The following is a 72,089-nucleotide window of genomic DNA, read 5'->3' as shown; positions in this document are numbered from 1 at the left end:
CAGTCAGCTTTGATTTTAAAATTTTTGTATTAAACCTTATTAACCTTAACCTTAATAATAACCTTATTATTCATCATAATTAAGTATGTATAAAGGAAAGAAAGCCTATAATGAAGCTCTATAATGAACTGCACAAAGCAAAGGGAAAAGCTTATTTAAACTGTTTTCAAGAGTCAATGTATTACCTGATAAAATGTGAAATATGAATGACAATTTTTTAAAGGAATGACTGAATTAATGGCTGAGCAAAAAAAGTTATTATGATAATTATATAAATATGAGTGTTGTATATATATTATATATATTGTCATGCATGTGACACAAAAAACGAATAGCGAGGTAAGGGGATGAAAAACAACAACCCGAATGAATGTAATGCCAGGCATAAATTTTAAGTCCTGCTCTATGCATGTGAAAAGGAGATTAACAGAGCGGGAGGACAGTACAGGCGACCACTCAGCAACAGACATCCCACTCGAGCGATGGCACTGTGACAAGCTGAACAAACATCCCCAAGAGAGAGACAGAAAGAACAGGAAGGAGGAGTACGGGGGGAGGGAGATAAGGACAACGAGATGAAAAGACGGTTTGAGAATTAAAGAAGAAACTGGGAGCAGATTGAGGCAAGGTCTATAATAAGAGAGAAAATTACAGGGCTAAAGAAGTAAAGAGTTAATCGTAGAAAGAAAATAAGTGGCTTTTATTGTATCTGTGTTAACTTAGTTGATCCGGATCCATATGCTGGTCAGGGTAAACGAGGAGTCGTTTACGCTTTAGTACAATACCGCCACCATAAAATGTTATCGTCTTCACTAATACAGTGGTGTATAGACAGAGGGGTGAGATCATATTGAACTTGTGCAAACATTTCCTGCTTTAACCTCCATAACTGGAGCAAATGTGTTCTATTTGATCACAGGGTTCTTTTTTTCAATCATTTAATTGGAGTTTGAAAATGCAGGTTTTACTCATCGCTACTTGGCTATATATATATATATATATATATATATATACACATATATATATATATATATATATTAGGGGTGCAACGATACTCGTATCGATATCGAACCGTTCGATACAGTGCTTTCGGTTCGGTACGCATATGTATCGAACAATACAAAATGTTACATTTATTTTATCAACTTTTCCTCTGACGATGCTGTCTGTGTTGAGAGCTCAGTGGATCTGCGTTTGACTACTCCGCCTAGGCTGCACTGTCCAGCGCAGATCCACTGAGTGCAGCGCAAGCTAGCGAGACAGAAGCTAAGCTCGTTGCAACATGGCAAATTGAACCTCCCCCACCCTCATTCATATCTGGCATTTGGAACTATTTTGGTCTTCATGTGAAGTATGACCCTGAAGGTAAGTGCGTCATGGACAAAAGTAATACAGTATGTCGAATGTGCCACGCAATCCTCAATTACATGGGTGGGAACTACTGCGTTAGCGCAGTTAGCTCGTTAATGTGTTGACGCCGTCCAGCCCCACGCACGGGGCGATCCACGGTAGCTTGTTAAAGGAGATTTGCCGTGTTGTGGCGTTAACAGCACTAGTGGGAACACAACGAATATGACTGCACATTTACGCCGACATCATCCTAGTGCAAAGACAAGTGGAAGCAGACAAAAACAACAAGCACGCATGCTACAAACTTTACCCGAGTCATTTAGACAGCCGTTAGCACATGATTCTCCTTATGAGAATATACCCCAGAAGAAGTGTATAGTATAGCTTTTATTTTGGAAAGAGACATTTCTCCGTAATAAACTCTCTTTTCCAAAGATGAGTGATTTCTCGATCCGATAGATTTATTATTTTATCCCCTTGTTGTTTCAGCAACATTAAATTTAAAAACTGTACGTTTGAGTTAAACTATATATTTATAATTTTAATAAATGACAAATTAAAAAAGCGTGAACATTTTTTGTATCGAAAAAATATCGAACCGTGACACCAAAGTATTGAACCGAACCGAACCGTGAATTTTGTGTATCGTTGCACCCCTAATATCTATATCTATATCTATATATATATATGTGTGTGTGTGTGTGTGTGTGTGTATATGTTACAATGTTTCTGTTGTAGTATTTTTAAAACACACAATATTTTATGCAGTGACTGAATCAAGACACCAGGATTAATAATGAACTGAGTACAAGATATGACCAAAGAGAAGAGTCAGGAAAACACAGTCTCGCTCAGATGGGCCAGAAATAGAAGCATGTCAAACATTTATTTTTGCAGTGTGATGGTACGATGGCTGTGCAACTGTGCTGTTTTTTTTTTTTAATTCCATAGGAGGGAAGCAGACAGCGGACACAATTTTGTCTATTTTAAGAAAGGACTTGTCAAGCGCAGCAGGAGGCTCTTTTACCCTCTGGAAAGTTCAGATGGGACCACACGAGCATAAACAAATGTGCGCACACATATAAAGAGAGCGGCACAGCTGGGGGATTGTGGGAACAACGATTGCAGAGCTTTCTTTTGGTCCTATCCGAGTACCATAAAATGCTTTAACCCTTTCACGTAAATATTTAATGGCACATTGCACTCCAGCCCCCTGAAAACTCAGGATATTCTCTCACCTTCATTTACCTTATTACAAGATAAATTTAGACAGGAGAGGACGGCTAACAGGATTTAGTATTTATTTATTTATTGTCATTGTCAAGAACAATGAAATTGCGTTTGGGGCTTCCATACAACCCAAAAAAAAAGAAGAAAATAATAAATACCCCTTAAAACCCAAGTGTACATATTTAACCCAGTGTGACTCCAATGCAATAAGACAATCCTTAGCAATAATGTTCGTAGAAATTCAGACAAAGACCTGAGAAACATGACAAAATACAACAATGCAACCCATTCAATATTATTGTACTGTGAGATATGATATCAGATATGATAGTTATCTATTTAAGAAAGAGGGGGGGGGGGGGCAGGAGGGGGAAGAGAATAAAGATATGATGCACCAATGCAGACCAGTTCATTGCTATTAAGAAGTTGGATATGGTTATTGTCCGTGAGAGGGGGGCAGAGAGTTCAGGAGCCTCACAGCCTGTGGATACAGGCTGTTGGCCAGTCTGGATGTTCTGGCCTGTATAGACCTGTACCTTCTCCCTGAGGGCAGCAGATGGAAAAGGTGGCGCGCAGGGTGATGTTGGTCCCGCAGGATACTGTGCACCCTCCTCAGACAGCGAGTGGGGAAGATGGCATCTACCAAAGAGCATGATTTTATTATTACTAAGAAGTGAAATGAAGTTCCCATAGGAGAGACTACCTCAGCCATCTGTTCTGTGATTCAGCAGCAACATGACAGAGAATAAAGTAGAAAATCCCAAACAATTCACCAGCTCACCAAATGGGACTTTAACCCATATACCTGCTGTAAGCCACGTCAGGGCTTACTGTGTAAATAAGAATGTAATAAGACTCCTATACGGAAAGAATAGAATAAACAAAGCATCTGTATTTAAATGGTTTGTATGAACACCGGGGAGAGGAAGTGGAGATGAATGGTTTTTCTGTGGACTGCATCAGTCGTCTTTAATTGTCCCAGATTGAAGTCTCCCCTCCTGTTTAGACCACCTACTGTCCATCAATAATTCAATATGTGAATCCCCAACCATGCTTGCCTCATTATATGAACTACCAGACTGACCAGTGACCTGACTACAGCTAGCATGTGTACACTTTTAATAATAATTGTAGATAAAAAAAACAAGGACACACTACTCACAGTCCTTTCGTGATGTTTTACTACTGCCCACATGGTCCAAATTACTCTAAGTTGGATTTTGAAGTCTGCCAAGTTTCTTTTTTTTTTTTTTTTTTTTTTTTTAACTAAATAATAAACGATATTGTGCAGCACGCAAGATAGACAGCGCACAGTGTGCTTTGAGGCAGCAGCCAAGAAAGCTTTAGTCCGCGTCTGTGAATACCCATGTCTGCCAAGTTTCCATAAAACCATTACATCAGAGACATGGCTGTGGCAGCCTTATCTCCTTATGTTTACTTCTCCTGCCATCTAAGGCTTACAGAATGACTCATGAATGACTTTTGAATCTGTATTTATTTTTTTAATGTAAGTCTACAAAACATTTTAGTTAATTATTTTAGGCCACACACTCAAATTGAATTCTACATTTTTCACTTTTTTCTCTATCCTTTTAAACCTTTTACTCTTAACGCCTAAATTACATATTGCGTCTCAGTTGAAAATCTTTACCAGGTACGCTGTGTAATTTGTTGAGAAAAAAATGGTGACAATGGAAACCCAAATTATCAACTCTTTGATTGATTGATTAATTGATTGAATCTTTATTTTGAACATGTTGAAAAAGTACAACAACATAGAATTAAAAGAGACAAACAAACAAAGCAAAACAAAAGGAAAACGAGCAAACACAACTACAAATAACTTTTATGTTCATAAAAGGAGCAAGAAGAAGCGTAAGCTTATTTAATCCCATCCCCTTTCCACTATCTAGTAATCAATAGACTACAGAAATACCTCATTGCAATTACATTATATGTTACATGTTTTTTTAAATTTATATATATATATATGAACCCTTACATTAGTGAACATTATGTACATTTAAAAGCTTGATTTAATTTCATTGTTATCTAGCTGAGAAATATGTTTTAACCATAAGGGCTTATTCTTTCTGGCCCATAAGCCAGAATTGGCACGCCAAAGACTCCAACCCAGCCCACTGGAAAATATGAAGGAGGACATAGATTTTGGACATATTTTCATAAGCTTTAAAGAGCTTTTCCTACTGATAAAGACTCCCCAATTCCCATTCATATTGCACAAAAGTAACTTATTAACAGATTAGTATTTAAATGATGATCTAATATAGAAATGTCTATTTTCTACTGTTGGTCCACAGAAACTGAATAAAAACTTTGCTACCAGAACATTTTTACACATACAGTTTAAGCTCAAAGAGCCACACTAATAGATTCCATTTATTTACTACAGCTGCATTTCTCCATCATGTAAAAAACTGCTGTTGTAATTGCTAAAATATTTTTCTTCTGTGTAGATATCTGATGACTCACAGAAAGAGGAGTCAAAGAGGTCACGGTTGGCCATATGTGCATCCCTGCTTTAATCAAAAGTCAAAACAGAGTAAAAAGTTACTACCTAGCTCGCCCTTATCCATAATTACCATTAAATATATGTAAACCAGCCTTTGTGTTTCTGTGTATGTCATGACACCTAGTGCGTTACTAAGTTATCACAAAGAGATGGGCAACTAGGCCTCCTTTAGTACAATAGAGCCCGTGGGGAAGATTTATGAGTCACAGGATCTCAGGAGACAGCAAGGAGAGACAGATCTGTGAGGAAACACAGACAATGGTGAAGGCTAAAGATGTCACTGCTCTAAAAAGGCTCAGACACGGGGTACAAACCTCCCACGGGGCAATGTATGGATGTCACTGGGAGATGCTAATTCAGTTGACATTAGTGTGTCCTATCTGCAAGAGTTACTTCAGAGGAAACAAAATAATCTAATCTTAGACGCACAGCATGTCGTAGGCTTACAGTGAAATAAATGAGGAGAAAAACACTTTGTAATCTATGTGCGAATACGATACGAAACTGTAACAAATACGAAAGGTTGTGCTGTTCTTTCTTTACAAAGGTCAACAACTGTAGTGCTGATTCCAGCTTTGTTCACCTCAGTGCTTCAAAAGAGAGCTGGGGCTTGAAAGCAGAAGACCTACACGAAACAGTGTCAGGACACAAAACATCAGGCTGCTGCTTTATAAGGAGGGAAAGAGCAACGATAACCTGGGAAAAAAATGCACAGCAGCAGAGAAAAAAAGCTCCAAGGTGAAAAAAGGAATATGTTTAAGGTTAAGTTGAATATATATAAAAAGAATATCCTAGAGGTTTTTTTTGTCTCATTTTTAATTACTTTTTAGGTTGTCTTGTTGTATGCCCCAGATCGTCACAAAAACAGTCATAACCCATGAGAAGCTTTCTGTCTTATAACCTTAAAGCCAAAGCTTTTAGGTGTTCCTTTATGTTTAAATAGGTCATCCTGTTTGGCCAAACCTGCTTGGGGGCGATATCTCTTGAAAACCAGCTGAAAGAACGAAACAAAAGACACAAAGTGCTAGAGGTGGAATTACTGGAAGGATAGGACAAGGTCTGCCTCTGTGTGTGTTTGTGTGTTTTAGTTAAGATCAAGTTCCACTGATAAAGAACTTCTGAACTTGTTAGTTTATCTAAGCCACAGTTTGTGCAAGTGAATGGGAGTCTAATTACACAATGACTGCATCATCGTACACCAGGACTGAAAAAGAAAAGGAGGCAGTAAAGCAGAGGACAAAAAAGTGTTCAGAGACGCAGATGAGAACCTAAGAGTGAACGGCAAAGATGGAGGATAGAGCGGGGTTGTTCAGGGAAACACCTGCCTGCAAGCTTTGAAGACAAGATAAAAGCATGTCATGTCTTTCACTGCACTTTGAACAATACAAGTGCCAGTGTGCGGTGACTCTGAGTGCATGCACCCCAACTTTTAAAGAAAACTGATAAAAATACACAAAACAGGATCAAAAATATTCAGGGATTTGACAACACCCGCAAAGTATTCAAGTGAAACAACACAACCAGATATAGGAATGCACTGAAAATACAGAAAGACATCATGTGATCAGTGTCAGTAGCTGCATGAGTCACCGACAGTCATACCTTAACCGTGTCCGTCTCTGTTTAGTGTCAGTCTGTGCTACACTGTGCTATCTCTATTTTCTTTTTAAATGCTCCACGTGTTGTCAAATTGGTGAAATGTTTTCTTGGTTTGCTTGTGTTTTTTTCACATGAAGCGTACTGAGCTCTTAGGCCCTAAGAGCTCATACTTCACATGAAGACCCTAAGAGCTTGGTGTCCCTAAGACTTAGGGACACCAAGCTATGCTTTTAACTCCCCTGACCTGCAAGGTTTGTACCAAGATCAAAAATTATCACCACACTCTCTCCCCTCCATCCCACCCCTCTTATGTTTGTCATAGCTCACATTTCTGCTTCCTTCCTGAGAAGTGATCCTTACATTTGTGTGTTTTTCTCGTGTGCAGTGAAGCAAGCACTGTATACCAGGATTGAGTGCGCAGCTGAATCTTAAAATGTTGATCTTGGATTTCAGTTTGCCATACAGGCAAAGACAGCAGAGGAGAGATGCAGGGAGAAATGCCAAATTAAGGTTTCTTTTTTTTTTAAGGAATGGATCTTACTGCTTCATTTAGCCTAAAACAGATTTTTACCAAATTTGCAGCCATGTTTAATACAGTACTGTGCCAAAGTCTTTAGCTACCCCTCATTTCTTTATATTTTTCTAGAAAAAATGGGAAATAGGTGCAGCAATTTACTGAAACGTGCAAACATAAATTGATATATAATAAGGCAAAAACATGCATACATTATACAATTCTAACAATATTTGGTGTGACCACCTTTATTCTTTAACACATCCTGAAGTCTCTTAGGCCACTTCCATCTAATTTCTTTAGTTAGTCTTTAGGAATAGTCAAAGGAGCTTGCAAAGAAAAGCGTCTGGACTTCTTTAAGTTGCTTGAAGACGTTTCACCTCTCATCCGAGAAGCTTCTTCAGTTCTAAGGTCAAATGGTAGAGAGTCCCAGATATAAACCTAGTGGGAGTAACCCCCCACAGAGGGACAAAAGGACCCCCTGATGATCCTCTAATCGCCTGAGCCAAGGTGTGAAACTGGGCTCACCCGAAACTCTGGCTGATTGGGACCCACGCCCAGTTTCACACCTTGGCTCAGGCGATTAGAGGATCATCAGGGGGTCCTTTTGTCCCTCTGTGGGGGGTTACTCCCACTAGGTTTATATCTGGGACTCTCCACCATTTGACCTTAGAACTGAAGAAGCTTCTCGGATGAGAGGTGAAACGTCTTCAAGCAACTTATAGAAGTCCAGACGCTTTTCTTTGCAAGCTCCTTTGACTACGATGACCTGGATGACTGAGAACCTTCACAGACATCTTTAGGAATAGTTCTCTGGGCTTCTTGAAAGCTCTTCTTTGGATGTCTGCTACCTTTTGTTCCATTCTCTGTCATGAGATTGTTGTAATATACCTTCCTTTTATATTACTTATACTACTACCTCAGCCTTTTCTCCCTGTTTCCCTTCCTTTAGAATGGCTTCTTGACAGCCACCAAGACCTTTTTTGATGAGCCTTCTGCAAACAATGGATGGATCAACTGAAGGTCTACATGCATCTCTTGGGTTCTGTGTCAAGTCTTTGCTGGATTTTTCCTATTTCTTAAGGATATAAGTAACAGATACTGTTCTTTTGCTATATATAGCTCTTTAGGCCTGCCACTTCTGTTTCTGTCCTCCCCTTTCCAGTTTTCAAAATCTTTTGAGCACACACTGCAGACACTGCCAAGATATGGCAAGGTTTCAGCTAATAGCTTTTTGAGGATCATCTTTTTGGTATAAGAATGATATTTTGTGCCTGTCAAACTGTTATTGTTGACATTTTTCTTAGATTCAGCTAAATAAATGGGAACACATTATGTGTTTTTCTTTTTTTGACAGACTGCTGGTAAAAAAACGATTTTACAAAATCAGATTGGTTCTTTGCTAAGTCGTCTTTGCTAAGTCATCTCCTATGTGCAGACACTGTCACGGCTGCACAGCAGTCGTGTGGTGAATTGAGAAAAGGATCCAAGATGCAGGCACTGACTGGGGTGCGAGTGAAAATTTATTTGCAGAGGTGATAAAGTGACAAAACAGGAAGAGCAGAGCGGGGAGTAAACAAACCTAAACTGGGAAAACTAAAGAACAAAACTTAAACCAGACACTCACGGGAGGAGGAGCGAAATGCACAAAGAGAGATGGCAGAGAGACGCAGAATGAATACCAGGTAACAGAATAATGCAGACTGACATGGAGTTAAACAGACAACGCGACAGAGAGCACAGGAAAACACAGGGCTTAAATACACGGGGAGTAATCAGGGAATGGGCCACAGGAGGGAGACACAGCTGGGAGCAATAAGGCTAATGAGACAGGGGAGAGGTAAAACTGAACACACTGACATGAGACATGAACTTTCAGAATAAAACAGGAAACTAACAGACACAGAGAACCAGACCGGACACTGAACTTGACAGGCAGACTCATGAGCAGACACAATAACACCATGGACAGACAGAGGGAACACAGAGAAGTAGAAGCAGGCAGGCAAAGAACAGAAACCTAACAAATGGCAAAATCACAACAGAATACACACTCTGAATGAACAAAAGCATAAGGAACACAAAACACTGAGTCCTCAGACTCAGGACCATGACAGTACCCCCCCCCCCCCTCAAGGGCTGGCACCAGACAGCCCAACAGAAACACAAAAACGGACCAAAGCCAAAAAAAACCCCCACGAACCAAAAAACAGAAAACGACCCGACCAGGGCGGGCGGTGGGGGTCCAGGACGGAGGGACATAGTCCGAAAAGGCCCAGACGGACAAGGTCAGGGGGCCGACCCGGAGGCCAAAACAGTTCAGTTCCGGGGGCCGACCGTGTGAAAGGCAGCAGCAGTGGGGCAGGTCCGGAGGCCGGCCACGCAGTAGGCAGTGGTGTGGAAACAGTCCTGAGGGCCGACCGTGCAGACGGCAACAGCGGCGTGGAAACAGCTCTGGGGGCCGACCGTGCGGACGGCAACAGCGGTGCGGAAACAAGTCCGGAGGCCGGCCACGTGGAAGGTAGTGGCGGCGTTCAGGAGGGCGTCCACAGTGGCGGAGATGCCCAACAAGCGGCCTGGCAGATGACCGACGATGTGGAGGTGGTAGTAGGGGACCTGAAGGCTGCGTGGCCCCTGCAGCCCCAGGCGAAGCGGAGGCTGGACCAGACGAGGCGGAGGCGGAGGCTGGACCAGACGAAGCTGATGAGGATGATGAGGATGCGGAGGCTGGACCAGGCGAGGCTGATGAGTATGCTGGAGCCGGACCAGGCGAGGCTGATGAGTATGCTGGAGCCGGACCAGGCGAGGCTGATGAGGATGCTGGAGGCGGACCAGACGAGGATGAAGCGGAGGCTGGACCAGACGAGGATGAAGCGGAGGCTGGACCAGACGAGGATGAAGCGGAGGCTGGACCAGACGAGGATGAAGCGGAGGCTGGACCAGACGAGGATGAAGCGGAGGCTGGACCAGACGAGGATGAAGCGGAGGCTGGACCAGACGAGGATGAAGCGGAGGCTGGACCAGACGAGGATGAAGCGGAGGCTGGACCAGACGAAGCAGCTGATGAGGAAGCAGTGGCTGGACCAGACGAAGCAGCTGATGAGGAAGCAGTGGCTGGACCAGACGAAGCAGCTGATGAGGAAGCAGTGGCTGGACCAGACGAAGCAGCTGATGAGGAAGCAGTGGCTGGACCAGACGAAGCAGCTGATGAGGAAGCAGTGGCTGGACCAGACGAAGCAGCTGATGAGGAAGCAGTGGCTGGACCAGACGAAGCAGCTGATGAGGAAGCAGTGGCTGGACCAGACGAAGCAGCTGATGAGGAAGCAGTGGCTGGACCAGACGAAGCAGCTGATGAGGAAGCAGTGGCTGGACCAGACGAAGCAGCTGATGAGGAAGCAGTGGCTGGACCAGACGAAGCAGCTGATGAGGATGCTGAGGCTGGACCAGACGAAGCAGCTGATGAGGAAGCAGATGCTGGACCAGGCGATGCTGAAGCAGATGCTGGACCAGATGCTGGACCAGGCGATGCTGAAGCAGATGCTGGACCAGGCGATGCTGATGAGGAAGCGGAAGCTGGACCAGGCGAGGGTGATGAGACTGCAGCTGGTGATGAGACTGCAGCTGAGGGCTGGACGGGCTCCTCAGGCCCCCCAGCTGACGAGGCAGAAGGCCGGACGGGCTCCTCGGGCCCCCCAGCTGACGAGGCAGATGGCCGGACGGGCTCCTCGGGCCCCCCAGCTGACGAGGCAGATGGCCGGACGGGCTCCTCGGGCCCCCCAGCTGACGAGGCAGATGGCTGGACGGGCTCCTCGGGCCCCCCAGCAAAAACAGTCTCAGAACCAGTGGGCACACGGGCCTCTGGCAAACACATGGCAGACTGCAGCTGCACAGAGCATTGGGTCTGCTCAGGCAGCGACGGCCGGGTGTGGTCCTCAGCTGGCTTCTTAACCGCCAGGGGTCCTGAGTCTGCTGGGGGCTGAGACCCAGCCTCTGGGGAGGCCCTGGGGCGAGTAACAGTCTCTAAATTAGCCAGTTTCTGAGAAACTAGAGTGGTTTTAATGCATTTGTCTCTCCGCTCAAAATGGGTGCTAGGAACGAGATTCAAAATGGGTGGCACAGACACAGCCTCCAGTATGGAGGGAATGGGTGATCGGGCTAATGGCATAGATGCAGGCTGGGCTAATGAACTGGCTAAAGGCTGATGTACTGGTTGAAGTGAGACTGGAGTTGGTGGTGGAGTGGATGAAACACAGTCAGCTACTGTTATGGATGTTTTGAAAATGCCAACTTGTGAGAGGTCAGTTACCACGAAGGTAGGTAAACGCCGTGTACTGTCTTTACCCTCCCCATGAACGGCCCCAGAAAACACAGTCCCAGAAGCACCAGCGTCCTTAAAACTCACCACAGCTGGTCGCACAGGAGTCCCTGAATCCGGCTGTGGGGTGAAGCGTCGGTGGCGCGAATGTTTCCTCCCCACCGCTGACGGCTCCGACAGGCAGGGAAAAACCTCTGGGGGGTCGGGCCGTGAAACCTCCGGTGGGTGAATCTGAGACGGATGCTTTGTGGCGGTCGTAGTCCATTGTTGCTGGGCACAATTGGCTACTTCCCGAGCTTGCACCGCTTCCTGGGCTTTATGCAGCTCAGCGATTAAGTCTGTAAATCCCCGGACCTGGTGGAGATAGGGATTTCCGGCCAGGATTGCCTCAACGGCATTTATCCCCACAACTTTCGCTCGTGCATTGGAGGTGTGGGTTACCCAGTCCACCAGGCGTAGGGCACGTGTGAGGTCGCTCTCCCCGGCCAAGACCGCTGGATCCATCTTGTGGGCGCGTCGTACTGTCACGGCTGCACAGCAGTCGTGTGGTGAATTGAGAAAAGGATCCAAGATGCAGGCACTGACTGGGGTGCGAGTGAAAATTTATTTGCAGAGGTGATAAAGTGACAAAACAGGAAGAGCAGAGCGGGGAGTAAACAAACCTAAACTGGGAAAACTAAAGAACAAAACTTAAACCAGACACTCACGGGAGGAGGAGCGAAATGCACAAAGAGAGATGGCAGAGAGACGCAGAATGAATACCAGGTAACAGAATAATGCAGACTGACATGGCGTTAAACAGACAACGCAACAGAGAGCACAGGAAAACACAGGGCTTAAATACACGGGGAGTAATCAGGGAATGGGCCACAGGAGGGAGACACAGCTGGGAGCAATAAGGCTAACGAGACAGGGGAGAGGTAAAACTGAACACACTGACATGAGACATGAACTTTCAGAATAAAACAGGAAACTAACAGACACAGAGAACCAGACCGGACACTGAACTTGACAGGCAGACTCATGAGCAGACACAATAACACCATGGACAGACAGAGGGAACACAGAGAAGTAGAAGCAGGCAGGCAAAGAACAGAAACCTAACAAATGGCAAAATCACAACAGAATACACACTCTGAATGAACAAAAGCATAAGGAACACAAAACACTGAGTCCTCAGACTCAGGACCATGACAGACACAACAGTTAGGTGCCTTTTTATGCATGAATCATTCATAGGGTAGTGCTAAGTGACTTAAACAAAAAAAACAAATACATTCCTCTGAAAATGGTCAGTTACAAAGAAAAATCAGCCGAAAGTCCAAACAGTTTTAAAGACCTTCAGAAATCCTAAAGAACTGCTGATAAAGACCTTTGAATTATTATTATTATTATTTTTTTTAAATACCTCCTTAGTAACAAAAGTTAAAGAAGTGACGGATGGCTAAAGACTTTTTGCACAGTACTGGACCTGCTTAATAGGTATAATTAGACAAATGCCTATTACTGCTTATATCTGTCAAAATAAAAGTGTGGAGGGGAAGGCCACTTATTCTCAATCAAATTAAATCTCACTCTGTGTGAGCAGATCCAATTCAACAGTGATGCAGTTAAAAGGATTGCCACACTGAACTCTAGAAATCCCCAAAGCCTAAACTTGTGCATTTTACTAAAGACACAGTGGAACAACACAGAAGAGTTTCATCTTTTATTTACCAGGTTACTCATGATGAATTAAAAAGACATTATCTAACAGCAGTTACATAACATGCCATTTTCTATCCAAGAAGATTTGTCATCAACCAAAACTATTAAAAATTATCCTAAATGCCGAGAATGAATTTACTGATATTGTTATTAGAATCAGAAGGACTGTTTGGTGTTGTTGGTTTCAATGAGCAGCAATAGATGGAAAGCTGCTACACCTAGTGGATTTCTGGCAGAGCTGCAAGAATATTAGGTTCAAGTAACAACACCTATTGTATGCAGTGACTTGCTGACACAGTCAAGGTGTTGTTTGTTGATAGTCCTAAGGTTTTACTTAATCGTGATCAATCATTTAGATCTTACCAGGATCTAAACTTCTTAAATACAACCTCAGATGAGAAATAACAGATGGCACACCACACCATGTCATTACTTCTTATGAAAGATTAAGCCAAAGTTCAGAAGCAGCACGATTTAATAACATGTAGAACCACCTTTGGCAGCATTACCTTGGAGTAAGTGTTTTCTGTCTGACTTTATCAGTCTCTCACATCACCGTGGAGATATTTGGGTCCATTACTCCATAAATCGCTGTTTCAGTTCATTGATGTTTGTGGGCAGGTTTATGCAAAGCTCTCTTAGAGTAGTGCCACACAATATCAGTCAGGCTGAGGTCTGGACTTTCACTGGGCCATTGCAACACCCTGATTCTTCTTTGGTTCAGCCATTTCAGCCATGCAGTAGAATTCTTCCTGTGCTTGAGCTCATCAAATCAGCTCGCGCTTCATCAGCTATCAGACAGATGGCCTCACATTTGACTCTAGAACACTTTGGTATACAAAGGAGCTCATGGTTGACTCAATAACTGTAAGGTACGGAGATCCTGTGGCAGTAAGACAAGATCGTGCCTGACAGTTGATACGAGATGTTTGTGCTGATATGCTTTGTTTGGGTTTTGCCACACATGGCGCTGTGCATTATGGCCAAACTTGTACACTTTAGTCTAATCTGTCCAAACATTGCTTGAACATATTTTTCAGAAGTCTTGCCATTTGTTTTTCCCCCCACCACGAAAGGCTTTCTTCTGGCAATCCTTCCAAACGAGCCATACTTCTTAAAGATCATTGCTGAGGTCTTTTCTCTTTGGCATTGTATAAATAGGCACTCACACTTGTTGATGATCATTTAATCAAGTGCTACTCACCATCTTAATTTCTATTAACTGTTTCCCAAACCGTTTCTGCGTTTTGGCTTAATTTTATATGTCCTGATATGTAAAAGAATTGAAATTGGAAGACAAATTCAAAGAGGTTCTTTCAATTTAACTTGTTTTGTTAAACTGAAAGAACATAGTGTTAAACATAGTGAATATACTGGGTCTCAGGGGGATGTTGACCAATAGATTTTACTTCACAAAAATATTAAGTAATTAAAAGCAATATGCAGACCTTTAGAGGTTATAGTCTTGTTTGTCTACCAGTGCATCATCAGAGTTATTGGTTGTTTGGTTGTCAGATGTGTCCCTTGTATTCATATTCTCTTATTCATACCGACTCTAAAAAAAAGTCTTCCAAACACACTTAAATGTAAACTATGAAGGGTAAAACTGACAGCGGTGGGTTAAAGCAATTGTAAATGTAGGTTCCTTTAAATTTCTAATACAAAAAAAAGAGTATTTCGGTGAAAAGTTCAATGCATATATAAATATGTGAGTATTGTTTTAACATGTGAAGTGTTTGACCCTTTGCTCTCTTGGCTGAGGATATTAGAAAGACTGTATGACCCGAGCCCTCGCTAATTACCCAAGAAACTCAAATTAGCTTTGTAAGAATGTAAATAACCCTCAAGGCACATTTCCATGAAAATAACATCATGCTTTGTCAAATTTGCACATCTATCTTGTGGCGATTTTCATTTACATTTGGTGTTTATAATGATTACTGTTAATGTATCTATTCATTATAAAACATAACGTCTCTGTTTCTTTATCTGATCTCAAATGGGCTGTGATAATTTCTTCTGCCTAAGTTTCACACTGAAAACATTTGAAACTGGAGACTGTGGCCAGTCAACGCTATTAAGGGCCTTCCTATCAGCTTAATGCCGGGTTTAATTTCAAAATGGAGGGAAGCAAATGGACTGTGAAATATGTGCTAATGGTGACAAGACTTCTCCAAGTTTGGTGAAGGAAAGAGGCACAGAGACAGAGAGACCATGTAATGCCCCGTTCTGTTATCACTGAGTCTGCACATATAATTTCACAGAGTTTTGGAGTCAGAACTCTGAGACAAGCACAATTAAACTACAGACTGCAAAGGGACAGCCTGCTATAAAGCTGTGTTAGAAAGTTCACAGAGAGAGTTCGTTTAAAGTATACAGTTTAAAAATAAGGCTCACATCAAGCAAATAAATCTCTACCTCTGTGAGATCCAAGAGCAATATGAAAACACATGTTTACAATTAAGACAATGTGAGACGTGCTATTTGCTGAAAGCATTCATTTTTGTTTATATAATTTCTCATCTTTAGGGGGAAATTTGGCTGAATAAATATTCATTAAAGAGTGCAACACCTCTTCCCTTGGACCACCCCGCTGTATATCCACCCATGTATAGAAATTGCTACTTCATTATTCTTAATGTTAGAGATTAGCTGGCAGCTGTAGTTTTTATGCCGTGCTTTCATTTTTGAAGTGCAAATCCCTGAAGCACATTGGTAAAGTGAATAGCTTGAGTAGTTTGTTTGATTGGTCACACACAAGTTTCTTATATCAAAGAGTCCCTGAAAAATAAATGCAGAAATTCAAGATATTGTTAAAAAAAAATAAAAAGCATATTTTTCCTTGCATAATAGTTTGGAGCCCAAACAGCAAAAGAGCACAAGACATAACACATTTTAGGGATTTAAGATTACAGCACTGCTTTTAGGCCCAAATAAAGACGCTAAATGCTCCAAATTCTTGCCAAAAGTTGAAGTTTATGATGCCTCTCTATAGCAATAAAGCAGCTAGGATCACTTTCATCCAGAATGGAACTGAACCATTTATGATCAAAAGTTAAAATCTCTCGTAACGCATTGATCTTTTTACAAGATAATTTACACCCAAAACAGCATAAGTGAGAAAAAGAAATAATGATATAATGACGACTTTCTGGGAAACAAAGACAGTATTAGTTAGACGGTAGAGCTCACAATGCATTCAGAATAGGGGAAGGAAATCATCGAGGGAAATGTTATTTTTGTGTAATTGCAGTTGAAATACGTTATATTTTGCACTGACCTTAACATTTCTGTAGAAGAAAGCATATGAGGCGTGTTAAACGAGATGAGAAGAAAAGAGCCTCTTCCTGCATGTGTGGTAAACAAAAGGAGGCCACTGAATTTCAGAAGCAGATGGGCCACCAAACAAAGAACTAAACACAATTTGGGTATGAACAGAAGACCACATCAAAAGAAGCAGACAACTGCATTAAAGTAACCGCACCAGGTTACCAATTCTACCTTGTGTTGTATGCAGGCTACAAATAAATACAGCAAACGAGGGGGCGTGCTAAGGATCTCAATTTAATATCATATACATAAAATATTAACTAATGAAAATGAAGATATGTAACATCAAGTATGTGACTCTAAAACTATTACAAATAAATATGTGTGACTTGAGTATTCAATGATTTAAAGGTGCAGTGAAATATCCCTGCATGTTGAAGGGTAACAAGTGAGAAACACTTTAGAAAAAGGGCAGAAAAGACAATCTGAACAATATGTATTCTGGTATTATGTTTGCAAATGGCAAAGAGGGACCTTCGGGATGCTGTATCCTTCCATAGTCTTTTGCAAATAGCAGAACACTTGTAAATCCTTCTTAAGACAAACAATGAAGCTTAAAGTCCACTTCAGGTCACATGCAAACAAGTTTTGCATAAGGTGCATGATTTAATGATACACTCTTGTCATCCCTTTTAGCACAATCTGTCTGTATATTTCTTTTTCGTCTCAGGAGAGGTGGAAAAGGCTGTAGCCGACCTGTGAGGCGTACATAGCCAGATGTGCAGCAGGGAGAACAGGGGTGCGGCCATATGAGTAGCCCAGTCCATAGAGCCCTGCCGAACCAGCGTGCAGGGGAAAACCCAAGGATGAGTATCCTGGGTAGAAGACAGCTTTGGAGCCTACACCAGCTGCTAGTTTGAGTTTCTCTACTTCAGCCTCCTGAAGCCTCTTGGCTTTGGCCCGTCGATTCTGAAACCAGATCTTGACTTGGGTCTCGGACAGGGACAGTGAGGAGGAGAACTCGGCCCGCTCGGCGATGGACAGGTACTGCTTCTGACGAAATTTCCTCTCCAGGGCCAGAAGCTGCATTGTGGTAAAGGGAGTACGAGGCTTACGGTTGGTTTTGTGCTTCCTCAATGAGCAGACTGTCGGACTAAGCTGCCCTACAGGATATATGGAAAACATGAAACTAAATCAGCTGTCAAAGCAAACAGACCTTTAATTCTTTCCTTTTCAGTGGTTTAACACCAAATGACTAAACAGGAAAAGTAATGATCAGAAAATTAATGGACAGCAATACTGATGGAAAAGCCACGCTTCTCCTGTATCCTGCTTCTTAGAGTATTTACCACTATCTAAAATTTTAAATAATGCAAGATGATTATCTTTAAACAATGTGAAACTGGTGAGTAGAAAAATCATTATGCAAAATTCTTAAAAACAAATCAATATATTTCTCTTTTTATTACTCCTTCTTGTTCTGTCAAAAATGTTTGATTTGTCTATTGATTCAGTATTAATTATGCATAAAAACTCTTTCTTAAAATTATGAACTTGAAGCCAGCTGTGGGACTTTTCCTCCAACTTTACACATTTGCATTACAAAAGTTTAAACTGGATGACTTACAGTACTCGAAGACCCTGATTTAAAAAAAACAAACCCTGATTCAAAACTGAACCACTAACTAGTAATAAAACTGGATTGGAAAATGACTTACGTGGGGGAGTAGACATCTTAATGGAGCTGGATATCCAAGAGGGAAATTCCTGTTGTTCCAGTGGCTGTGATTTAATAGATATTAAGTTTTGTGTGCACTCATCTGTCCGCTGCGCCTCATCCTCCTTCAAATCATAATTTCCCTTTTCTTTGCTGGTCACAGCCAGCGGCCTCGTCTCCGACATGAGAGCTTCAACGCTGAAGGGAAGACAGGATGTTTGTGCCATGCGCCCGAGCTTCAGCTGCGTTGATCCTGCATCCTCTTCTGTGGAAAACTCATTTCTTGAGTCCCCAGACGCAGACATTTTTTCTTCTCTTTCTTTTCAGTATTAGAATTTAAGTACAATCCATAAGACACTTTTCTGGTCCCAGAATGAGACCGGTCAGAGAGGAATCTGGAGTAGCTTCTCTTAAGCTGTCACAAAGCTGACAGAGTTAGTGCTGGAAAAAGTCTGGCGTGCATTTGGGACTTTCAGCCAATGATGAGTCTTGATCCCAGGGTTTGGGGGAAGACTTGTGATTGGACGTTGTGTTTAGGGCACTCTGCCACACCCCTAACCAGACAGCAGGTCAGCTTCGCATCAGCCTCATTTAGCAGTAATTACCATGGTGGAAGATTGTTTCCTGGCTGTATTTCTTTCACTCTGCAAACTGCATACCCTTAGTTAACATTGAAAAAGCTTGCACATAGTCATGCTTGATGTCTTGAATTAATGCAGAATCATTTTAAATGAGACAGAGGCCGAATACAAAACCTTACTAATATATGTAAATCGATTCCCTGGCTGCTAAGCTCTGTCCCGTACAGCAATTAGGCTGGTAGATTGGCTTGCCGTGTCTTCAAGCATCAGCGTCTGTCTGTAGAACTGCATTTCCATTTGACAAAAGCTGACGATGCTCCTAATTCAAGCCCCAACGCGCAGACCCTGCCACACCGACTGTTGGAGTAATCACAATGGCAATCAATAACAATCATGGTGCTTTCAAAATTCAGACATCACACAGCATTTACACACTTAAATGTGAGAGTCAGTTGGGCGATGGATTATGGTTTTGGGCAGGCTTTAAAATGACTGTCATTACATTGTTATTATTAACACCTTGTAATTAGGCCTGTGGAATCCGGTTCTTTTAAGCAGGATTTAACGGTAATGATGGAAAATTGCTACCTTCCTGAGGTGTGTGGCGCCCGCTGCGATTAGTCCCAGTCTCTGCTGTGTGGATGGAGACAGAGGTGTCTCGTGCCTGTTTGAAGCTCATACCTGTAGGGCTCCAAAGTATTAGGAAACATCACGAGAAGTAACGGCGTTCCTAAATGCAGCCTCTAGCCACTCAGTGAAGAATACCAGCGCAGTGCATGGGTTTTACAAGTGACACAAAAAAGTGACACACACCTAACTTCATGCAAGATGAATGTGCTTGCTGCATACTCTAGCTCTCTCTGTCTGTCTCTCCCTCACAGACACATGTCCGCACATCGCAAAGACCTCCTGTGAAGTGACTGGTGTGTGCTGCTGTGTCCAGTGCTCTGTGATCAGCCCTCACAGAGAATGTGTGCTCTCTGTAATCATCAGGATTACAGTGGCATCAGGGTCTCAGCTCCCCAGCTCCACAACACAGTTACTCTCCATGTGAAGCAAAGTGCTCACACAGCACGAGCTTAGTCTCCTGTAATACGCACGTGCATCTTAACAAAGGAGCCTCTCTGTCATTACAGTGCTTTTCTACCGATTCCCTACCTACAGGTTTATAATGTGCACGGGTAACTGGGTGTGAGCTTATATTTGAAAATCAAACAGAACTGTTAGACTTTTGGTAATCAAGAAGGGTATAGGTGAATAATGGTGAGAAACATCATCACATACCATCATATTTTATATTAAAAGCGGGACACATAAAACTGATAAAACTACAATAGTGTTTAAAATTCTAAATGATTAAAAAACCATGCATTTGCACGCATGTTTCTAATAAATAATAAAACAGGAGGACAGAGGGCCATGCACTTTAAGGCGGGACAACAGCCCTGTTAGGCTAATATATGTAATTGAAGGAGCATTTGATAGCCAACTGCTGGCATATCCTATGTGAACACTTCGCAACTTCAATTAAACCATACACAAAAATCATCTAGAGTATTTTAGTTAAAATTACAGAAATAGTAATAACAGCATCAGCTGTAACCCACAGAAGTTTAATGCATTCAACACACAGTGGGAAATGTTTTAAAAAAGGTACCACCGTATTGACTTAGAGGCAACGAAATAACTAAACCAGGTTCAAGGACAATGCATGCAAACACATGTAAAACCCAGATTTTCGTGAAAAGAGCTTATCTTGAGGTCAATCTCAAAATTATATCATTTCCCTCAGTACTTTATTTTTCCAACATACATAATGCCTAAATAAATTAGGACATAACCCAGGTATACCATAAAAAGAATACTTTTATCCTGAGTATCAAAGAGTTGAGAGCTTAACTAGAGGAAAAGAAATATCACAGCTCCATCTTACAAAGAAACATTTGATAGTTAACCTTCATTTGCTTTAGTCGTTTTTTGTTTTGTTTTTTTTGTCTAAAAAAGAAAAATTCTTAAAACACAGATAAATGCCCTATACAACATGTCACCAAAACACATACAGAAATGTAATTCTGTATGTGTTTCTTCAAGTGATGAAGCCCATGTTACTGACGGTGCCACAGACAGTATATAAGAGAGTCTGTTAGGGAAAACCCATTTTAAAAGCCTCAAACTGAGTGTTTCATTCTCACCATCACCACCAGCAAAATAACTGCTTACACTTTAACAGCAACTGAAGTAACTTAACCATTTTCTCTTTTTTGTTTGTAATTTACTTGAGCTGCATTCGTTTTGCTGCAAGTTTCGGGTATAGATGCACTCAGACTCAGATATTTGCCCTTTCCTCGTCTTACGAACAACCGCAGCTCTATAGTAATGAGTAATAGCTTTCTGAAGTCACCACAGCAACACCGACACATGTAAGCTGTACCACACGCCAGCATCTCACAGTGACGAAATAAGACAGACGACAGCTCACCTTTACTTCAGTCAAAATAGAAAAACTGTAAAGCTACATGCTTTTTTTTTTAGCAGTAACACAATTTCCAGGACTTGTAGCATGATGTTTAACGGCTTTATAGTTAAACACACTAACTACAGCCATACTAACTATATCAAGATGGTAGTGTTTCTGGGGGCACAGTCTGGTAATCATTGTACCAACTAAGAACAGCCTTTATGGCCACAGTGTACCCATTTCCTGAAGGCTGTTTCCAACAGGATAATATACCATGTCACAAAGTTTAAAACACACCAAACATGACAGTGAACTCATTGCCACAATAATGATTCCATACATTTTTCTGTAGTTAATTTGTAGCCATGGAAAACATCAATAAATAAAATCCCCCGAGTAATTAAAAAAATCCCCATCTCACCACAAGTTACAGCTTCCCTATATGCTAATGTGCATGTGACACTCTAAGTCTTACAGGAAGTCAGCCTTTAACCCACATGTGCTGCTAAATCAAACCACAACAAGCATTCAGTAAAAGTATCTCACAAATTTCACCACAAATTCATGATGCACCATAGTCTTAAAAGGTCACATTTATGATTCTTCTGAACACGGTAGCAGATGGGAAACATCAGCTTTTAGTGTGATCACGATCGCAAGTGGCAGAAATATTATGTGAAAGAAATAGTAGAAGCGAGTGTGCCGATGTGTTAAACTTAGCACTGCATATTACAAACAGCAATGAAGTCAACTTTCATGTTCATCGTGTATGTAGCAATTCCCACAATACCCACCAACTACAAATATATTTCATAAACCTGATTTACGTTTCCCATTGTTTTATTTGGGGCTGCTTCAACTTGGTATGATTATTGACTCATTTACCTTTTATTTATTTACTTTTTACTAAACTTTAAGAACAAATGAAAAAAAGTTACTACAAAATGTATTTGATATGGAACAAAATGGTTTATCACTTTAGTGTACAACTGTATGGGCTTTATGGTACCTATGGCATGGCATTGCTAGCAACTCCAGGCAGCACAATTTGTGAGATCATTTTTATTTATAATTGACCATAATCACACTGTATATTGTCAACAATATATAGATATAATGAAAAAAGCACATCTTTGCTGCAGTATGGGGTAACATTAGGATCGTGGATTATACTAAGGACTTTTAAAGGAAACGACAGAGATAAGAGTGGACTGCAGCACTGTAATAAAGCTGTAGATGATGATCACTGACTTTCTGTTGCATTACAAAAGGACTTAAATGGCTACCCTGGGTCTGTGTTTTAAGCTGATAGCAAACTAACGCGCAATACTTTAAAGTGATGGTGTGACATTTAAGCATGGTTCTGTCTGATGGCCAAGTTAAGAGCAAGCAGTCACAGTACCCCAAATGCCAAAAGCACACAGCTGCAATTTACCATCTTGTCAGTGCGGTTGTAACTTCTGCTATCCCAATTACAAGCTAGCCATTGCATAATTTTTCTACTGTCAGTGCAAATAAAAGCAGGAGAAACCTAGAAGATATGTAGTTAAGTGATCTAATGGTCAGGCGCCCACCAGAAAGTCCCCAGAGCTATTTGGTCCCAAATACCTTCATCTGTTAAATTTTCCACCCACGTACCCCTACATATTTGAGAATCATTGGCCAACAGCAAAGAAATCCAGCAGCAAAATATCAATCTAATCTTCAAAAATGTAAAAAGGAAAAAACAACAACTTTAACCCACTTTGGTTTTATCTTTCTTGCCACACAGTCAGTGCTCAAATTTGCTGACAGTGTCAGGCGCTTTTTCTCACATTAAGCTGTCTCAGTCAGGATGTGGCATAGAAGGTGTTAAAAAGTAATGAATCATCCAACATCACGAAAAAGTAGAAACACCACTGCAATGCCATCAAGGGTAATAAGACTTTGCATTTTATAGAAACTAACACAGGTTTATTTTAAGATAAGCATGAATTTAAAGGCCAAAGAGTACATATCGCCAGTTCCTGCTAATAGTGCAGCGGATAACTGAAACAATCTACAAGCACCAACATTTGCATATTTTTCCCCCTTTAGCCAATAATTTTAAAAAAGAAAATCACTTTAGCCCCTTGAATTTTCAAAATGTCAAAACTTCCCAATTCAGTCGTCATCTCTATCTTAGAAAACAATTGTTTGACTTATAGAAGTTTGTACTCTTGATTTATATGCTTCTGATCAAAAGTAACCATAATCTATAACTATAAAATCTCTCTGCATGTATCTGAGTGTCTTAGTTTCAGGTAAAACAAAATGATTGAAATGAAAAGATTTTCCCTTCCCCCACTTTTGTAGCACTATGATGCATACAGCTAGGTTCAGACATTCACCCAGCGCCAAATTCTTCCATCTATTTCAATGAATTTCATGTATTCAATGCATAAAGGTTGGCTGCTCAGCTTTCTTATGTTCACTCTCACTTCATGAGAGGTTATCCCAGACATTAGGTATGAAGTGGGGTTCAAAGCTTCTTCTTGTGAGGTTACTATTCAACTAATCTAACTACACCATCAGATTTTCATGCAAGTGTCTGCTAAACTTTTAGAACTTTAGTGTTTGCTTTATTCTTCAGTCTACTATTTTAATCTATGGTAAATGCACTTATGCAAACACAAGCTTTTGGGTTCAGTATCTTGCCCAAGACATGCACTGCAGGAGTCAGAGATCAAACGAAAAACCTTCTGAAATCCCTCTAAAGCTGCATCCACACTACAGGTGATTTGCAGCAGTGTGGCGACCTCAGCCTATAAAAGATTAATGACATTTGTGTCTTAAATCGACCACATTAAAAACCCCAGGGGGTAATCCCAAGATTCACTTTTCTCAACACTGAGGAGAGAGGCTGATGTAACTATCAGTGAGAAGCACAACGCCATTGACTGACATATGATCAGTAGTGAATATATCAGAAAATACCCAGTTAAGCAGAGCCTGAAATGTCCACTAGCGACCAGTTACCAAACAAAGCAACACGTGACCAGCTTCCTGTGTGGATGCAGTTTAAATCCTATGTCACCATACACAGCAAGCTATTGGGGGGCCACGGGTAAGACAGGGGTAACTATTGAGGAGTGTAACAGGCCCACCAAGTAGATGCGAGTGAAGCAAAAAGTATAACTTGTACTACTACAGCCCACTCCACTGCTAGCAAACTATTATGAAAAAAGGCAAACTTCTGAATAATATCAGACTTCCAAACTCAACTTCCACATGGTAAAGTATATGAGTTGGCTAAAATCATTAAAAATGGCAACTCTAGTTTACATTATCTGAAGAATAAATAAATAAATAAAGCCATGTTGAAAATGCCCACTATCTTGAGTTTTCAGGAGACTAAAGGATAGTCATCATAGTAAATATGCCACTTTGGGTACTTGTATCCACTTGTGAATGATTTCCCTGTAATGTTTTTAGCTGTACTCAACTACATTATTTCCTGAAATAAAAGAAAAGCGCTGGTTTTAAAGTGGACTGACATTCCAACGCCTCTGACCATGTAAACAATGCGGCTAACCAGTGATCAACAGGCTTGGCAACACCGTCTGAAGGTACAGCTGCCAGTCTGCCAGTCTCCTCGCAGACCGCAGCTCTGATTGTTTGAAGGCCTCTATACCACCCCAACGCACATTTATCCTCCATGCTTTAAGAACACCCTCAATAAACTGCCTGTTTACTATGTTCAAAACCACGCGCCCTATTTGCTACAGAGCACATCAAATTATGAACAGAGGTTATTCAGATTCAGATTCAGAAGACTTTATTTATCCCCAAGGGGCAATTAAGAGAGTAACTTTGCCGATCGTACATACAATACACAAACATCACATGGGGGAGACAGGTCAGGCTAGGTAGCTGGCCGGTCAGCTGCACAAGCAGCGACCTGGAACCGAACAATGGAAAAATGCACAACATCGGGAAGGACAAGGAGAAAGAAGAACTCCCCTCAAACTGAGCATAACTGAGATATGTGAACAAAGTTAGGCCTCTTTTTGTAGACTTGTATTGACATTGTGCCTAAATCGTTTTTTCAAGCTACATTCTTTTAAACCTGACACAGTTATGATTCTGTCAATTGGGACTCTAATGTACAAAAACTTGTGCAATTTTTGTTGTGGGGTCTTCAGAAAAAAAGTGTTTACTTTTAAAGGGCTACCTTGTCATCAGACTTGTTTAAAATGACAGGCTGCTGGTCTGAGAGACACATGTTTGAATGCATGTGTTCTATAGTTTGGCGGCTGAGAGGTGATTGAATGTATACCAGTTTAACCCACCGATGAGCACTTTGCATTCAGACCTTCACCATTTAATTTCAAGGTTATACAGCAACATAGCTAACAATCTACTGTGTAAAAATTTGTGTCACACGCAACATCATGTTAAGACATTAAGAGCTGTATTTTTTAGCGCACACTATGGTCGCAGAGACACAACTTTGCTGAACTCTTGCTGAGATTGCTGACACGGCTGCCCTGATATGTGTGGAGGGAAAAAGGGTAAAACAAGTGACCTCTGAACACAGAGGCAATGAGGCTCATCAATCAAAACATTAAGAAACTGCGGAACAATTTAAATTAAATTGTGCGACTCCATGGTTTAACAGCAATTATATTACACTTAAAATAATCACTGCCACATGCCTCTCAAGTTGATATACTAATATCAATCCTGTCAAAGAGAATCAACTTGAAACGTTTGGTTCTAAGTTCAACATTGAAACCTGTGGGGAACCAGAAGAGGTCAATACAATTAATAAAATTCTTATTTTTTCCTATTTCTACTAATGAAAATTTTTTACTTTAAACTAGTGAATCAATCAATGAATACAGTGAAAACAATTTAAAATTTTTACTTTTGACTTTTTTGGTTTTTTTTTGCTAAAACAATCACAAACTATCTTCTTTCTCAAAATGTAAAATAACAGGCGCCGAATGTGCCCTAAAATTTGAAGCTTTTATTACACATTACAAGCAAATTCTTAGTCTGAGCAAAACAACTCTCTCAAGCAAAGCACAAGCCCCGTTAGCCCAACAAAATGGTAACAGAAAGCCATTTATTAACGTGGAAATCCTTTCTATGATTATTTTAAGTTCACACATTAGAATTAAAAAGAGTTATTTTTTGGAGTGTTTGACAAAGTCTAGATTCTACTTAACATGAAACTTGTCATATGCATCTTTTTTTTCCTCCAGTTGAATAGATTTATAACAAATTTCACAAAGTTGTCACTCCACTGATCTCTCCCACTTGTCATTTTCTCTCATTAACTCCGGGGTGTTGTAGGACGACAGGCAGGGTACACCCTGGACAGGGCACTTGTCCTTAAACAGGTTAAACCACAATAAATAGCAATAGCATACATGTGGTGTGTGTACGCTTTTCTGCCTCAGTGATTTTCCTGCAGTTTGAAATCTTGTAAGATCGTGTGATATCACGAAACCAGGCAACTAACCACTCTTGCTAGATTGTATCATGTCATTTCAACAAGAATATATTTAACAAGTGTTACGTTGTTGAATTGCATGCACATCATACATGATTTAATTGCATTCACCATGTTTATATATTCTGATTTTGTTCAAATTACAAGTTAGACTCTTATAAATTTAATAACCACCCAATTTCTCTTTTTTGAGTGTTTCCAATACAAGCAACTTAAACATTTATAAGGTTTCCTGTTTTGGTTATAAAATTGTTGCTGCTGAATAACTGAAAACCAAAAGACCAACAAAAAATAATATGAGAGGCGGTGGTGCCCTCTGGTGGATAAAGGTAATTCCTGCAACATCCTGGACCATGGATGAAGTCGGGATCATCAACTTTGATATCTTTTTTAAAGAAAAATTTGGTTGCACCTAAGAAAATCAGTGCAACCGTGGAAAAAAGTTAGTCTAGAGCCCTGTTAAAGGCGCTGTCATGTTATGTAGACTCAGTTAACATTTAGTCAGTAAAATATGTATAATTTGAAGAAGACTTCTGCACAATTATTTCACTGACCGATTTAATAAGATAACAGTTTCAGCTAAACACAGTAAACGGTGGTTCTCTCTGAGAAATGCATTTCTATGCAAACTGCTTCAAGATCCAGCAACCTGACCTTTAACAACACTTCTAACACACACCCAATGCTTAACAAAGTAAATGTGGCAACCGATGAGAACAAAGATTTAAAGAAACACTTGTGCTGAGTACTAGCAAGTTGCCTACTATGTTTGTGGGCCACTATGATCCTCGCAGACTCATTTGGCCTTAGTGAGAGCATCCAGTCTCTGTCTGATAAGCTGATTCTCCTCCAACATCTTGGAGATGGTCCTAAGAACAAATTGCTTCGCCTATCCAGTGAAGGGGAAAAAATCAGAGGAAAGGGAAAAGAGAAATGGTGTAAATAGATCTTGCCTTATTCGTGGGTCTAGAGGACACAAAATACACATATAACTTTTGGTGAGCCATATTTATATTTCTACATAAATATGACCCAAAACATCAGATTTCTGAATTAATTTCTGTGACAAGCAGAAATTAACATGACCCTCAAATACTGACTGTAAATTTGGAAGTACATTAAAGGCAGGTGTCCTATCAACAGGACCACAACCGTGTGTAAATAATTTTATTTGAATAACATAGACATTAAGTGATCTCCACAACTCACATTTGACGAAAAGAATAAATTTTTTTTGGTTGGTTTTTACATGCTGTAATGTTTTCAGTCATATTTTTGCAACAAGAGAGAAAAATTCAAAGGGTTCACAAACTTTTTACTGTAACTGCATGCCTGTTTAGAAGTCCTGATGCACAGTTTGAGCCTTTATTTAACTTTTGAAAGTTAGAGTTTAAGGAAAGATCAGTCACGCTAAAGTTAAATTACAAAGTAAAACATAAAGAGGTTTTCAATATACAGTGAGCCTGATAGAAGACAATTTTTTGTTTGCCATTAAACCCTAAGCTATTTAAAATTACACTAATTTTAACTATATAAACTTGTTTGGTACACATTGTTACCATTTTTCTGCTGCACACTTTGCACACCACCTACCTTTTCTTTCTCGTTTGTTGCTTTGCCAGTGGATCTTTGGGAGAAAAAGAAAACATCTCCATCTGCAGTGTCAGCACCTGACCGCAACAATGACAAACAGGATGAATATTAGGCTTTTTTTTATAATAATAAGGGATTGCATTTATATAGCGCATTTCGAGACCCTCAAAGCACTTTACAATTCCACTATTCATTCACTCTCACACACTGGTGGAGGCAGCTACAGTTGTAGCCACAGCTGCCCTGGAACAGATTGACAGAAGTGAGGCTGCCATATCGCACCATCGGCCCCTCTGGCCATGACCAGTAGGTGCCCAAGGACACAATGACCGAGACTGCCCGAGCCGGGGCTTGAACCGGCAACCTTCTGATTACAAGACAGACTGCCAACTCTTGAGCCATGATTGCCCACTTTCTACTTCTTCTTACAGCTACTCTCTTTAGAAATCACCACTACAGATCATCTGCATGCATCTCACCCTATCTCACACATCCTCCTCTGTGAAATTAACTCTCTGCATATCCTTCTTCACTACATCCATGAACCTGGTCTGAGTTCTCTTTTCCTCCTGCCAGGCAGCTCCATATTCAACCTCCTTTGTCCAGTATATCCACTATCCCTCCTCTGCATATGTCCAAGTCATCTCAGCCTCGCCTCTCTCTTTGTCTCCAAACTGCTCAACCTGAGGTGTCCTTCCTATGTACTCATTTCCACCGTCTACAAACCGTCTCACTACCATCTTGCACACCTTCCCTTTCACTCTTTCTGCTATCCTTCTGTCACAAATCACTGACACCTATCTCCAATTGCTCTACCCTGCCTGCACTCGCTTCCTCACCCTACTTGTGAACTGTCCCTTACTTTAGATGGTTGATCCCAATTAAACTCATCCACCATCACTTCCACATATGATCATCATGTTCGACTTGGCCATGATTTGACGTCAGATGCCCCTCCTGATGAAACAATCCCATTTATCCAGGCTAGGGCCTGACACTAAAAGAACACTGGCTTTGTGTTAGACTTTTAGTTTCAGTCTAGGTTTATAGTTTCACCAGCTTGATATTAAGGAGGCCAATGTGAAATGAGCTGGCCCTGGGGGTGGACATAACAGCAAAAAGCTTAATACAGTTATGTAAACAACACTAACACTCAAACACAGTCAAAGACAAACTTCATACAAAACACTTAGTAATGGAAGCGGCTAACAGAACAATACTAAAAATTACTGAAATCATTCTGTAAAAAATACAGTTTTAAGTTTTTTTTTAACACTTGTGTTAAGGAACACTGATTAATACTGGTGAAAGCCAAAAACAACTATAAATATACTGCACATATATTTCTTTTGCCATTCACTCATCCCTCAGTGCTGTCTTTTACATATTTTTAAACTATATTTTGAATAATAGGACATCGCATGAATTAGGACATTTAGAGAGCACAAGACATAAACACAGCCGCTAAAGAAAAGAGGGGTGAATGTGAGAGTGAGCGCTCTTATTTCTGTTCAGTCCGGAGCAGTGTCAGTATTATGCACAGGTCTTGGAGGTCCAGGCCCACGCAGTCAAGTCACTGTGGCCCTTAGCTAAATTGTACTGAAACTTTCAACTGTAAGTTACACTAATTCATACAATTTGGCACTGAAAAATACAAACCACATCACCGACAGGCTTTTGCAGTGCAAACTCAAATTAGGTATTTGGTTTACAGTAGTTAAGTGTTTCTACAGCAACTGAGTGAAGAGGACACTGAAATGGATGGGCAGGCCGGACTTTGGGAAGATCATTCATCAGCTTGCGCAGCTAGTTTTAAAGCATGGCCCTACTTGAAAATTGCAAAACAAATGTTACACACGGCACACTTACACTCAATTGTCCTAGTGTGAGCTCACTGATCTACTTCTGCATCCAAAGCAAATTTTCTCTGAGTTAACTATGCATGCATGGTTGTAAATATATGTGTTTTATATGTAACCTATTTACTTGTATTGGTAAATAGGCTGTAGTCAACATTATTTACACATTGGTACTGTATATCTGTCTATATATACATAAACACACAGACGTACATTACGTGTTTTGTACGTATCTTTATGACTGCATTATTGTACTTGTACTGTGTATTGTGACAGGAATATTCTTTCTGGCTCCAAATTATTTACCATCATTATTATTCATGAAAGACATTTTTCATAGATTATAGGCCAACAAGTCATTTATACCTTATTTTTATTTTTATACTAATTTTGGGGAGCATATACCGGAAATCACAAGACCTGTGCTCTTTTTTAAGCTAGCAACAGCTCACTTAACTGTTCAGCCTTAATAAAGCTACATAGTTAGCTTATTAGCTAAAGTTACCCAAAATACTACACTGCCTTTCTCCTCCTTGGTTCATTGCTGCCTTGGTATCATTTACTGCAGGCTCCAACATCGACCTTGCCGGCGTTTTGTTGTCCTTTGTTACTTTTCCGAGCAAACTGTGGCTGGTGAGTCTGGGTATTTTTACTTTCAAGATGGACCGAGGCTTTGCGCGTTTGTCTTTGCGGCGCTTGTTCCCAGTCTTCTCCCTCGGGGTCTGAGAAAGGGACTCTGTCTTATCCGATTCAGTTCTTTGACTCGAGCTCTGCTGTGACCCAAACTGGGGGACATACACAGTCTTGACTCGCCGCATCTCTCTTTTTCACACCTTCTCACACTTGACGGATGACACTTTGTGCTTACTCTGCCTTTTTCTGTATTGTGCTTGTAACGACCAGCAGGTGGCAGTGTTATTCGAAAAATGTGGATGCCGAAAATAGCCAGAATACTATCTCTTGAATTAACCTTTAGATGTATCCACACAAGAATGATTCTAATGTTTGAAGTATTTTGTATTTTTAACTTTTTTTAAAACATTTTTAAAATGAGAAAAGGAAAAAAAAATACACAACAGCAACAGAACGATGTCAAAATCCGTTTTCTGTGTTTGTGTGAGACAGTATATACATGTGTGTGTAACTGTCCAGACAATTCCTCTCTCTTTTCTAGCCTTTTCCGTCACTGAATGTAGTTGTGACAACCACCTGTTTCAGGCTGTAATCCCTACACACAGGTACGTTGCATTTCCCACACCGACATCTGACTATCAGGCACGTGCAGAGGGGGGGCTAGAGGGGCTTGAGCACCCGCCCCTTTCCTGATGAGTGCCCAAAGTGCCCTTTTGTTGAGGCAACTTTTAAATTTTTTTAATTTTATTTATTTATTTTTTTATGTGTGTTTGCGTGCGGAGTCCTGTCTGTGCCCCTCAACAATAATATTTAACTATTAATCACAGTTTTGCTAAATAAAAGGATCTGACTTGCATCAGTCACATGATCACATTTAACCAATGATCACCCTTGACGGCAGAACGCGCTGGTTACGAGCCGGGAACGAGCTCACAAAGAGCACGCGCATTTTTTGCGGTCTGGAGCTGTAGGAGAAACACAAGTTAACTCAAAGACACAGACTTACTATATTTCTTCCATACAGACTGATGCGATAAAACCAGTAAGTAGGTGTGCAGCGTACACTGTAGTCTATAGCACCCAAGAGTATCAGCTTATTACGTACACGTTGGTAAGTTGTCTTGTAGCAACTGACGAACTGAAACAAACGAGCGTGCTGTGTGTGCAACAGCGTGACAAACATTACCTGTCTTTTTATTAACTGCACAAGTAGTGCTGGTCATAGCTGCTGGCTATCTGTGTAAGGCTGTCATGGGTCTGTCACCGTTTTAGAGAACATATTTAGTAAGTAAGTTACAGCGCTTTTCCTGCCTTTCTGGAAGGATTATATTTCACTAAAAAATGATCTAATATGCATGTTCACAATTATGCATTATTATAATTATAATATATTAAAAAACACACTGTATTTTAAAGAACATACATTAAGAAGCAGATTATATTCGATTTATATTTTAAATAAGACAAAATTTGGATTTTACAGCAGTAAAATTATTGTATCTCTACAGTTTAAAAATGTAATAAGCTTTGCCCCTGCACAGAGTGGATAGTGAAACAAATGGAATCATCATAAATACATTATTTCATATTTATTACTTCCCCCTCCTCATTGCTTTATTATTGTAGCTCTAGTAATAAATAATAATGTAAGGATTCTGGATCAGCACCGAGATGCCCATAGTATATACAGTATTCTGAAGAAGGTCTAAAATGTCACTGTGTGTGTGTGCATGTGTTTGTTTTATGTATATGGATTTTTTTAAATTATTAATCATGATATAACATTGTCCAGACATGCCTGGTAAGGACATGAGGAGGGAACAGTAGGAGCTGTGTGAGGCTACTAAAGGCAGTGCTATAACATTTTTCTGTCATCATTTTATTATAGATTAAGTGCAAGAGTTGTTAGGTGTGGATAATTAGATTATAGTTTATTGCAATAGCAAGTTGTGCCTTGTTCTCAGATGGACAGCAAGTGGAAAGTGATATATGAAAAGATGGGATGGAACGAAGAAGAGAAGCAAAGAGTGATTCACAGGCAGAGCCTAGTTTATTTCTCACAGTTTTTTGTTGCCTTATGGTTCCAAGCGCTGTCACCAATCTTTGCATTTTGTTATTATCTCATGACACTTGTTTAATCAGCTACCATCTCTATGGACTTTTTAATGTCTACAGTCTCAGATCAACACAGCCCTGCCCTCCAGCACTATCAGCTGCAGCAGCAGCAGAAACCCCTCAACAGCAACATTGTACCCATCAGGTAAAACATCAGCTACATTTGCTTTGCCTTGTTGCCCATATTAGATTCTTGATGAATGTGTGTTGTTGTTATTCAGCCTGGTTCAATGTGCCCCTTTTTAACTTTGAGCATCCGCCCCTTTAAACGTCTCTGCACGGCCCTGTCTGACTTTACAATCTTCATTACTTGAAATTTTGTTCTCTTGGCTTGCCCTATCTGCTTCTTCTCCTGTGGCCAAGTTGTGGTTTTTCTCATGCCACAGCTTCCCATTGCTTCAGTGATCGATGTTTGCAGTTGGGAACAACCATCCAGTTGACTTCTCATATGTGGTGTGGCAAGCTCCTTTGAGAGCTCAGTGAAAAAGACCCATCATGGATTTAAAATACCATTCTTGAATTTGGGGCGCTAAGCCGTGGAAAAGGTGTAGGCATTCAGGGCGGCAGCGTCAAGTTGTACAACAGCACCATGGGCCACCTCTAGGTTCTACACTGGCAGATATATGTGCCATCTGGTCCATAGTATCTACACCTCCTTTGGTCTTATAGAATATGATCAATTGTGTTCCCCCCCCCCTCCCCTTTCTGGTATTTTTATTCACAATTTAATTTTGATACAATGTGCTCAGGAGTACAACACCCATTCCTTTCCTGTTGACATAGCTGACCATAGTAAGTTTGAATCCTAACACTGTGCTGTAAGCCAGGACTCTGAAGGCTTCATCAGAGGAACGATGTCTGCCTTAGGCACACTGGGGAGAAAGTTAACTGTGGTGATGTTGCATTGTGTGTTTCTGAATCTACTGGACAATGTTTTCCTTCAGATTCTATTGAATTTGCCTCCCTGTAAACCATTCCAAATACTGCAAAGAGGATCCTTGCATCACAAACCCAGAAAATCTTCTGGTCATACTTGACAAGCTTGTTTGGCATGTGCAGTAGACATTTGAAACCTCCCCCTGTAATGCACAATCACTTCTGATGAATTGCTGTCTGAATGCTGAATGAATGCTGTCTGTCATTTGTAAAATAATATTAAGGACCACAAAGTGTGGTCCCCCCAATTCTTTTTGGTTATATAGAGATCTCTAGATCTCTATAGATCTCTAGATCTAGCTGACAGTTACAAATCACAAGTTCCCATGAAATTCCATAAGAAATGAATGCAGGTCATTATTGACCCACTTATGGACGTCTGGAGTATTATTTAAAAAAAAAAAAAAAAGTATAAAATACATAAGGTTAGAGGAATAGCTGGAACATGAAACTTAATTAGATGTTGCAAGATAATAACTACAGGTTTAGCCCAAGGACAAAAATCATTACCGTCTAGAAATAGTTTGTCTAGATTAGCAGTTTGCACTAACAATCTTCTATGCTCCCATACTGTTTGCAAATTTTTCACTTGAATAAATTTAAAAAGAAAACAAATGCAGCTACACAGGCAAAGATTTTCAGGACAGAAGACTAAACAAGCAACAGTCTTTAAATACTGCTTAATCTGAGCAGATTTAACCCATGGCTGTGCCACAAAAAAAAAAAAAAAAAAAAAAAAAAAAAAAAAAAAACCCCTTTCACAACAATGGCAATAGATGCGTGGTTCCAGTTTAGAGAATTTCCCGTTAACACACAGGACAGATTCTTCCTCACAGCGTTTTTTTGTTTTTGTTTTTATTCGTTCAACATCTCACATTACAAATACTTCAAATGTATGCATACAGTTACAAACAGTTGGCAGCAAATGAATATATGACATTAGATCTTTGTTTTACTTCAGTACTACAAACCAACTATAAAAACTGACGTCTGTATTGTAGCGCAAATTAATCGAGAAAATATAAAAATTGGAACTTACATATAAATGTGAAATGACTTTAAAAAAAATCAAAATGATATCAGGTAAAAAAAAAAAAAAAAAGTTAATAAATATAACCTTCCCATCATTTAATTAAAAACTATTGAAATTTTGCAATCAAGTAATACTAACAGACATAATCATTTTTTTCCCATGTGAAAATGTGGAGCACAGATACAGCAATTAGAAAAACTAGACACGTCAACGAGTTGAACACATCACCCCAAAAAAATATGACAAAAAAAAAAAAAAAAAAGAAAAAAAAAACTGATCAAAATGACAGTAATTCATTTCAACTGAAAATATAGCAAACGGTAAATACATTATCGACCTATTATATACACAATGTTTTCAATCACAGTAGCATGGTTGTAGCAAAATATGTTAATAAGCACAAAACTAATGTTTAAAAATAAATTCAGGTATAAATTATTTTTTTCCTTTTGCAGACATCAGCATGAACAATAGGAAACAAAGGTGTGTAAATGACTGCATGGTTTATATGGATTGAATGACTTACACTGCGGAGAACTGTTTCTGGAAAGAATAAGTATTGCACATAATGGCTCAAAGTTAACTTGCAACATTAAATCACATTCAGGTTATGTCCCAAAGCATGCCACATCACAAAGGGGGTCAAAGTGATCAAGTCTCCTCACCTATGTCCTACTGAGTGTCCTCTATGTTACAAAAAAAAAAAAAAGACCTAAAGTGTTGTCACCGTGTAGATTGCATAAACATCACGTCTGTGTAAAGGAAGGCAGACTCAATCATGTAAAGAGAGGCTACAAGAGAGGCAATCTCAAAGAGAAATAAAGAAAGTCAAAGAGAGAGAAAAAAAAAAAAAAAGGAGATCTAGTGCATTATATTAGGTCCTGCATTATCACTAGTCATTTTATTTCTTATGCATGCCAAGAATAAGTAGAACTCACAGGCAGTCCCAGAAAGAGGATCTAAATATTCAAACAGCTGATATCCACTCCGGTGATAGAAGGGAAGATTTCACATTGATCAAAGCCAAAACATTTACCCTAATGATAATCTTAGTGACTACACCTAGGAGCAAAATATCAGATTATATGCATTTTCAAGACTATCAAAATCAGTTTAGAAAGGTCTTGCCATGCCTTAGGATCCTGTAATGATGTTTATTAGGACAGAGGAGAATCCATATATGACTGGCTAATGATAGCTTTATATATTTTTTGTTGTTTTGTTTTTTTAAATCTACAGAATCACACTAATGCACCAGACAATTTTCAGATTTACCAGCACTTAAATATATAAAAGCTAATTGAAAATTATATTAATATCATTCTTTTTTGTTAAATTAAGTTTACCATAAATGCAGATCTCTTAGTAACAAAGGTACAAAATTATTTTTCACCAAGTGAAAAAAATGAGGTATTGCAAAAGGAGTTCTCCCATCTGTGAAAAATGTGCCTAAAATGACTATTGAAAAAAATATTTAGAAAAGTAGTGCATAATAAATGTATATATGTTCATGACAAAATAATCAACTATAAAACACTGTACAAAAATCAGCAGGCCATGTATAAAATAATATCTTTATCTCTGTGACAGCAAATTCTAGCTACTACCATATCCAACCACAACACTTGTGAGAGAAGCTCCAGTCACGGTAGAGCGTGCAGTGGTACACCATGAGGACAACTCAGGGAGACTGGACTGTGCATTCCCATTAGTTTGTATTACATTAGCATGTTAGCTTCCAGTGCTAATATCCCTGACAATATAAAGTGAGTAAATACTACTGCCAATACCTGAGCCCTGAGGGCTGTGTCTTTGTTAGCTGAAACTCACAAACCAAAACTCCAGCCATTCCTTAACTGTACGAGAACATTATCCTGATTACCCTCAGATCAATGACTGTTTTAGGTGATGCGTTTAGGCCAATCTTTGGTTTGCCCTTTCTGGTTACAAAGTGTTGACTTTTAAACCAAGACCTGAAAACTCATGCTGACAATCTTAAACATGTGTACTGAACTGAGGGGGAGATTTTTTTTTTGTCTTTTGTGACGTGGCCAGATGCTATACGCTGAGCTGCTTGGAAAACTCAATCATCCATCCATCCATCTGAAACAGAGTTCCACCACTGTTCACCTCAACCATTTACATTAAACCTTTGGTAAATTGTACAGTTGTTCTCTAATCCTGCAAGCAAAAAGTAAGAAAATGCACCCTTCCTAAACTCCCATAGTTAGTATACTGATTTAGGTGTGATGAACCTCACTTAAATTTTATGTTACTCTCATCAACAAATGTAAGCAGCTTTGCCAGCTAATATGAAAAAAAAAAAAAAAAAAAAAAAAAAGGAAAGAAAATATAGTCAAGTCAACAAGAAACACAAATCCAAATATAATGCATCCATATGCTCATGCACACTGAAAGTCAAAACATAAATGGGATTTCACTCTTCTTAGCATTTACTTTTTGTGGGCCCAAGTTTAAAAAAATAAAAAAATAAAAATAAATTATCAATATTACCATTTTTTTTCTCAACTTAAAAGAAAAGTGCATTTATTTTTCATCATAGCCCATACCCCGCCCTTAACTACCCCTTTCTCTCAGTCCCTCCCAGGTTTCTTGTCTCAGTTCCAGCGGAAGGAGATGTGTCGTGGTCGGTCCCCTCCTTCCTTCACCAGCGGCTTGTGGAACTCGCGGCCGGCGCGGGAGTGGATTGCTGCCCAGCAGTACTCACAGTAGTACTGCAGACAGGTCACATTGGCGCAGAAGAAAGGAGCAAACTTCCCTCCGCAGCGAGTCCCCTGGCACTCATCGCACAGCTGGTCATCCAGGACGTATGGCTTCACTTCCACCTGGGACGGGGGGGGGGGGGGGGGGGGGGGGGGGGGGAAAGAGAGAGAGAGAGAGAGAGAGAGAGAGAGAGAGAGAGAGAGAGAGAGAGAGAGAGAGAGAGAGAGAGAGAAAGAAAGAAAGAAAGAAAGAAAGATCTGGTAAGTGGGAAATTTATATTTTGAAACATACCATCTACATTTTCAGGATACGAATATGGAACTAGAATCGGATCAACTCACCCGTTTATCAATCTCCCCATGCTGCAGTTGAACAAATCGGGCACTAATGGCTGCAATGTAGCTTTGCTGATTGGAGAAGGCCACTCGCCCTGCCCCTTTTGGATACTTCAGTTCAGGATCTGTGTCGATCCCAGCATAACACACTCCCCCATACAGACGGTCCATGATCATGGCAAGCTCAACTGGAATAGCAATGAAACTTAGAGTGATTTTAACAGTTTGAATCTCAGAAGCTTGATACATTTATTAGTCACTTCAAATGTATACCTGCACGCAGGGGACGAGGGACACCTCCTACAAAGATAGTCTTCCTTGGGTCCAATGGCTGAGAACCATCCATTACAAAGTCACTATCATTTAAATTCCAGGGCCGGATCTGGACCTACAAAATTTAAAATGCATAATAATTTCCCCAGTGTCCTACTTGTTTCTGACCAAGATACATTTAGAACTGATAATTTTAAGGCCTTGGTGCTCATGTAATATAGATTATAACAGTCTGAATAGTCTTGTCGGTTGCGGCAGGGGCTTTTTACAAGAAGCCTCTTGTGTGCTGCATTTAGCATACAGCAGAATGCAAAACATTTGTAATGAGGATGGACACAAAAAAAAAAAAAAAAAAAAAAAAAGCCCACTGCATCTACGCTGGAAGTGATTCGCTTGTTTCACAACTTCGAAGTTGCTGGCTGGTCATTTGCAGGCTCTTATTTAACTATTTAACCTTAGTTAACCCCTCTAATGTATTTACTACTGTTAATATTCCAGTCAGTAATATTCTTCAGTCTGGAAGTTGAGGAAGGATTGTTAGGTCCTGCACGTTTGGCAACGACACATGTGCGATTCACATGATTGCAAGTCACTTCTGGTGTGGATGCAGCTTTAATGCTAAAACTCACCGGTTTGTCTTTGATGGTGGGGCTGGAGACACACAGGTAAAGCTTGCCATCCTCCTGAATGCAGGCATCAATCAGGGCCTGAACAGAGCTCTCATCTTGAAACAGCAGGAATGCATATCCTGGAAATATTGGGCATTCAGAACAATGAGTGCTCACCAGAAAATAAATTTTAATCTGAACGGCACAAAATATCAAATTAAACTTTTCTGATGCACCTTTGGGTGGAAAATAGGACTTGCTTTCTGCCTTATGAGGCCAGTCCACGAAAAGATGACCAAACCGACGGAAACTGGCAGTGATTTCATCTAGAAAACAAAAACCCAAAAACCCAAAAAAAAAAAAAAAAAAAAAAAAAAAAAAAAAAAAAAAAAAACAGTTAGTCAACAAGCACATCAGCAAACCTATTTAAAATGGCACTGCATATCACTACCATGCCACAGGACACCATTGATACAGTAGCTGAAATATAACTTGTAAATATATAACTTAAATCTAGAAATGCCATAAAACACGTGAAAACACAAAAAAGTTGTTTATATTTCATTATTGTAAAAACTGCAGTTAGTCAAGGACCCCCTTCAGGTTTAACATGACTCACCTTCATCTATGTCTGGGGGCAGCCCTCCAACAAACACCTTGCGCGAATATCGCTCCACACGTTCACCATTAAGGGATGCAAAGCAGTGGCCTGGACCGAGGCCAGCAAGCCCCTGGTCACCTGACTCATCATCTCCAAAAGAGCGCTCATCCTCCATGGGGAACAAAGACGAATGACCTAATCGAGAGAAGGATCTAATTAACACATTTTAACTTCCAATCAGAATTAATCCAAATAAGTTCAATCACAAGAAATAATAAAAAATAAATTTAAAAAAAAAAAACAAAAAAACAAAAAAAAAACAAAAAAAAAACACAAAGGACAATTGCCACTTCTTATCCCGCAATAAAATTAGGATTACTATTAATACTAGTTCTTGATGGACAGCCTGCAAAGGTGTAAACTCTCTGAAGAGGAAAAAAGGATCTCAAGCAGTGAAGACAGAATAATCAGTGATGCAGACAAAAATCAAGCAGACAAACAGAGGCAAAAACAAAGCAATCATGTCAGAGGCAACTGATGCTGTTTAAATCACATCGAAGAAATCAAAATGACAGACATGACATTAACAAGCTTTACCTCGTCTTCTCCCATAACTTCTTGCTGCATGTAAAACAAAACAAATTGTTTTTAGAAAAACATCACAAGATAAAGACATATAGGAAATTTCTATCAACCATTTACAATTAGTTGTGAAGGTCTGGACTCCAATTTTAAGAAACTTTTTTTTTTTTTTTTTTATCTTAGGACACTGTTGTCTGCTATGCTGACTTCAGCTGAAGTATTGCATATCATTCAATGGTAGAGGTGAATGTCCGCCCTAGTGAAAGAAGCTGAAGTTTACTGAATGACAAAAAAAAACAAAAACAGGAGCAGCTTCACAAAACTGAGAGATGAAATGATTCCCAAATGGAGTAGGAATTCTATTAATTCCCTTCTCTCATGTCTAAATAGCTGAAATGAGGGGGGGGGGGGGGGGGGTGTTCTTCATGTACAGGAAAAGGACAGCATTTAGTAAAAAATTTTTAGAAAAGGCCACAAATGCAACTCACATTGTCAGTACAAGTAAACTAAATGTGCATCTTAGGGCAATATACATTAAAATGAGGCCAAAAATGTGTGTTAAACCACTTCGTTTCACCTCTGTGAATATGACCCCAGGAATATGATTTTGATTACTGAGAAGCCAAGAGAGATGGAAAAAAAGAGATGGAAAACATCCTAATTTAAAATGGCATGTATGACTGTATAAAAGATCAAAGACCAGGTTTATAAAAAAAAAAAAAAAAAAAAAAAAAAAAAAAAAGTACGCACATCCACGCTCTCGAATTAGCATTAACAGAACTGGCTGTGATGCAAAATGGCTCCCTTCTGACTGATGGTGACAAAAGGTAGATGTTTTATTAATAAGGGAGTCTGCGTCGAGATCAAACAAATGCCAGTGGAAAAATGCTGCATATGATTGTTTTCATAACTTAATAGAAGATGGGTAATGTTCTGCACTGAGAGACTCAAGACTGCGTTGGCCTCATTCACAGTGTACGTGGTTAGATTTTAATGCATGTTTGGGGGAAACCACCAAGGCATTTATGTGGCTTTGTAAAAATCAGATTTGACTTTGTGCCCTAGTGTTCATTTATGGTTATCTAATTCACTTAGTCTAAGCCGGTCTTCGTAGCCCACAATAACTGCGCAAAGGAATTACCAAAATGGCTGCCGGGGAGCCATGGAATTGTTTTGGTGTTGAAAGGTTGCAGTCAAATAGTCTCTTACTGGTTGGAATTTTCACAACTTTAAGGAAAGGTGCTGCTCCTAGAGTTTAACACACCCCCCCCCCTTCCCAAAAAAAAAAATATATATATATAAACAAACAAATGAATGAATCTAAATCATGAAACAATCTTTAACAAAAGAAAGAGATAATGCGCCGAGGGTTCATGAAAACACCCGATCGGTATGACCAACGAGTAAAGCTGGGGTAGTTTTAGTTGATAGAAAAATAATGAGCAACACCTGTAAATCAGTGTTAAATTTCTTGCAGCAGCTCCACCCACAGCCACAGCAAGCAGTGGTTCCACCTTTGACCCCAAATTATTTAAACTGGGTTTTTATACGTAGGGTGGACAACCTGCACGAAATGACACTGTGTCACATAAGGTGAAGCATCTTCAGATATGGGTTTTTGTAGGCCACCTTTTTTAGGAAGATTTTAGCTTCACGATAGAAAAACCACATTGACAACATTAAGGTTGCATAATTGCACAGCTAGTCTAAAGTGCACTCTGATTATCTTGGCACCGTGGTTGTCCTTAAGAATTTTCCTTCACATCCTGCCTTGACCTGATGTTTTCCATTAAGGTTGTTGGAAAGTGTTCAGGGAAAGCTACATTAACTTTTTGGGGGGTTTTGACTGTCTGACTGCAACCCAAGAATTGAAAATGATATAGGCATCCATATTGGAAAGGTCAATAATATCCAAACCCACTAATGCAACGGTTTGCCTGCAGTAAGCACGGATTTAATAAAGCTGAATAATATTTGTGGGTAGTGCCATTAACATCAAAGCACAATGCTGCAAGAGAAACATTCAAACATAACATATGCAATTACATATGCATTTTGCTACTCAAGTCCTGCAGGGGATATGGAAAAAATTCCTACGTGTCGAATAAACACAGATTTCTGAATACATTTATTTACAGCCAGCAATGAGAAAATCTAGCTAGGTCTCACTGTTGTTAGTGTGGGAACCAACCTTTTAAGGAATCCTGCTCAGCCCTCATAATGTCAATCAGAGAGTTCTCCAGAGATTGCATACTGAAACCATCAAAGGACCGTGTTCTCTCCTGCTGAAAGGAGGGGAAAACAACAATTAGCTTCCTCACTTCCCAAAATCACCATCTAAAGCAGTATAAGCTGTGAGATACCCATGATGCTAATAAGTATTAAAAGGAGAAATAAAAATTCATTTTTCCCTGTGGTGACATCCAGCACAGAGCACTAAACAGAAAATGGAGACAAACAAAGTATGTTACAAAGTCATCTGCATTCGCTTGTAATGTGACATCTTTCCACTGAATCTGATAGGAAGACACACTGCATAAAATGAGCCGGTGAGAGAGAGAAGAGAGAAAAAAAAAGAAAAAAAAAAAAGCTACTTTCGGTTTTACCACATTGCAATCAATACAAATTCTAACCAAAACTGAGGAGAGTTGGATTTTTAAAAATTCTAAAAACAAAGAAAATCTGTGAGCAACACACAACTGGTGATAAAGACTACATAAGTAAAAGTGTGTCACTTTATATAAAAGCATATCAAGTGTGTTTAAAGCTGCAGCAGAGCGCGAGACAACTCGAATCAGGACAGTAGGAAACCCATGTGATCAACCAGATGATGAGACAGCTCTTTTAACCAAATGATCTAGATAAGATCTCAGTACACAATAAGTTTGAAGTCATCCGTTTAGCTGGCTTGCCTGTCACATCTCCCGTTTTGCTCAATGGTTCATTTGTTACATTTGATACAGTTAAGCAAGTATGACAGGATTACATACTTAGTCTGTTAAAAATACACAAAGCACATATACAATCACAGTCCATATCTGTTCATCATTTCTCACAATACCTACTGAACTTACTTAATTTAGATATTGAGTAATTCCCTTAACAACAGCCTGTGTTTTATTTTAGCTGTATGCCTACCTGGAAAGGATAAACACTGTCATTGCGGCTCATGCTGTCCTCCACCCAGCCCTTGTGGTTGATGCCAGAGCTATTTCTGGGGAACTTTTGCAAAGGAACCTGGAGAAAATGTTAATAATTGTATGACAAGTCTCTTTTATATCAGCAAATGCAAATATCTACTATGAATATACATAGTATGAGATTAACCATGACAGCCCTGTCTACCTGATTGTTAGGGAAGGACTTCTTCAGTGGCGAAATAGAGTTCAGGCCTGACATCCCGCCGCCGACACCCCGTCGGTAATCCCGAATCCCCTGTGTACCTCCCCAGCCACCATACCCACCTGGGCTCCACGAGGTGGATGTGGGAGTGGAGGGGCTCTGGTAGCTTCCCCAAGGGGAGGGAGGTTTGTTCTGGGTAGGAGCAAGGTGGGGCAGCTGTGTAAATGGTCCAGTGCGATGGGGATGTGGAGGGAAGGAAGGCTGGGGTTGATGAGGGCTAGCTGGGGAGCGCCTGTGCTGCTGTGGAACCCCTTGTCCTTGGGGATGGTAGTGCTGAGGGTGAGGTGTGGGAGGGTGATGCTGGGAGACTGGCCCAATCTGTGGGGAGAAACTACCTCCTGCTCCAAAGCCAGGGCCAGCATGGTGGGAGAAATTGTGGAACAGCAAATGTGGTCCATTAGCATTGGAGCCAGCGGGACCAAAGAAACCTCCAACGTCTTCCCCAACCACAGGAGACTGGGTAGATGGGACAGCAGGAGACCAGTTGTTGAAGCTGGTCAGAGAAGATGAGGAAGAAGTGGATTGTGCACAGCTTGTACCCATTCCCAGGGTGTCCTGGTAGTCAAAGCCACTTAGCACCGGAGACTCCATCCTCAGCTTCTCCTTGCCAGCACTGCTCTCCAAAGTACCCTTCTCCAGGGAGCCGTCGTCAGGTAGAGCTCCCTCAAGCTCTCCTAAGCCTCCACCGGCCTCCTGCTGGCCTGGAGACAGGGCCTGAGGCTGGGCCTGGACCTGAGATTTCTCCTGCATATCCTGGAGGTCCAAGGCCTTGGACTTTTCTGACTCCAGAATCTCATCTTGCATGTTAGTGTGCGGGGTTACTGCAGGGAACAGCCAAGCACTTCCCCCATTGGTGGAGCAGGTGTTGTTTACAAAGGAAGGGGGGCTGGGGGGGTTGGAAGGGTGGTGAGAGTGCTGGGGTTGCAGGTGAGGAGGGATCCTTACAGGGAAAGTAGATTTGTTGCCACTGCCGTTCTTCACCAGAACTCCAAACCCGTAGTCCCCCATTTAGGACACCCAGTAAATCTTAAGTTCACTTTTGACTTACTCAGTCTTCTTTATCCTAAAATGTGGTAGAAAATGTATGACAAAATTTCAAAAGATTGTTAGAGTTGGCACCTAGAAAATAAGAAAAAACACACACACAGCCTTGCAAACGCAGTAGATGTGCTTGGGCTGCACCCTGCCTGGTCTTGTGATGCAATCAATGAGATTAAATCATTGACTCGCTTGGCTATGGGAGGCCTCAGATGAAATATAACACTAAAGCAGGAAGGCAACCACGGAAAAACAAGCGCAGGCAGCTAACAGTCTAAGCTTGTGAAGCTGACGTCTCCAAAAGGTCGTTACGCAGCTAGCAGCAAGCTAACAGCTGCTCCGCCACCTTCCATGTGCCCCATTAATCATGCAGTCACTTTTAAAGTACGTTTATGCATTGCAGGCTAACCACGAACGCTCAAGAGTCACGGCGACCAACACCACGAACACCTACCGAATGATCTCCCTTTTCCAAGCAATGACCTCCCGATAAGCAACCACTTAAATACAGGAAAATGTTGATGACGTCTCCAGTCTGTTCTGAATCTAGGGTAGTTCCCTTCACCGAGCCGCTAGGCTAGGATAATAGCTGATAACCGCAGAGACGTTGTAGCATACTGGCACAGCAGCCAGAAAGCAATAAACCAGTTCAGTCGCTGCAACGTCTCCTCGAATTTCCGTTAGCGTCAAAAACCTCAGAGTTTTTCGCGACGTGACATGTTGGAACCGGTGTGTGGCTCTTTAAACGACCTCGTCTGTTTCGTGTCCTGTATGTTCAATGTCACACAGCCTACCAATCCTTGTCATCATTTCTACATCCCGAAATACCGTGACGCAATTTCGACACCTACTCCAACGTAACGACAGACGTGTGTAAGCGTCGACATGTCGGGCATAGCTACCTTCAGTTCGGCGTCATGACCTTATCGTTTAGATGTTGCCATATTTTAGCGTTTTTTCCTTTTTCTGCATTTCCTATGCAGCCGGTGTAAATGGTCTCCACTCTCTTCTAGATGACAGCTGGACCAGTCGGGAGACACTTCCGTCTACAAGCCCTGCCCCCAGCTCCAACAGCTAGCCAGTGTGTGTCAGGATTTCCCTCCGTAGCCCCGCCTAAACAACCCTAGCTCTATTAGCTGATTGGCTAATTGCTAAGAGGAACCACCCATCATACGCCTTCTCGATGAATGGCAGATACACCCAAGACGCTCTAGTCCCAAATAAGGATGTCTTGAAATTGTAGGGAAAAGTATTTTATATAAGGAAAATTATCTGTATATTTTTTTCTGTCTAAACCACAATGGAAGAGTTAAAAAAACATATTAATAATTTCAGTCACTTTTAGGCTTTTAGAGTAAAAAGCCAGTATTTGCAACCACCTTTTTCAAATGCAGATGAGATTATTTGGCTAAGCAAATGTTTGTAGTATTATATTGGCCCTGAAAAGCAGCGTACTTTGGTAGCAATAGATAGATAGTAGGGAGATTTTATTGATCTGCTACAATCCCTATCCACAGCATAGTCCCGCATAGCAATCTCGTTAAAATAAGCTGCTGCTATTTTCAGAATGTAATCGAGCTTGAGAGGTTCATTCATTTCACTTTGGCCAGTTGTCTTCTGATCATGCCATCATATCATACCTTCACTTACTAGATCACATTTTTACACAAGAATGTCATCTTCTACACCCATTATCCTCCTGCAAACCAAAAGTTTACATAGGTGTTTAATTTCCCTCTGGAGAAGCTGATTCATTAACAATGTAAATGGCCATTCAACAAGAGATGAAAGGTTGTCTTGTTCAAAAGGAGTGCACTTGTTTGCACAGCGTATACATTACACTTGTGGTAGTAAAATTACTTTTGTTTAGGCTAAACCTACTTAAGAAAAACAGGGCTTGTTTTTTTAAGAACACGTGTGCTTACATTCATAACCTTAATGGTTTTTATAATAGTATCCAAACAAGCAGACATAACTACTCCATTTCACTTCCTTTCCAACCAGATTACAAGTTAATGTTTGCCTTTACAGTGTTCCTAAACCCCCAAGGCAGACCCACCCTTCATTTGTAAGTGCTAACAGTAGTGACACACATCACTTCTTCCCAACCATGTCCTGCAGGGCCTGTTGGGTTGGTTTAACAACACTGCATTGTGTGTTGAGCTTTTGGAGTCTTGTGAAAAATAACAGGCAGCTGATCCGAGTGTTACTAGTTCAGTATTATATTAATGTTATATTATTTGTGTGTTTTAATGTATGCTGCACATTTTGTGCAACCATCTGCTACGCCATTGTGCCCATCAAGAGTTCAAGCAATATAAATGGTATCATTTTTTCTGTCTGGAGAGCAACATGCTCTGTATTGACAGTATAAGAAGAGGTGGAGCCTTCAGCTATGAGGCACCTCCGATTAGGCTTAGAGCTGTGTTATTTGGTAAACATTATAGTTTAGGTCGGCTCAGATGACCCTGGATGATCCCTTAGGTATGCTGGTATAACTCAGGCCTCATATGCTATTTCCACATTACTATTACATGCAGTTATCTTTGTGTCCTCTCTTGTTGGTCTTTGTCCTCTCTATCCTTTCTTTCCATGGGACTTTTTCAGGTATTTCTGGCTCATTTCTGTCCTGGCCCGACCAGCCTGCCGAATGTTTATTAGTAAAGCATGTATTTTCTTCAAAGTTAAGGCCAGCGACCACAATTTCTAACTGCCTCAAGATAACTGTTGTTCTGAATTACTGTTATATAAAAAAACTGACCTGAATTAAATTTAGGTAAAGTGAATTGCATCGAATTGAAAGTGTATTGAATATTTCCAAATGAGAGTAGGCCTTGCTGCAGAGGTTTCATGTGTTTCATGCAGCTCAGAAAATAGATTGGTGTGTTTGACAGCTGTAGCACACACATACAGGACATCTGTCTTTTTAAACCCAACAGTAGAAGGAGGTGGTGTGCACACTTTAACCCCAGATGGTTCTTAAATGATTCATCCATGAAACTTGGGCACCCAGTCATTTATTCATTAGTTCACATTGGAGCACACGGGGCAGACGTTCACAAAGCGCCTGGAACCAGCTTTCTCAGGTTTCGCAGCTCGGAGGCACATCCTCTCTTGCTTCTGTTCAGTCTTGTCTGAGATATGACTGTCGCTTCAATATTGACAGAGCTCAGTTGCCATACCAACCATGAAAGCTGGGAGATTTCTGGTCCAGTCAGCAGCCCATTGTTTGTCCAGGAGGTCATCCATCTCTGACTCAAAGCATGGTTGTAAAAAGCTTAGCGTGGCACCGCATAATCTCTCTCATGCTCTCTAATCCTGTTTGACGCCACACCGTACAGTTAATGCTAGCAGAAATGTTTTATACGCCACATAAATATAAAATCAAAAGTAGGGAATATGTTCACTGTGATATGTGACAAATGAAAGAAAAAACACAAACCCCCTTGATCCCTACTAACTTGATTTGGGTCCACTTGTCCCCTTAGAACAGGGATGGGCAATTACTCTTCCCAAGGGGTCACATGAGAAACTGGATCTGTTTTGGAGGGCCGCACCAATAAGCTGAAATGCTCAATATAAATTATTTATAAGCTTAGTGGTGTGACCCTCCACAACAGTCCAAGTTTTCCATGTGGCTCCTTGGGAAAAGGAATTTCCCTCCCCTGCCTTTGAAGAAATCCTCACTGCAAATCAGTTAAAAGAAATCTTTTGAATGACAGTCTTTATACTATGATGAAACATTTCTGTCATTACGGGAGTTATCGCTTCTGGAATCATTTTCTTTTAATCTGAATGATAAGAGGTTTCAACATATAGTTTGATAAGTATGAAGAAAATGGCGCAATGGCCTTTGGAGTCACAATTATGGACTGACACATTAGTCAGCATGCTCTACCATCAATATTATCACTGGCAAAAAACAAAGTGTGGAAACTGTCCACATCTTGGATAAGCAGTTAAGAAAATGGAAAAATAAAAAACTGGAAAAATAGAAGTCTGGCAGAATTAATACCACAGTGCATTAGACCTGTTCTTGAAACACACTGTGGCCCAGCATCTTACCTCTTGGGTGTGGTATGAACTACATATGAACATATGGAGAAGTTTAACATATAACATGCAATGATCTGAAGGTGACTCTTCTTTCTAAAGAAGGGACATTTTATGATTTGCAATGAAACCTATGTTAAAAAACGAAAGACACATACCTATTTGAATAAAAAATAAATAAAGTGCAAAAACAAGATACATCAATGAGGTTGGTATCAGACATACACAAACTCACGATGGTTTAAATCCATGTTTTAAGTCAGAAATTAACTTAAAGCTAATGAAGAGGTTAAAGCTGTATTCACATTTTTGACATTTAGACTCTAATCCTGGCCTTATGACGACTTCTCTGTATGCTGCCGATGTCAAAGTAAAATGTAAACCTGGAAATATTTTGTCTTTATTTCTTTCATCTATAAAACAATTTGTAGTTTCCTTTCAGAATCTCAACTTTTAATAATCAATCACCTGCTTCCTCCAGTTAGTTTTGTGTCAATAAGCAGAGATGTCGCCACCCAGTGGTTAATCCCTATCACTACCAACTGAGAAATGCAGCAGTGCACAGTGTGCAAAGCCGAATCACACAGAACTGCAGAGTGTCCATATCTGAATTAAGCCAAATTATATAGTATCACAGACATGCTGCTGCCTTTCTCCCCTGCCACACAGTAAGACAAATGGAAAAATAGAATACAGGATTTGTGTGACTACCACCTTTGTGTATGACCTACAAGTGACTTTAGAAGGATTTTGAGCACCTGAATAAAAGGTGAAAGTCTACCTTTCAAATCAGAGCACCGTCTAAATGTTTGGTGAGGCAATGTACACTGTTGGGCCTTCTCATAAAAACTGACACCTTAAACCCAGCCCCGGCATTGCATACAATCCAGAGCTGCTGACGTAAATGTTTGGGCCCTTTCAAAAGAGAGGATATTTCCAGTCCTTGAAACTTTAAACACAGTCCGTATTTCACTGTCAGAAAGGAGGCAGCAAGTCAAATGAGAATAGGGTGTCTTTTAACCTGTGGGTACACCTGAGACGTCAAGGCCTTCTCTGCTAACTTACTTAGAGCTGAGTAAATGGTTTGCCTCTGGTGTCTGTTTGCAGTTTTATGCAACTTTAACATTGATAAAAAAGAAAGAAAATTGCCTTGAAGAACACAAAATGCAGACAAAAATATTTTAATGAACAATGTTCATCTGACTTAAAGAGTCCAAAGATACTTCAAGGGTTATAAACTCAACATCACCCAAGTAAGTTACAAGTCTCTAGATGATGTCCTGTAGTTTGAAGCAGTGAAAGCAGAGACTTTGTGCTTAACAGAGGAAAACCTGTGATGTAGTTATGGAGCACTAAGAATACAGGAAACCTGGTTAGTTTTATTTTCCTCTGAACACATACAGGGCAAAAAAAGCCATTCAAGCCACTATAGTATTACAAAAAGCCATATCAAACGTTACAAACATACAGTACATTCTCATAGGATTAGCTTATGTCTTATGCTGGGATGTCACAGGAATCCCAACTTCCACAAAAAAATAATAATAATGATAATAGTAATAATAATACTAATGATTAAAAAAAGCCTCAAAGTTGCACTTAAGATCGTGTCTAAATGAGTGGGAGAATAAATCTTTATCTTTAGTATGTAGTAAAAGGAGAAAAAACTGTGAAAAAGCTTTAACTGAGCCACAAAATCTGAACATGTCTTATTTTTATTTTTGCACAAAGCACTCCTCAGCATGTGGTGAAATGTGTTCATAAACTGCACTTCCACAACTGAAGCATGTGACTGGCCTGAAATGGTCAAAAATCTGCATGTCTGTGCCCTAAAGGAGGAAAAGAAGAGTCCTCAGAGAAGGAAAGACAGAGTGAATCATCACATTTAAGAAAGAAAGAAAGAAAGAAAGAAAGAAAGAAAGAAATTGGGCTCGTCTCACTCCTTGCTCCACTCGTCTCTGCCTCTCTGTTTTGCTGGCTCTTGGCTGTGACCCAGAGGAATTCTCTGGTGGCCTCTGTAAATATAACATTTAGAATAACAGCGCCAGAGCCCCCGTGTGTGGACTTAACCCAGTTCCTGGGTCCTCGCTGTGTTTCTAACGGGTAGAATAACAGGCCTTCATGTCTGACCTAGGTATGGGACCAGAGATGAATAAGGACTAATTTATATGGGCCAGGAGATCTGGAGGGTTTCTGTCAAGCCTCTTTCCTACCCACTGGGACACCGAGGAAGGGCAGCATGGCTCGACCTGATTCAGTGAGGATGCAGGCCTTTTTGGTGCCGTCGTCGAAAGGAAATCCAGGCTGCTTAAAGGAAACGGTCTCTGGCTAGAGGGTGACTACTGAGCTAATGTGGTCTTATTTCTCAAGCTGCACTGGTCAAACACAAACCGACAATGCAAAATCCAAGACTTTGTGGCTCAACACCTTCGCAAAATAGCTTTAACATTAAAACCTCCCTCATGACACAGTATAATCGATTCAATTAAAATCACAGAGAAGCGGTCACGGTGGACATTAATGACTTTAGGCACGCTGATGTTTATGATTGTTTTTTTTTTGGGGGGGGGGCATTTGAAATCGAACATCCTCTTTGCCGCTGATAGCTGACAGTCACACATTTGACATTTCAGCTGCTGTTTGTGAACATGAGTGACGGCTCCTGAAACTAAACACACTGACACCGATCTGCAATGTCTCTGACACACAGTTTCCAGAGCTCTATTAACAATGAATGAGAGTGGTGTGATACTTGCATTTAAAGTAAGACACGTGAATAGAATATATCTAATACTCGTGAAGCATACAGATTCCCATTGACTGTTGCCCAGAGAGCGGTGCCAGGGTGACATCGACGAAGCGTCTCTGCGCTCTTATTTCTAGCTTTGCGAGAGACTTATCGATACATACAAGTGTGAACTAACTGCTCATATTCGTAGCATTACATTTTCATTCTCTTCTGAGTGGACTTACACTTTGAAGAATGCACATATTTAATGGCCGTCATGCACTACAATTCATATGTGCCAGAACTGGACTTAAATCCTGTACAATTTGTATTAATCATCAAGTATCTATAGTTATAATACATATCTCCACTTTGAAAACAGCAAATAGTGTATGTTACATATCTACAGACCTTTGTGTGATGGGTGCAATACTGTGAAGAGAATGACAGACAGCACACCATATACTATGTCATCAGTATTGCATATTGTAACTATATTTATACATGTTCATATAAATATAGATATTCTATGTACATATTGATATTTCAACTTTGCATAAAGAATAAAATAAATAATACAAATATAATCAAATCTTACAGTGAGTATGATTTGAGAAAATGCTATATTAGAGCCAAAATAGTCCTAACAGCTGAAATAGTCAACAATTGTTATTCATTTTTAAAATAATAATGATAATAATAATAATGATAATGTGGCCTACAGTCTGGCATGAGCTACACCATGATTACCCTGCACATTTACCATGTGGGACTGCTGGAATGACTAGAAAGGGCGGAATAAGGATAGGAAAATTCGGGGCTTGTTTCCTTCAGCTCAGTCTATGGGAATTTGTGTGTGTGTGTTGAAAGGTGTGCGAATATGTGTGTGTTTGTAGTTGTGTGAAGGTGTACACAAGTCTGCAAGTGTGGCTTTTAAATGGTGTAGGAGGTCAAAAGTCCATTTCCTGAGCTTTCACCTCCGGATGTCGGTGGCCTTGGGGTCTTCCTCCTCAGCCACCACTCCAGCTTCCGGACTATGACGGCGGGGTCCCTGGCTGCGGTTACGTGGGTGAGAGCTGAAGCCTGCCTTACCAGCTTTCTCCTTTTCACCTTGCCGCGGCAGGCGAGGGTGCTCCGGTTCAGGCTGTGAAGGCATGAGGTGGCGGCGGTTTTCGACTGGGGTGCTGGCAGGAGACGGGGCCATTGAGGTGCAGAGGCTCAAGCTGTCGCAGAGGGCCCCCCAGTTCTGCTCACACTGTAGTCGGACGCTGCGTGACAGCGCCTCCTTCACTTCCTCTCCACAACTCAGGAGAATATTCACCAGCTCTACATATGGACTGAGCAGAGAGAGGCACATTAGGTTTGGAAGTACAATAAGCGTCTAGCAAATGGATAGACTTCACTGAGATGCATCTTTACAATCAACAGAAGAACAAATAAAAATATCCACAAAATCGTAATTTTTTTTCAAAAAAGATCTGGGATTAAAGAGAAGGGACGGCTTAGAGAAAATACCGCTCTAAACCTGGTCCAGATCAGTCCCTTACCCTTTGGGGAATAGATCTTGGAAATGGATCATCTCCACCATGACGGCCACGTTCTCCTTAGCGGCAGAGCACAGGTTGTGTTTGATGTAGCACTCTCTCTGGAGCTGGAACACCATCTCCTTAATGGACACACACTTTCTGCTGATGCAGCCGAACTTGTGTCGCAGACCATGCGCCATACATTTCAAAGCATCCTTGATGAAGGACTTCCCCTATGTACACATAAAGACGGGTTCCCTTTAAGTTCCTAGAAAATCAGCTATAGAGCAAGCTCATGTGGTGTTCCTTCTCTCTTGCATGTATAGTACTTACACAGATAGCTTTGGCATTTTGTGGGTACCGTACATCTATTTTAGTAGTTTTGGAGTGTATTTTTGGTTGTGTTCTATAAATGGTAACTACACTTTATTCACAAGGAAAATGGACATGTAATTCTGTAATCAGTAGTCAAATACCGCTGTTCTTCTACTGAAATCTTCTGAAATGTAAGTTCCTAGTATGTGACCCTATAGGCATATTAACACCCCAGTCAAGCCTGGGTTGGCAGGGTTTCAACCTCTGCTATGTATGAAAAGGGAGCTCACTGGGCTTCTAGCCAGCTGGCTCATGACGCTTAGTCCTAACTGTACACACATCACTCCGCTGAAAGGCATGTGAACTTGTCAAGAAAGGGAAAAAGAAATAGATGATTAGTTCAGGGCATGTATGATCGCACTTCTAAAAAGAAAATTGATGATTCAGAAGCAATGGACTAATAAAAAGGAAAGCTGCCTCTTGTTTTACCATTTTCTTTTTTGCTAACAGACGGATTAGTTTAGTACCTGAGAGTCAAATTTGCCAGCGTTGTGCAGGAACGTCATGCAGATTTCCTGTAGCCCTCGTATCTCGCAGGAGTTGTTCTCAAAGCACTCAAACACACCGCAGCCGACATCCCCTGCACTCACCAGGCAGTGCTGAATCTCAGCTGGAAACAGAGAACAGGTTAGAGGAGGGACCTTATCATCTGCTCTCAGCATAGAAAGCACGCAGACCGTTACAAGCGTGCTGGCAACGAAGACCATACAGCTTGGAGGCACAACTCCACTTCAGTACCGATTGCTGCACAAATCATAAAGCTGATGTGGCGTATAACTATTTCCACAGATGCTGTTCGTGTGCGTTCTCTCTAATAGAGAGAGAAAGAATGCAGGGGAGGGTGTGTGCAGGGATGAGAGGAAGTCTTAATTTCCCCAAGCTGAGGGGTTCCTGCAGAGGAACACTTGGTGACAGATATTACTGTGTCATTCTGCACCACAATCCATCTGCACTGCCTAGCATTGAGATAGGATGGTGCATTGCAGATACAGCCTTAACTACTTGTGGAGGAAACACAAGCAGCCATTTCAGTGTCCCCCCTAAATGTGCATCAACAAGTCTTGCACTCTTATATTTGCAGAGCCAATCAAGTGCATACTGAAAATGCAACAGCAGTGATGCAAGCACAAAAAAGAGAACTTTTCACATTTACATCAAAGGCTTGTCTCTTTCCCCCTTTCTTTTGTTTTAACTGCAGGCATCAGATACAAGTATCAAAAAAACAAAAACAAAAAAAGGGCAGAATCACATCACAAATCACAGTGGGACCCCGTATCAATTTTAGATTAATGTGGCAGATGGCAAGTTACCTCGTGAGGCAACAGAGCATTTACAGTTCAGTCTGGCTCTGACAACCGTTAACTGTTAACTTAAGTAATACATCATTACACAGGTGATAAGTTTTGGAGCTGGTAACTGATGGGCGTGAGAACAGTTTTTGTCTCACAGTCAGAGTTGCGCCCTGTTTGCAAGAAAAGGAGACTCTGTCTCGACCACAGCAAATAAAGGATTAAGTGTGACTTATTAGAAATCCCGCTTGTCAACAAAGAGCCTCTTTTTTTCGTGGTAGTGGTGGTGGTGAGGCTGTGTGTGTGTGTTTGGAGGAGAGAGGGGCGGGGGCTGCTACGGGGGTTTTGTAGGCACTGAGTTGAACTTTAGTGCGCAGGAAAAGTGAGCCGCTGTCAGCAGTGCTTGTTTTGGCATCACGGGAATGTGCTTGGATCGTACGAGCTTGGCCGCAGCTTGCATTGAATTACACAGTGGTGTTACCAGGGTCTCTGCAGAGAGAGAGAGAGACCTGCATTGGAGTTTGTCCCCATTTTTTTTTTCAGCGTGGAGGAAAGATAACAACTAGGCTCTAATATTTTGACACAGGTTCACATGGTCGGTCTCGACCAAGACTTGGGGTCTGTGAGGGTAAAAAATCACTCAATATAAAGTGCAAGTTCCAGGGAAAGAGCAGCAGTCCGAGAAGGTGATGGTGGTGGTGGTATTGGGGCTTTGTGTTAATTGGGTGAAGCATACTTCCCCCCTTTTTTTAATGGTATTTAATAAGCACTACTGCCTCAAAGGATTGGTTCAGTAAATTAACTCCAGCTTGCCTTCAGCGCAGACCAAGCACCGCACTAGTGCACTCATTACCGCTCTACTAACCTGCACACCTCACCCAGCACTGATATCAGGAGACAGCCTACACAGCGCAGACATACATATTTACATGTATTTTTTTTTAAGCAGCTAACCACTGAAATAATCAGCTGTGGCACGCGCGCACACATTAACAAGCGCGCACGCACACCTAGATGCGCTGCCGTATACGTTGCCTATTACCTTGCGCCGTTCTATTAATAGTTTACTAACATACTGAATTTCTATCTGAGTATTTACAAAATATCGTCTTTCGCAGGTATCGAAAAACGTCTCTCGAGTGAAACGTCGGGATTTAAGTTAAAATAAATAAATAAAAATAAAACATTTTATTATTATTTTTTTTTTAAACGGATTTGCCAAAACCGACTAAACGTGCCTCCTGCATGGTTTAATTGTGCAGCCACGAGAAACACGTGTCCGGTCAAACCCCACGACTCTTACCTCTATTGCCACTCATTTCTTACCTGTGTTCTGCAGCGAGAGGCGTCCTTTCTGGCTCGCAGGTTTCTCCGGGGGGGTGTCATAAATGTCAATATTATCCGTTCCCACTACTTGCTCCAGCACTGACAAAACCAGCAGCAGCAGCACGGCCAGATTGACAAACATTGCTTCTCCGACAATGAGCTTCTATCCCCACTGCAAAGATTCGGCGAGTGCGAGTGTCTCTGCGTGGGTGAGGGTGCACCTTGGATCGACGGAGCTGCTGCTCGGTGGCTTATGGGGCAGCTGTTGGACTGAATGCACGAGCTGGAAGTGATGCTGCCTATATTTCTAAGAGCCCCGGGTGTCAATTTGGATGAAGGAGTTAAGCAGGTGTTGTCGGTCGGGGCTTTACAACCAATCAGAGACGCAGAAATCCACGTCCAAGGTTTTAGGGGAGTGTCCAGCGAAAAGTCCCCTTTTTGCCATAAAAACTGACCCTCTAAGGCAATATTCATGAGTAAGCTGACTTGAATTCTACAATCAGCATAACCCTCAGACATCCAATATCCCAACCAGACGTTTAATAGTCTTTATCTAGTTGATTTGATCTAAGATAAGCTGCAGTTCCTGCTTTTTATTGCAGCAATGAAAAGTAAACAGAAAGTCTGCTTATGCCATGGAAACACTTACATAGGATACACAGAGCAGTGGGAGATTCAAGACGCATTACGCTTACCAATATGCTGGAAAATGTAACATGTGTAATGTCCAAACACTCTGCAATAAAAAAGCAATCTGATGTCAGTGGATCTGCAGCTTACTACTCATTATTCTAAGGCAGCTTTTAAATTAAGCGCAGTGTCGACAACATGTGTGAGAACACTACTTCCACAGAAGGTGGTTGCAAAGTTTGCTGTGACAGAAACGCTTAATGAAATTTAACTGCCTGGCAATTGCACACCAGCCTATTAATAATATACACTGATTTTAAGGTTAGATTATAATAACTTTTATGACTGACTGCTGACTGCTATAAATAGAATTCCTTAACTTTTTTTTATGGGGAACTACATACAGAGAGCTCTGTTACACAATTCCCAGTTTAGTCTGTGACAATGAGTTCCTACTCACTACTACAGGGAGTGATCTAAGAATAGAGGACAAACACTGGCAAGGTTGCACATTTGGAGACGCTTGAGGAATCTTTTTCAAGAGCAACACTTGAGGATGCCATGTGGAATGACTGCAAGCTCACTGCAGAAGGAACATTAAGTCTCCATATTCTGAATTTTTCCAGTGACCTAATGGCATTGCTGCTTTTCAGGTAAAGCCCTCTATAGGAGTCGGTAGAGTGATGCAAGCATGGGTGCATGGCTTGGGATGCCAGAGGGCTGCTACATGTGGAAAAAAGAAATGGCAAGGACAGCAGGAAATGACCGTCAAGGTGCAGCATGTGGGAAATGCATTTATATCTGAAGCCTCCAGGGGGCCCACTGATACTAATTGTCTGTTCCTTTTCATTTTTAATTACAGCACAGCACTAGGGCGACCATTCTGTAATGAACCCAGCTGTCTACACTCACACACAGGAGGATGAACGCACTCACGTCCACAACCTGAGCAACTCTCCTCTTTGCCTAACGTGCAAGGAAAGGAGACCTCCTCAAACCACAGGCATCGGTTGACTATTAAAACCCAGAGGTGTGTAACAAACTACGTTGGGGGTGGAAGGGTGGGTGGTAACGGCCCATCTACGACCAGAACCCAAGGTAAATACATTACGCCACTGCTCAGATGCCCCATAAACTATTGGAAGTTGTGTGCATGTGTGTGCATGTGTGTGGGAGAGTGAAGGACAGACAGAGGAAGAGACAGACAAGCATGCATCTGATTGTGGCAGCCCAAATTTCATAGATCTGTGACTTTGAAATCTGTTTATCATAACATTTAATTTATTTTCAGGGAAAGAAAAAATCATTTTCCTGGGAAGCTCTGGCTCTGACTGTTGGAAAAAACTAAAAGGAAAAAAAGGAAACTAAAAGAAAAAAAGAACCTAGCCTATATTTAGACCATCAATGAAATTAGCCTAGAGTGGGAACTGGACTCCCGCTTTAACCTAAACCAAAATGATGATCACTTATAGCTCTAAATATAGATAATTATTGTCTCGAGACTGCAGTATCTATCGTTTTAATTGAGGTTTTTAGTCAGTGGAATGAGTTTTGGAGAAGTCACCACAGCTGAGAAATGGGAGGTATTTTGGCTAGGAGATGATGCAGCACAGAAAACCTCAGCATTTCAATATTCCCATTATATTCCTCTTGTGGATGTGGTAGACTTTTTTTTTCTGCCATGAATTTATGACAATCTTGCCCCACTCTGTCTTCTCTACTTGTCCTAATACTCAATTTTTTTTGAATATGCTATTAATATTCAATTCAAACACACAGCTATATAGAATGTACAGTGATACATAGTATCAGAAATTGGCTTAAGCTTGATGTGCACGGAATGGAAATTGCAACGCTCCAGTATTTTAAAAGTCCAGCCGACTTCCATCACGTCCACGCAGGAGGGTGTATAGCGCGCAGTGGCACGTGTCTGGAGAAGAGCTTGATCCGTTTCCAGTTGTGTCTGTACCACAAAGTGAAGTCTCCTGCTCAATTCACGTCTGTTAAAAACTGCCCACGCTGTCCACACACCCTCGATTTGGCCCAATCAGGGCACTGAAGTGGACCACAGGCTCGTAATAGCGTGTGCATCACCGCTGCCTACTGACGCTGCATTCAGGCCGTATGGGAAAAACAACCTCTGGAGAGTTTAGGCACAAAAACCTAATGACCTTTCTGCTGTGATCATTGGCATTTTAACAGCCACAGTAACTTTCAGCAAAAGTGTCACTCTTGGCACGTGCACTTGCTTCTTTCTGCAGCTTTTTCACAGGAATACCTGAGTCCTCAGCGAGTCAGTGCACATCAGCAGTTTGCAAACTTCTTCTGGCATGCCTCGCGTTGGAAGCAGAAACAACTTCACTTCGTTCACCATCCACCACATTAAAAAAATCAGTCGTTAAGAATAAAAAAAAGGATCAAAGTTGAATAAAGTGAAATATTTAGGCAAATACAATAGCATCAACATTTGTTTCACTTGGTTTCACTGTGTACACCCCATTTGCAGTGGCTCTATGTGGAGCCTAGTTGGGCCTGTCATACAGTTTCAGAAACACAGACAACAGAGAAATCACCAGCTGATGGACACCTAGACATGTAAATTTTTTTCATTTATTTCTTTTACCTACAAGATAAATGCAGTTGATGCTAATATCGCAACTCGAGAGATGGTTCACAGGTTTTGTGGCATTTTCATCCTTTTCATATAATTGTGCATCCCAGTATTTACAGATAAGATAACATAAGACTTTATTGATCCCACGACAGGGACATTTTTGCATTACCTCAGCTCAGGTACAGATATCTGAAGGAAATACAAAAATACAAATAAGTACAACCAATGAAAAAAAAAGTTACTTGGTGAATGGTGGAGAGACGAGGACCTCTATCGCGCAATGCATATTTAATGTTTTACTTGAATGCAACACAAAACACCAAGCATTGGCACAGAGAGCCAGAACATTCAGTGGTTTGACAAACCAAATGAATGACATGACTTAAAATGTTGTGCACAAGGTTAAAGATAATCTTATGCTGTGATCAGACATTGTCCAGCTGCAGTATAGTTTCAAAACACAGCTGTAAATTCGACTGAAAAATCTCACATAAACGTCCATTTAGTGACTAATCTGCACCTTTAGTCCAATCGCTTTGTCAGTAGCAGGTTAGGTTTACTACTTGGTACCCACTACAGAGGTTAACATACTATGTTTTAAGTAATGTCTTGCCATCTATAAAGTCTACAGTGCTGATTTGAGCTATTTTCACATTTTGGGGATGTGACAGTGATGCTGCGCATCAGCCTCCAAGCACTTGTCATTTACATCTCGACTGCACACTTGTATATCTACATGCATGCATGCAGAGCAGTGACGGTTTGTGGATGAGAGACATCTAAAGTGTGAGCATCATTGTGGTCTGGTTCACGTGGCAGCTAAAGCTGTTATTTTTACTTTTTAACTGTGTTTTGTTTTTGGTGTATTAAGAATATTTTTCATGTTTACATTGCACGAAGGCATTGTCTTCTTGCGGTGACAGCGTCCAGAAAAGAGACAAGTGTGCTTTGACAGCCGTAACGTTCATTCACTTTGACTGCTGTACTGTAAACATACAGAAAGCGGACATGTGTTCTGAGTTGGGACCCCTGGGGCCCTGGCAAGTGACCGACCAATGAAACCACAACAGAGAGGCCAAGCTGGGGTGTGTGTGCAAGTGTGTGCGTATTTGTGTGTGAATTAGGGGGACGCTTCACTGCGAGAGAGGCTTCTGTGACAGCAATTAATGTTACTAGTTTACAGACTCTTTACGGTGCTTTACGGGAAGCATGTGTGTGTAATTTGGTTACAAGTTCAGGGTTTGTTGTGGAAAACTGCCGGACAATAACTCCTGAGTGACCCCACCGAGGATTGATTCGAAACCTTATGGTATCCCGTGCTGTCAAAACAGTAACTTAAGAAAAAAAAGCCACCTCAGGTGATATTATTTCTGAACGTGCAACTTGTGTCTGTTTTTTTTCTTTTTAATCTATACGTAAAGTGCAGTTTTATGCTGACAAAACGAGGTTCCCCCGAGGGCGTAATACAAGACTATCTCGCTGTTTTTCTTTCTTTGTGCTAAGTACAGACATGTGCACAAGTGGTGCCAGTCTTCTCAAATAACTCCCAGCAAGAGAGATAAAACGTAAACTATACCTTTAAAACCAAAATATATGCTAATAAAACTGCTATATAACAGTTTTTAATACTGAGTTAGTCGCTTGTGCAAACCAACCCAACCAGTGAGCCACTGGAACTGTGTGATGACATATGACCTCTATATCACTGACATAATTCTACTCAAGCATACCACGTCTTTACTTGCTACGTTGTCTGAGGGCTGTTAAATAAAGCCACAAAAAAACCTTAATAAAAACGATGCTGTAAAAAAAAATCTAAGCAGTAAATCAAAGCAGAATTTTAAACTTTGCTGTGTAAACATAACTCAGTAACTCTCTCAGAATAGAAAGCGCACGAGAAAGCAGGAGTGCTGGGCTGGGAGAAGAAGAAGCTGTGAAATATCACATACCAAAGTCTTCGAGGAACCTGAATATGATATCTTAGTTTCTAAATCTGGCTCAGTTTATGGCTGTGTGCATTTGTGTGTGTGTGTGTGTGTGTGTGTGTGTGTGTGTGTGTGTGTGTGTGTGTGTGTGTGTGTGTGTGTGTGTGTGTGTGTGTGTGTGTGTGTGCGTGCATGAGATGTTGCCTCCTCTCCTTGCATCTCCCAAACCCTGACCACATTCAAAACTTATTTTATAAGACCATTAACTCACCTGACTCGTGAAAAGAGAGGTTTTACTGGCCCAGCTCAGCAGGCCAGCTCTGGGCTGTGACTCCAAGTGGTGTGAAAGCACCACATCGCAGACCATCACTTAACTTGCCTCAAACAATGTGCTATTATAGAGTTTGCTCTGTATGGGTTATATTGCTACAGTGCTGGCAGATTACAAAGTGCCCCGTCTCATTACTGTCCATATAAGCCCACAGGCCTCGCCAGCACAAAGGAGTTATTGAGTGATAAGGGGAAAGAGATGGACTGTAGCTGCCTGTGAGAGCCCTCACCTTGGATGCGCTAACCTCGATTAGGTCAGAGGTGATGTCATCATGGCTAGAGACACAGGTGGGCATGCTGGGACAAAACGAGAGCAGCTGGGACACAAAGGCCCTGTTTAATGAGAGTGAGACATGAGGCCGGAGTGGACTACGTGGGTGGCACATAGTGTCATAGCTGCTGAAAAGACTGGTGAGCAATTAATCATCTGATTCAAGAATTGGGCAAAGTGTTTATTATGTAAGGTCAGCTTTGACATCATCGTCGAAGCAGAGGAAGTCTTTCTGGGTTACACTTCTGTTTGATTGCACTGATCACCCAAAATGTTCTTGATCCCATAATATTGGAGGGATGCTATATTTATCGTGGTGGTCAGGTCCAACAATTGTGCAACATAATATGACACACTTACCCCTCATTAGAAATGAAGGGTCCTTTGTGGCAGCCTGACAATCATTAAAACTTCTCCTCTGGCTTGGCTTGTTTACTCTCTGGTAATTACAAGGTGATTGTGTAGCCTGTGACCCATATTCAGAGTCAGGTCAGCCAAGACATGGGGGATATTCAGAGAAGTGCACGTAGAGAAAGAGTGTTAGAGTGGATAGTCATTTGGTGCTGCCTCATTAGACTGTGTTAGAAGACAAGCTGGCTCACAGTATTCTTGCATTGGAACACTGTAAGACTAAAATGCTGGTCCTGGCATATAAATGTGTTTGAGAGGGCATATGGCAACCTCATTTATCAATTTATTCACTTGCTAGTAATATGGAAGATACGTGAATGAGCTGACTGTGTGACGTATGCATATATATTTGAGGTGAAGTCATATTGACTTAATTTAGTTTCTGAAGGATTTTTCAACCACACAGCTTCTTCCATGTCATTCATTTCATCTGTCACCACATCTCCTGGCAGCACGCCTACCATGACAGATCACTGCCCTTTAATAAAAATGTGCACACAAAAAATACAGACACAAACCTACACAAACATAAACTTCTTGCAGTCCGTGATCCTGTGGCATATCTTGCTTCGGTACAATTAGATTTTTGCTGTCATTACATCATTATTGTAGAGTCTTTATCTTGAGGTGACTGTTGTTGTTATTTGGCACTATATAAATAAAATAGAACTGAATGTAATTGAATTACAGAGGCCTGTGTTCAGTGGCTGAAACCTCACCTTGATGGATTTATAAATAGGGTTTTGTATTAATGCTGAAATACGTTTTACACTTTTCAGTATGTTTATTGTGTAATTATCATCACATAGTAACACCAGCCTACATGGAGGCCAGTGAAACCTGATGTTAGGCCAACCTGTGAAAAACTAATAGGTTGGATGTCTCCAACATCACTAAGGCTGGCAAACTAAATTGAATTTTGGCGTGTGTTCGGATTTTTTACACATAAGGGCACTGTGTTACATGACCTTTGGACAAACTGACATGTCAGAAATGTCAGTACACCTTAAAAACAAACCTATTAGTCATCCATCCGTCCATCCATTCTCTTCCGCTTATCCTTCTCAGGGTCGCGGCGGGGCTGGAGCCTATATCAGCTGTCTTATAGCGAGAGGCAGGGTACACCCTGGACAGGTCGCCAGTCTATGGTGGGCGACCGTGGCTCAGGGGGTTGGGAATCGCATCTGTAACCGGAAGGTCGCCGGTTCGATCCCTGGGCTCTCTGTCCTGGTCTTTGTGTCCCTGGGCAAGACACTTTACCCTACTTGCCTACTGGTGTTGGCCAGAGGGGCCGATGGCGCGATATGGCAGCCTCGCTTCTGTCAGTCTGCCCCAGGGCAGCTGTGGCTCCAACTGTAGCTGCCTCCCCCAGTGTGTGAATGTGAGAGTGAATGAATAGTGGTATTGTAAAGCGCTTTGGGTGCCTTGAAAAGCGCTATATAAATCCAATCCATTATTCTATCGCAGGGCTAACACATAGAGACAGACAACCATTCACACCCACATACACACCTATGGGCAATTTAGAGTTACCACTTGTCATGTTAGGTGTAAAGCAATATTTGCTGCTATAATTTACAATAACGCTAAAACCAGAATCCAAAAACAAATAAAACTAAAATTGCTTAAATACGTATTACTCTTATTATTATTGTTTTTTTTTTTGTCTTTTTTATAGTAGCACCAGGTGTATTAGTATCAGTAATTCTGGTGATATCAAACGAATCCTCTGTTGTTCCATTTCTAACCAGAGTCCAAAAATCACAATACGAGTACTTCATGGCAGAATGAAGCAAAAGAATTTAGTTAACCTCACGATAACCAGCAGGATAATTTTAGGCTTTTCACCAAAGCCCCCATTTAAGTTGAAAATCAGCAGCCAAAAATGTCTAGAAAAGCTACTTCACTCTTGGTGTGTAGTGCCAAACCTCAAAGTAAAAAATTGTGAATTTTGCCAAATTCTCAGCTTAGCTTTATGTGGGTTTGAAGAATCGCTGGTATATAAGCAGTTACTTTCTGTAGGAGGAGTAGCCACACTTTTATTTGGGTCGTTGATTAGCTTATGCTTCTCAGATACATCTTGGACGCAACATCTGCGAGCAATAATAACCCTGGTAGGCAGCTCATTAGAAAAGTGTTGTTTGACATGGCTTGATTGGAAAGCATTGTTTCTATTCTGGCGCCTGCATATGCAGAAAGCATTTGACTGTTATTGTGTTCATATAACCAGCTTATATATGAGTACCTGTCTTTAAGGAAAGCATTTTATTGTATTGCTGAGGATGCATTTACCACTTTTTTTCTTGTTTGGAAAACAAAAACACCAAGTAAGGAACTATTTTCTTATAGTGGTACAAATAAAGCACACGATATATTTAGAATAGTTGAGGTTAATTAGCCAGCTCATGAATTAGTGGTTGGGTCCAGATCAAACCAGCATGTCACAGATGTTTGTGAACCTCAGTGCCATGAGGTTACAATTGTAGGATGTTTTGGGATATTTGTTGTTTACGATGTGTTTTCTACAGTTAGGGGTAATTGATTGCCGTGATGGTGTGTGTTGGAACATGTTGTATTTTTCCATAAGGCCAGAGGCTGAGAGGGGGCAGGGCTGATGCAGCAGATGAAAAGCCTTCTAGGACCGTGTAGCCTTCCCAGGAATTCACAGAATTCCAGTTCCTAATTATGACATCCGTAGAGCAGAAGTCCAATAACACCACCACCACCAGCAGGACTACAACACAGATTACACACAAAGATTTGTGCAAATACATGCGCACACATGCAAAAGTGCACTTATACTAATTACCACCCTTCTAGCATTATCACAGAGGAGAGATTGAAAGTGGCATTGTACAAGAAAGGAAAGGATGCAAAGGAAGGCAAAGGAAGAGCAACTGGTCTTCAAGGGTCTCCTTGTTAAGGGTTGACTTATGAACTCTCAGATAATAATACTTCCAGGTCCAAGCCTCCTCTGTTTAGCTGGACTCTTGTCCCAACATGCCACAGTTCCCTCATCTTGTTGTTTAAAAGATATAATACCTAAAAAAAATCTTTTTTTCATTCAACCCTTCACAGCTTTTTATTAGCACTATGTGTGCTTAAGCTCAATTTGTAAAACTTCACAAAAACAGGAAGCATTTTGTTCAAAAGAGCATCTGGGGTCAGGGTCTAGGACACTAATATTTTAACCCAATGGCCAACTAAGAATTCATAATGAATGTTAAGCTTACCCGTGTCTTTTTGTAGAATATATGTCCAACCATGTGGCATTGGTGCCATCTTGGTACTTGTCTGTCAGAACTTTCAAAATGCTGTGCTGACTGGACCTCAGTGTGTAGTGTACTGTTATTTAGAACTATTTAAGCCTCACCCTAAAAAGGCATTACCTGTGGTGATACATAGGTATTTTTAACCTAAACAGTCCCCCTGTAGCTAGCGACATGGTGGCAGATCATTACATGCCATCTAGCTTAATTTCACCAACTCACCAGACTGGACTGTTATAAGTTAGCTAATTATTGTTAGTTATTGCAACTGAGAGAATTATGACACTTTTTACATCTGCGTAGTGTACCCATGAAAAGCTAATTACATGCTAATTCTATTTCTGCTTTTCTATCTCTCCATGATTTTTAACAGTTCTGGAGGTATGTTTGAGAAAAACCTTATCATGGGTATTTGTTTATATAACGATATACTTATTATATTTCACAGTTTAATGTGTATACAAACCATTTGTGTTATTTATATTATTATTTATATTTATATTTATATTATTAGCACCTATTATTTTTTTTAAAAACATTTCATATAAATTACTTAGAATTAAAATATACTTTGTTTTAGTCATTCATCATTTAGAAATATAAACTATGTTCTCTAATAAAGCAGAGCTGCTCACTGAACTACTGAGCTAAGCTAACATTAGCTGTCAATCCTTGCTACATAGAATTTAAATAACAACTACATTTTTACTTTTCTTTCTTTTACTTGAATTAAGCCTGTAATGTCTGACTATTTTGGCCACATGATGGTAATAAACTTTAAACAAAAAGCAAATGATCACTTTTTACCTTGACATGGTGCACTTTTTAGATAACTGTAAAAAAACCATCTGAAATGTTCAGTTTTCATTTGAGCAATTATTCACATAAATCATACAAACCAAAGTCCAGTATCTATTATGTGTCAGGAATCGCTGCGTGACAGGCAGGAAAAAGACCCCAATGCAGGACTGGCGAGACAAACTTCAACTCCAGGCGGCTTTATTGCTAAATAAAGAAAACAAAATACAAAATAATTCTGAGAAGGAAGAAGCCGGGATTCATGAACTAGACTCAAATGGATCACACAGCAAATGGGAGATTGCGACGAGGAACAGCAAGAGACTCAGACAATATATAAATGCAGTGAACAACATGGAACAGGCCACAGATGCGAAGACTGCTAACACTAATCAGACTGAGGAGACAGTGGAAGCAAAACTGAACATAATACATGTGGAACACAGGGTAACAAAATAAAACAGGAAGTAACAGAACATGGGAGCAGAAACCCAGACTTGACTCTGAAGGTGAACAAATACAGAGACTAAGACATGGAGATAACAGAAGATAAACATGGAGACATGACTAACACGTAGACCCAGACAAAGATGCTTGAGACAAAGATGCAGACAGAAGGAAAACAGAGATGAGGCCAGGATGGACGGGACACAGAAAAGAATTATCATCTAAAGAGAAATCTAGAACTAGAGTCCAAGATGACAAACTCAGAAGCACTACTATCATACACAGGGAGCATGAATATAATAACTATCACAAATCCCAAAGAATAAATCTTGAAGCCATAAAACTCAAAACTTTGGGTCACCAACCCACGGACCATGACACTATCCTTTCGCTCAGCTTTTTGGAGGAAAAAAGCCCAGGCTTTTCAATTAGATGTGCTAAAAAGCAAAATGAGGTTGTTTACAGTTGTTTGAAGTCGTTTGAAGTTTTACTTCAAAGCTTAAAACTGCAAGTGTGCATGATGGACAGAGGAACGTGGCAAAGCTTTTAAAAAAATACTGGCTTTATTTCTTAGTTTGTTTGTTTTTAATGGATACAAGTACACACTTACTGCTTCCATTGGAATTAAGAGGGTAAGTATCCGCCAGGGGCTGCAAAGCAAATGCATTTGATTAATTGATCATCAGCATCTGTGTCCAGCTCCATAAAAGCAGAAGTTTGAGCAGTTTGCTGATCTGCAGCATTGAAGTGTGTTTTAACACAATGCTACAATCTTTCCAGGAGTGGATGCCTCAGCAAATTCACCACATGCAATGCACAGATCAACTACAAAAAGCCTAAGAGCTATAACTCAAACTCTACAGACTTATTTAATGGGGGTGGGGGAAAAAAATCGATACTGTGTAGTATCGTGATATTTTGTTTGCTAATAATGTATCGATACAGGGACAGCAGAAATCGATATTTTGTTACAAAAAAGGTTTTTGTGCTCTGACTTCAGAGCATGTTGATCCTTTTTCTGAGCAAGAATCCTGACATTCCTTCGCTGTCCAAATGTGTTTAACTTTTTTTTGGCAGCAATAAACATGACAGTTTACTTATTTTACTTTAAGACATATATTATTTTAATTAAGTTTAAAACTTTTTTATTTAATGTAAAATTATATTTTGTTTTAATTTACTTTCAAATTCTTCAGTTGCTGAATGGGCTGCATAGTTTTCATAAATTGCATAGTTCAGAACAGCTATAATTGTACCAGATGGTTGCATTCAGTTAAGTTGGACTAGATTGTAATACAAACCGTTCTGTTTGTCAACAATAAAACTGACTGACTGAGAGAAAGACTGAGTGCGAGACTTTGTTATTAGATAAAATGAATATTGATAAAGTTTACCTTTATATACAGAATCTGAATATCGCAAAATATTTTAAAAAATTGCAATAATATCGTATCGTGAGTTAAGTATTGTGATAATATCGTATCGTGGGATGTATGGTGATTCCCACCTCTATTATTTAACATGTTAACTGTTAAACTGCATGACAGTACTATCAGGAAAATGCTTAACAAGTATGGTTGCCAGAAAAAATCCTCCTATCTCTAAAAATAACATAGCAGCACAACTTAGGCTTGTAGATTTGAAACTCAGAAGACCACAAGACTTCTGGATCAATGTCATTTGGACAGAAAATACCAATGTGGAGATGTTTGGCCATAATGCTCAACATCAACCAAACACAGCATATCAGGACAAACAAATTGTAGTAACTGTCAAGCATGGTGCCGGTGGGGTGATCATTTGGGCTTGTTTTGCAACCACATGACCTTGTTTTCATTGACATTGGGTCAGCCATGAATTCCTTTGTATTCCAAAGTGTTGTGAAGTCAAAGGTGAGGTCATCTGTCTGACAACTAGAGCTTGGTAATATGTGGATTGTGCAATAGAACAATAATCCCAAGTACAGCAGCAACTCTACAACAGAATGGCTGAGAAAGAAAAATTGAAAAAGAAATTAATCAAAATGTTGCAATGGCCCAGTCAGAGTCCAGATGACAACCCTGACTGTGCTGGTACCTTAAGAGAACTGTGTACAGATGAATACCTGCGAACCTCAATGAACCAAGGCAACACTGAAAATAAGTAAGGACCATAATTTCTCTACAATGACATGATGGATGTATAAAGTTATACAGAAAACAATTCAAGTTAATGCTGCTAATGATGGTTCTACAAGCTACTGAATTATAGGGTGTCTTTAGAAAAAGAAATGCATGTAATTAGGTTCAACAGGACAGCAAAAGAAATAGCCGGGATGGAGCTTCTGCTCATAACTGGGGTGCTGTCTCTTCTTGAAAAGTCCAACCCTATCAGAAAAATGCACCTGCACCTGGATAGGAGCAAATGTGAAGCCTTTTAATGGGAGCAGTAACAGTCAATCAGACAGTTGAAATGCTAAAAACAATAACCTAAAAGTTGCCAAAACACAGATGATAAATTGCAGATTTTGCTAATGGCTTTCAGTGGTTTCACTAAGGGAAGATCCCAAGTTTTCTAGTCATGTGATCTGTTGTTACTAAAGAAATGTTAATCGACCACCCTAAGGAGGCAAAGTAATGTAGTCTCTCCAAAAAAATATTTTCTAGCTCCAACATTTCTCATTCACTTCAACTAGTGTATGGCTTATTAACTGTGTTGTAGGCTTGGCTCCACGTACAGCCTCTTCATTTCATGTGCCAGAAATGCTTTTGGACTCAAATTCTCTGGTGTGAATCGTGGGAGGTATGAACTGAGCATGGGTGTTTCTGTTTGCTCTGTACATTTTGTTCCTTGGGGAAATCTAGCTGATTAAGTGCTACTATTTTGACAATATGTCAACTCACAGGGAGCGAAGATGAATTTATGTGCTTGGCAGTTCTGTAAACAGCATTACTGACCAACATGTTTCCAACCTCATTCCAATGCTGTCTGAAAAAAGGGTCAGAAGACTGCCTTTTTTAGTGCTTTTGTCAGACTATAAAGTTTTAATGAATCACTTAAATTGAGAAATGAGGTTCCACTTTTGAAATAAAATTCTTCAAAATGAATATAACAACCAATGAGTATGCATGAATTCTCCATGACCAAAATATACCAGTGCCTAAAATGCATATGTATGTTTCTTTATTTTTAGGATTGAGGCCTTGGCCAGACCACTCAGTGAGTCGCTGTGGGAATAAAAGGGCCCTTTATTAGAGATGGCACAGAGGAGTCCTTCATGAGGCCCACATGGGCACTTTATAACATCTGACATAAGCATTTGGTAGTGTGATTACCAGTGCTTGTGGTTCCATCACTGATGGTTCATGGCTGATAGAGTCCAGTCTTACGTGGTTGGAAGGCAGACTTGCTACCAGAGAAGGAAAGAGACAGAATAAACCCAGAACTAAAGGACAGAGAAAGAAAGGGAAGGCAAATTCTAGATATACTGGACCAAGATCATACAGAAGTAGTTGGATAAATATCTTAAACTTCTTATAAAAGTTCTGAGCACCGCTTTTGGATGAAAAAAATCAAGCTACTAATTATTCTAAGCCAGTGCTATATTAGCCTACATCAGAAGTTTTGGGTGATTTATTGCTTGTTATTCAATCCAACTCTAAAATTACTGATAATGGTGTTTACTGATTCCATGCCCTTTTTGGTAGTATACTCATATGAGCACATTTAGCGCCAACAATTCAAACAATTCAAGCCACATTCAAAGTCACTCGAATCACCTTTTTTTCTCTATTCTGATGCTTGCTTTGAACTTCAACAGGTCATCTTCACCATGTCTGCATCCCTAAATGTACAGAGTTGCTGCCATATGATTGGCTGACTAGATATTTATGCTAACAAGGAGTTGAATGGGTGTACCAAGGTATACAAAAAAGCATCTCTGTCATCAACAATTTTTATTTATTTCATTTTAAACTTCAATAACAGAACTTAAGAATAACTACATAAATAAATAGTTTAAAAAACAAACACAACAACAAATAACAACAAAACAAAACAACAACAGAAACAAAAAAAAAAAGCAAAAAAAAAAAAAAGCATCTCTAAATGTACAACATGTTGAACCTTGAAGCAGATGAACTGCAGCAGCATAAGATCACACTGTGTGCCATTCCTGTCAGCTAAGGACAGGAAACCGAGGGTAGGTCTGCCAAATCTTGATTTCTGCTGCAAATTTGATAGGGTCAGAATTTTGCATTAGTACCATCCGAGCTTTTTTTTAGATGCCGTGGCCTATCTGAGTCTTGTGCAGGGCTCTAGACTAACTTTTTGCCATGGGCGTACCGGTACGCCTAACTTAAAAAAGCTGCTCACTAGGGCTGGGTATCATCACTGATTTCTATAATTTCTATAATCCATTCGATTCTGGTTTTCAAAGTTTTCAAAGTCCCGATTCGATTCAACTTAGCCTCAGACAGTCAGAAATATTATAATTCTGATCATTTATCAGTACTGACTTCATCAGAATTGTGAACATCACAGCAGATGCCTTTGTGTGAAAGTAACTGAGAATAAAACACAGAAAAACATGAAGGAGATTTTCCTGGTCTGGCTTTTTATAGCAGATAACCTTAAAAATATTCTACAATGTTCTGCATATAAAGTTTACATTTCTTCAGTATTGAACAACAGAAAAAATAGGCTTTCTTGTCCGAGGTCATTTAAGTGAAAAAAAGAAAAGAAAAAGAAAAAGTGGGTAATAAGCGAATGAATAATACAGAAAACAGAGATTGGAGACGGGAAACTGTTCTTGAAGTACAGAGAGAGAGAGAGAGAGCTAGCTGTGCATGAATGTGATTTTAATAGTCGTGGAAGCAAAACAGCAAAATTCATGACGACATTGATCAAATGTGAAGCGCAGTTTAAAGAAGCTGCTTCTTTTGCTGCTGGCTCGGTGAATTTGGGTTGGAGAGAGACAAAACTTGCAGCTCAGAATCAGCGCAAAAAGACGTAATCACAGCGCGGACCGGACGCATCAGGATCGCTAAGCTCCGACAGCGTGTCCGTCTACGGGCCGTCGGGTGAGAAAGCCGAGAAAGACAAAGCTGATTCTGATGCGTCGGGTCCGTTCTGTTTTTACGTCTTTGTGTGGAATCCGTGTACCTGCTCTCATTTGCTGTTTGGTTGTTGTTGAAATGGTTTTGTGAGCTTTAATCTGAGAATCTGGCGTTTCTGGCAAAACACAGTTATATTTAAAAGTCGATTCAGGATTTAATGAATTGATATCGCTTTATTCAAGCTACTCACCTCCCACTTCCACCTGCACTTTCAACTGGACCACGGCCAATCAGAGAGGTCCCACCCCTTACTATCTCTGGTTTAGTCCACGATAGGGGCATAATGTGTGTCTGTTGTTGACCACAGGGAAGGTTGCAGATTTTTTATTTTTTTTTGCTACCCGAACAGTTGGTCGCACAGGTGCAACCAAATATTTTTTTTTAGTCACACCACTGAAAAATTTGGTCGCATTTGTGACCAAATTGGTCGCACTCTAGAGCCCTGCTTGTGGCTGACCATGTCCATCCCTTTATGACCACACTACCCATCTTCTAATGCCTGCTTCCAATAGGATA

The 72,089-nt window shown here is 40.6% G+C and overlaps 3 protein-coding genes and 1 long non-coding RNA gene across 8 annotated transcripts; 1 reads left to right on the top strand and 3 right to left on the bottom strand.

Moving 5' to 3' along the window:
- Positions 1-16,435: 16,435 nt before the first annotated feature.
- Positions 16,436-18,656, bottom strand: LOC308408684 (homeobox protein MSX-2-like). The gene is made up of 2 exons (XM_080901062.1): positions 18,237-18,656; positions 16,436-17,681 (listed from the first exon to the last, which is right to left on the bottom strand). The coding sequence occupies exons 1-2, from the start codon at positions 18,538-18,540 to the stop codon at positions 17,245-17,247; spliced, it is 741 nt and encodes a 246-aa protein (XP_080757188.1). The 5' UTR covers positions 18,541-18,656; the 3' UTR covers positions 16,436-17,244.
- Positions 18,657-31,785: 13,129 nt separating this feature from the next.
- On the top strand, positions 31,786-37,646 carry LOC308408692. Its single transcript, XR_013973834.1, has 3 exons — positions 31,786-31,880; positions 33,014-33,098; positions 37,521-37,646. It is a non-coding gene; the product is annotated as an uncharacterized lncRNA (long non-coding RNA).
- LOC308408675 (cytoplasmic polyadenylation element-binding protein 4-like) lies at positions 34,753-48,904 on the bottom strand. Of its 5 annotated transcripts, none has more exons than XM_080901046.1 (11): positions 45,388-48,903; positions 43,391-44,510; positions 43,184-43,282; positions 42,237-42,327; positions 40,061-40,084; positions 39,482-39,658; positions 39,099-39,188; positions 38,884-39,002; positions 38,255-38,369; positions 37,988-38,169; positions 34,753-37,768 (listed from the first exon to the last, which is right to left on the bottom strand). In XM_080901046.1, the coding sequence occupies exons 2-11, from the start codon at positions 44,453-44,455 to the stop codon at positions 37,541-37,543; spliced, it is 2,190 nt and encodes a 729-aa protein (XP_080757172.1). In that variant the 5' UTR covers positions 44,456-44,510; positions 45,388-48,903; the 3' UTR covers positions 34,753-37,540. The 5 variants fall into 5 exon arrangements, with proteins under 5 accessions (XP_080757172.1, XP_080757171.1, XP_080757170.1 ...); XM_080901045.1 differs by having other exon boundaries at positions 42,237-42,330; positions 45,388-48,902; XM_080901044.1 differs by having other exon boundaries at positions 38,884-39,188; positions 45,388-48,904.
- Positions 48,905-49,709: 805 nt separating this feature from the next.
- On the bottom strand, positions 49,710-56,056 carry stc2a (stanniocalcin 2a). The gene is made up of 4 exons (XM_080901061.1): positions 55,783-56,056; positions 53,635-53,777; positions 52,814-53,025; positions 49,710-52,603 (listed from the first exon to the last, which is right to left on the bottom strand). Exons 1-4 carry the CDS (start codon positions 55,922-55,924, stop codon positions 52,240-52,242), a joined length of 861 nt encoding a protein of 286 aa, XP_080757187.1. The 5' UTR covers positions 55,925-56,056; the 3' UTR covers positions 49,710-52,239.
- Positions 56,057-72,089: the final 16,033 nt, after the last annotated feature.

This window comes from Rhamphochromis sp. 'chilingali' (assembly GCF_963969265.1).
Source record: "Rhamphochromis sp. 'chilingali' genome assembly, chromosome: 13".
NCBI classification, from domain to species: domain Eukaryota; kingdom Metazoa; phylum Chordata; class Actinopteri; order Cichliformes; family Cichlidae; genus Rhamphochromis; species Rhamphochromis sp. 'chilingali'.
The sequence above is the reverse complement of the archived record's forward strand: the minus strand, read 5'-3'. Positions and strand labels throughout refer to the sequence as shown.

Bases quoted from the DNA above. Each gene is read 5' to 3' on its own strand.
- LOC308408684 (XM_080901062.1), bottom strand. From the start codon at position 18,540: ATGTCTGCGTCTGGGGACTCAAGAAATGAGTTTTCCACAGAAGAGGAT. The intron at 17,682-18,236 runs GTAAGTCATTTT...TATATCCTGTAG, and splicing joins TAAGATGTCTACTCCCCCAC to GGCAGCTTAGTCCGACAGTC.
- LOC308408675 (XM_080901042.1), bottom strand. From the start codon at position 44,455: ATGGGGGACTACGGGTTTGGAGTTCTGGTGAAGAACGGCAGTGGCAAC. The intron at 43,283-43,390 runs GTAGACAGGGCT...CATTTTCTCCAG, and splicing joins AGTCCTTCCCTAACAATCAG to GTTCCTTTGCAAAAGTTCCC. The intron at 38,370-38,883 runs GTGAGTTTTAGC...TAAATTTTGTAG, and splicing joins CCACCATCAAAGACAAACCG to GTCCAGATCCGGCCCTGGAA.
- stc2a (XM_080901061.1), bottom strand. From the start codon at position 55,924: ATGTTTGTCAATCTGGCCGTGCTGCTGCTGCTGGTTTTGTCAGTGCTG. The intron at 53,026-53,634 runs GTACTAAACTAA...ATGTGTACATAG, and splicing joins CTGGCAAATTTGACTCTCAG to GGGAAGTCCTTCATCAAGGA. The intron at 52,604-52,813 runs GTAAGGGACTGA...CTCTCTGCTCAG, and splicing joins CAAGATCTATTCCCCAAAGG to TCCATATGTAGAGCTGGTGA.